This window comes from Mugil cephalus, chromosome 17 (assembly GCF_022458985.1).
Source record: "Mugil cephalus isolate CIBA_MC_2020 chromosome 17, CIBA_Mcephalus_1.1, whole genome shotgun sequence".
NCBI classification, from domain to species: Eukaryota; Metazoa; Chordata; class Actinopteri; order Mugiliformes; family Mugilidae; genus Mugil; species Mugil cephalus.
In genome coordinates, this window is record NC_061786.1 from 24,281,074 (window position 1) to 24,347,728 (window position 66,655).

Here is a 66,655-nt window from a genome sequence, read left to right on the forward strand (position 1 = left end):
GGGGTTATGTGTTATGGGTTAGGGGTTAGGGTTAGGGGTTATGTGTTAGGGGTTATGTGTTAGGGGTTATGGGTTAGGGGTTAGGGGTTAGGGGTTAGGGGTTATGTGTTATGGGTTATGTGTTAGGGGTTATGTGTTATGGGTTAGGGGTTAGGGGTTAGGGGTTAGGGGTTATGTGTTATGTGTTATGGGTTATGTGTTAGGGGTTATGTGTTATGGGTTAGGGGTTAGGGGTTAGGGGTTAGGGTTAGGGGTTATGTGTTAGGGGTTATGTGTTAGGGGTTATGGGTTATGGGTTAGGATAGAAGTGTAGAATCAGAAACGTCCCTCTGTGTCTCGTAGTCAAACCTTCGCCCTCCCATCTCGTCGAAGGTCTGAAGCTGTTTTATCTGCAGACTGAGGTTAGTTCCATGGTGTCTATAGAATTATAGAAGTTAATAAAACCATTGGTTGGCAATGATGCTTCACAGCAAGAAGGTTGTGGGTTTGAAGCCCAGGCCTTTCTGTTGTCTCTGTTCGCTCTGACCTCCTCCCACAAAGTCTCTCACTTGGTTGATTGATGATTCTTAATTGTCTATGACTGGTCGCTATTAGTATCGGGAATGAACAGTTTCTCTTTAACTCTTTGTTGTTCACTGATCTAGAGGACAAGCAGTTACAGAAAATCACAGAATGAACATTGAATGAACACAGGAACAACTGGATGACAGGCGCCTTTGTCTCATCATTCACAGTTATTTCTGTGTGTTATGTTTCAAAGTTGTCTTTATTCTGGTGTTTATTCGGTTTGACAGCGTTGACATTTAAAGTCGAACCTGTGCAGATTTATTAAAGACAAATGCACCCTGTGGATTCAGATGGGTGTGGTTGGGTTTCTCTGTGTTGTCATTCCAGAGAAACTCAAGATAAACATGAACTTTCTGAACTTCATCATGAATCATTAACTGCTCTTATGTTCATTGTAAAAATCACTGTTTAAAGCCAACGTTAAATTCACTTCAGCACTGATGCCTGAACTAAATAAACTTTAGTATTGTCATCCTTATTTTCACTTTCATGTATACTTAAATCTTGGTGTTGTTCTTTGGCTTCATATAAATAAATAATAAATATAAAATATATACGAGATCCACAAATCCACTTCTAGATATTAGAGACTCTTCCATCATTTAATTAGACCTCACACCTCATTAATATTACTATCATTCCTGTTAATTGTTTTATCAGGCCACAAACAGTCTGTTATTTCCAACTGTGACTGAGGTCAGTGAAGGCAGCACATTGTGACTGCTGAGCTGTAGTGAGCCAGCTAAAATGAACCTGTGATGTGTAGTAAAACTGCCTGACATATGGGGGTGCTGTACACTTAGCTACTTGCTGAATAACTTGTAATACGTGTACCGAGGACGCTACAAGTAAACAGAGGCCCAATTCCAATCCAAAAAATAAATCACGTCGCCTGAAAGGAGGTTAGTGCTGTTCTGGTCCTATTTATAAGTTCTGGAGCCCTTTAGACTCTTAGGGAGGGAGGGACAGACAGACAGAGAAGTACTCTGAGTGGGAAGAGCGGAGGCAGTGCAAAAACCGGAAAAATAGGAAAAACATAAGGTAAAAAGGCAAACAAACTTTATTGCTCCAAAGAAAAAGTCCACTACCCGTCCCATAGTACTTAGAGGAGGTCCTCTAAGTCCTTCCACCTCAACAAAATCTTCCTCCACAAGTATCTGTCCTTTCCCTGCTTCCTCTTTTAACTCCTTCCCTGTTTGCAGTCTCTTCGCCATCTATTCTCCTTCCACAAGTCCACAAGTCTGTGTGCGACAGGAGCTTCTCCATCCTCACCTGTAGTAAAAGGTGGATATGGACAGAGTTTGATACTCAAATCCTAGCATCACAGCAGGATCACACATCTGGATCTGATGCCATTATTAGAATGAGTCGGTACTTGAAAGAGAAGACAACTAGATGGGAAACGCACTCACTTCTGTGCAATTTTTAATATGTGTGATTACATTGTCGCTTTTGTTTACTTATTTCCTCAACTAACTACTATTACTGACTTCATTTTCCATTGTTGTTGTGTTGACATTGATATATTTATATTTTTCTTACATTCGTATCTTATGCAGTTTTGTCAATAATAATCATAATCAACTAATTAAAGGCGAAATTACGAAATTACTCAATGATCATGACGTTTCAAGGAAAGTATCGGTATTGGCGATACTAGCATAGCATTTTCTTGGTATCGGATCGATACCAAAATTGACAGTATTGCCCGGCCCTAGAGACAGAACGTCTGGCTGAACCACTGTGCGTGAAAATACAGCAGGAACGTTTATGGTTTGCAGATCGTTTCTCTATTAGCAGCACATTTCGTGATGATGCATCTGTCTTTGTTTTTTACAGCGCGTTTTTTTCATTCGCACCACATTCCTCTTTTTGTACCTCATTTAGATCTGTGTTTCAGTTTGTGATTTCGCATCGTTTCTGTGCTTGAAGCTATTTTCTTGAACTTAGACATATTGGGTTTTTGCCATCTGTTTGGCCCTTGTAGGCCACCATACTATTGTGTTTTTTTTTTTGTTTTTGTTTTTTTTTCCAGGAAAGTATCCAACAAGGTAAAGCTGCACAGATCAGCAGGCTGGGAGGCAAGAGCGTTCAGGTCACAAAGATGAGGGTAAGATGAGCGGCAGAAACAGCAGAACAGGTCAAGGAAACTATAAAAGGAGCTAAAGTAAAAGATGCAAAGAATTGTCTGTCAGTTGAATATTTTGGTCTGAAACCAAATTGAGGTGATTTGTTCAGCTACCACTTTCTGTGCAACCTTTGATACTGTAGGTAGGACGCTGATAGGCCTGTAGCTGCAGGTAGAACAGTGATCTCCACATTTAAATACTGGAATAACAACAGCTGACTTCCAAACACTTGGAAACATCCCCTGAGAAATGGAGAGGTTAAATATTTTGGTAATAAGATTAGTTAGTGTTGAGCTCTTTGAGCATAACTGCGTCCGTATCAAATATATCTGAATGGCTGAATCTAGTCATTACGGAAACCTCTGACTCAGTGACGTTTTTTAGACTGAGGCCCGGATCCATTGGATTAACTGGATAAACCGCTGTGTTTTCAGGTAAACAACATTACCACCTTGTTCCTCTCGAGGTTTCAGGCAGAGACAATTTGTACTGTATATATATATATACAGTGGGGGAAATAAGTATTTGATCCCCTGCTGAATTTGTAAGTTTGCCCACTTCCATAGAAATGATCAGACTCTGGTTTTTATGGTTGTTTACTGGTTATGGGTATAGACAGAATATCAATCGAAAATGCATAAAAAACACACAATCTAAAAGTTATAAATTGTTATGTATTTTATTAAGGGAAATAAGTATTTGATCCCCAACAATTCACTTAGAATTCAGGCTCCTACAGATTGGCTGGTGCGCATGTGGCACACAGCTATGCTCAGTCAACTAATTACCAATACTCCTGATCTTAACTCGTCATGTATATAAAGCACACCTGCTCTAAGAATCAGTTTCTTACATTCCAACTTCTACAGCACCATGGGCAAGACCAAAGAGCTGTCAAAAGATGTCAGGGACAAAATTGTAGACCTGCACAAGGCTGGTATAGGTTACAAAACCATCAGCAAAAGGCTTGGTGAGAAGGTGACAACTATTGGTGCCATTATTCGCAAGTGGAAGACCCATAAAAGGACCATCAACTGTCCTCGGTCTGGAGCTCCCCGCAAAATCTCGCCTCATGGAGTGAGGATGATGATGAGAAAGGTGAGGGAGCAGCCTAAAACAACACGGCAGGAGCTTGTTAATGATCTGGAAGCAGTTGGGACCTCCGTCACCAAGAAAACAGTTGGCAACACACTGCGCCGTTATGGATTGAACTCTTGCAGTGCCCGCAAGGTCCCCCTGCTCAAGAAGGCACATGTATAGGCCCGCCTTAAGTTTGCCAGTGAACATCTAAATGACTCAGAGAAGGCTTGGGAGAAAGTGCTGTGGTCTGACGAAACCAAAGTTGAGCTATTTGGCATTAACTCGACCCGCCGTGTTTGGAGGATGAAAAAACGTGAGTATGACCCAAAGAACACCATACCCACGGTTAAGCATGGAGGTGGAAACATCATGTTTTGGGGCTGTTTTTCAGCAAAGGGTACAGGGCAACTTCACCGCATTATGGGGCCAATGAATGCAGCCATGTACTGTAACATCTTGGACAAAAACCTTCTTTCCTCAGCAAGAACACTGAAGATGCCTCGTGGGTGGGTTTTCCAACATGACAATGACCCAAAACATACTGCCAGGACAACAAAGGAGTGGCTCAAGAAGAAGCATATTAAGGTCATGGAGTGGCCTAGTCAGTCTCCAGACCTTAACCCGATCGAAAACCTGTGGAGGGAGCTGAAGCTCCGAGTTTCCAAGAGGCAGCCAAGAAACTTGAAGGATTTAGAGACTGTCTGTAAAGATGAATGGGCCAAAATCCCTCCTGCGCTGTGTGCAAACCTGGTGACCAACTACAAGAAACGTCTCATCGCTGTGCTTGCCAACAAAGGTTTCTCTACAAAGTACTGACTTGTGTTGTGCTTGGGGATCAAATACTTATTTCCCTTAATAAAATACATAACAATTTATAACTTTTAGATTGTGTGTTTTTTATGCATTTTCGACTGATATTCTGTCTATACCCATAACCAGTAAACAACCATAAAAACCAGAGTCTGATCATTTCTATGGAAGTGGGCAAACTTACAAATTCAGCAGGGGATCAAATACTTATTTCCCCCACTGTATATATATATATATATATCTATCTATCTATCTATATATATATATATATATATATATATATATATATATATAGATAGATAGATAGATAGTGCCATTATAGTGCCATAAACTAACAAAGTGTAGTCTGTGATGACTCAATTCATTTCATTAGTTCATTTCATAATCCAAGGGACAGTGTTTTGTTTATTATTACGCTTAAAATTGCAGTTAAAATATTTGATAATGTTCTTTGGTTTTTGGAGAATATTAGACTGTCTTCTTTGTGTCCATCAATAGATAACAACAAATCAGTCTGAGTCCTGGTGGAATTAATATTTCTTGAGGCCCCACTGAACAGTTGCATGAGGTCAAAGTTATCGGTTCTTTGAGATTTTTTCTGGAGGATTTATCCTCCCAATTCATGTTAAAATCTTCCAAAATAATAACTTATTTTTTCAAATGACATCCTTTTAATAGTTTCTAGAATTTAACCAGTATTGTAACAGGGAGGATGGTAAATTTCAATAAGAATAAAGGTGACTAAAGGATATTTAGACCAATACATTCCACTTCCTTACAGGTTGACCAATGGATTTTGTTACACTGGACACTATTGTTCATATGAATCCTCCTCCCTCTCTAAATGCAGTACTCAGACTATTTAAGTTAGTAATAGTTGGTAGATCATATAACTGAGTGTGTTTTTTGTTTGTTTGGATGGAACAATGGATGTAACTGTTTGAGCAGAATATTCACAAGTGTACCGAGTGGAAAAGAATTCCACAGGGAAGTGTTTCTATCCGGTGCTGTTCAATATAATGATTAATGAATCTTTGGTAGAGTTCAGAAAGGAACAGTGTGACGTCTGCTGCTGTCGGACCTGTTTTGCGTTTCTCCCTTGTCTTTGTGCTGGTTTGTTTTCCTGCAGGTTCCTTAGTGGCCAGGTCTTAATTTGGGCTTCAGCTTCAGCCTCATTATTTTACACTAACATGCACCATCCACAGACACACTGATACTCACACTCACACCTCATTTGTTAATGTTTAGTTAGTCTCAGTATTATTTGAATAAATTTGGTCACCTTTGGTGATGACCTGCGTCTCCCCGTCTTTTTTGTCACGGCTTACAAGCCAGGTCATGACAATAGGGAAATCATTGTCGATGATGGGGCATCAGGGCCCAAATCTGAAATATATGCAGGAGAAGCTCCCATCACTGGCAGGATGAGGTTGCGGAGCAACATGAGCAACTTTGTTAAGTGTATTTCAGGCCCTTATGAATCATAAGGGCTAACATAGACTATGGCTGTATGTGTCAGCAGCAGAGTGCCGTCTTATGAAGCTGGATGTAGAGCAGGTACAAGACTCAGAACATGTGTTGGAGCTTTTAGAACATCTATGCAGGTGGAAACCAGAGAACAGCCATTAAGAAGTAGAAGTTTCAAACTATTGCTGATATATGGGTGTATCTGCAGGGCTACAGTAGCTTGTATCCCACCAAGGCTACCCTACAGGCCTTTTAGGAGCACAATCAATTGAGCTTTATGAGTTTTGGATTTATTTGGGAATGCAAAAGCGGTCCACACCTTTTATGGGGTGGATGCCGGCTCTCAGGTAACACCTCCGGGGGTCTTCAAAGGGCTGGCCCCGGATGTTACACCTACACAGGAACCAGTATAGTCTCCGTCATTACATATGCAGTCAGGATGTAACACTTGAACAGGAAGTAAGGTCGATGCCTGTTGTTTTCCCATGTCTGTGCATTTTCATACCTGTGCTGTGAGGTGGTAGAGACCCTGGTAGGTTCAATACACAGAAACACTCAGTGTGTTTACATGCATGTGAAAAAAACTAATTATTGCCTTAATCGGACTATAACAGGAGAACTTAAGCGCATGTAAACACGTTACTCCGATTAAAATGTTCTCATTAACTGAGACACGTGTCGCCCCCTAGTGTGGAGGAGGAGAACAGTTATTAGATTTTCTCCGCTGCATGTAAACTGGGACAAGGACTGTAGTCAGGAAGTAGAGTTTAGAGCAAAGCTCCATTAAACTCTGCATGTAAACGCACTGAGTGGGTGTTGGGAAAGGAGAGGGGACATAGAAGCAAAACTTGCATTACAACTGAATTTCATGTTGGAAACAAAAAGCAGAAAAAGGGGGAGTGCTTCTTTTTGTGCATTAGTAAAAAAAAAAAAAAAAACGTCTCTCTGATGTAGGGGAAATAAATTCATGGTGAACTAAGAAGAAGACGAACACATTGACTTTAGCCAGTGTGACACAACGCGTAGATGCATACTAGCCACTTTTCATAAAGGCTTTTTAAACACTGGACCTCAAGAGTGCATTGGCCACTTTCTTCCTAGTTTGCCATGTGTCATGGTTCTGTGTGATCATGCTTTGAGATTCCTGTTTTATTTTGTTAAGTTTCTTAGTTTCCTGTCTGTCATGCCTCCTTGTGTTTCTGTCATGATGTCTGTCTGTGTCATGCTTTGAGTTTCCTGTTTTACTTTAGTTTCTCTGTTTCTCTGTTCTCTGTCTGTTGTGTTTCCTCGTATGCCCTTAATTGCTTTTGGTTTCTCCCTGTGTTCGCCCTGATTTGTCTCACCTGTGTCTGTCATGGACCCTCCCTTTAAAACCTACGCATTCCTGATACCATGAATTTATTGCCCCTACGTCAGAGAGACGTTTTTTTTTTTTTTTACTTATCCACAAAAAGAAGCACTCCCTTTTTTTCTGCTTGCTAAGCAACCGTAAACTCTAACTCTTAAAGGTTCTTAAAGGTACAGGCCCTCTGGGTCTGGGTGAATGTCTTTACTACACCAACTATATATATTATTATATTATATACCATCATATCATCAGTACTACTGCCATCATCTCACCACTGAACACAGAAGAAGCAGTGAGTTAGTGTGTTGAGTGTAATGTCCTCACCACTCGCTGTGTGAATACTTCTATCCTACAAACATTTTTTCATCTTCGTGAAATACTTACTGCAGTTACATATGAGATCACACTCGACATCCCTTCACAATTAACAGAATACACAAACAACCACATCATGTCATTACAAGTATGGCTGAAGAATTCCTACAGTCCAACACTGATTTTGTTCTTTAGACCAAGGACCCGGGTGCAGAGCTTTTCCCCATCCATCCGCATCAGTACTTTTTGAATGAATTCATTATAGTGTCTCAGGCCTGGGCTTCACATCCAATGTTGTCCAGGATGATCACTCCTTCAACAAAAATTCCAGTGTCATCATAATGTCCAGGATCTCCATTCTCCTTGCTGATGACATAAATGCCCATGGTGCACCTCTGCATGCCTGTCTGGATGTAAACATTTCAATACTTTCTCTGTCAAGGTTCTATGTCTGTCTTTTATTTTGTGATCATGTTTTGACGTTTCCTGTTTTATTTTGTTAAGTTCCGGATTTCCTGTCTTGTGCCTCGTTCTCTTGATGTTAATTTGTCTCACCTGCGTTGATTGTCCTCATGTGTCTCACCTGTGTCTCAGTCATGTCTGTAGCTCTGCCTTCCCTTTGTTCCTTGTCACATCATTAATGTTAGTTTAACGTCTCCACGTCTTGTTCCATGTTTCCTCGTTCTTGTTCCACGTCTTGTTCCATGTTTCCTCGTTCTTGTTCCACGTTCCTTTGCCGTGTCTGATGATTTTGTATTTTTGGTTTTCCTGCTGTGCGCAGCGCTTTGTGTTAATTATTAAACACCTTTTTGTTTTGGAGATCCTGCCTCATCAATAGTCCTGCATCTGGGTCCTCACCTCAACAACCCCCCCTACCTCACATTGTCCACACAAGCTACATTTGTGCATCGAGTTGTTTTATGGGTATTATGTGATGTGCTTTGACTCCAAGCTCCAAGCTCTATCATACATTGTACAACAATTTACCATATTGACTTGAACAGGTGAGGCAGCACTAGAAGCATCACTACATGTCAAGTAATCTATTATAGTGCACTGTAACAGTAAATGATGCTTTTACACACATTAGGCACATCTGTCAGATATGGAAGATCCAGTGGCAAGACACAGCTACGGCAACAACTTTAGAATCTTTGAGCAGGTTTAGAATACAAGTTACATTCAGAAATGACAAAAAAGCAAATACACTAACTTACCACACACTCATGGATAAGACGCGCATCATCCTCACCGAGGCAGAGGCAAAGCGCTCTGAGGACTACTGCCCTTTTTCAATGAACATCACCTGTAGCATGTGTGAAGAGATTCCACTGTTTAAAAACAGACACTTGAATAATTACAAAAATATTTGGAATTTTCAATCTTTAGAGTATATTTTGGTTATACTGTAAATAACCGTATTCCTTTAAATACAAAATAATATTGATGTGTGGTTATATATGTGACATGTATGGAAGCTTATGTTCACTCCCCATCTGAGAAACACAAACACTTAGAGAGTATATCAAAGCACACATCACACATATGACTAATTCTAAAACGACATTAAATGAACATAGTTACCTCTTGTAAGATCTGCAGATTTCTGGCTAGTTTCTGGCCTGTGACACCGCAGAGTCATGGCAAACTCCCCGTCCTCCCCGTCCTCACCGTCCTCCCCGTCCTCCCCGTCCTCACCGTCCCTGATAACCCTCCCAGAACCAGGTTTCAAGCCGAATTAAAGCTGAATTAAAATCTATCTATCTATCTATCTATCTATCTATCTATCTATCTATCTATCTATCTATCTATCTATCTATCTATCTATCTATCTATCTATCTATCTATCTATCTATCTATCTATCTATCTATCTATCTATCTATCTATCTATCTAACCTTTTATTTACAGAGAAGGTTCTGTGTCTCAGATTGGAGGAAATTGCAATAATTATAATAAATGAATGTTCTGCAGGAAGGAAGCTCTTCACTGAGCCGAGGGAACAGGGAGGGAACTTCCTTCCTCACAAACACTTGACAGAGTAAATATTTTTGCTTCATGATTCAACAGAAACTTTATGTTCCAGAATTTAAACATTTGCTTCCATTTGTCCAGCGATCAGTGAAAACACATTTATAGACAAACTATTTCTTTTATTTCCTGTATGATATAATAAAATAAAATGACCGTGTAATAATCTGATAAAGATGCTGACATGGTAAACATGGACATTCTGCTTCCACTAACGGAGACGTTTATAGGAAAGACCCTCTGTGGTTCCTGGAAGTCACATGGTTTATGATAAATCGGAGTTAGACTATGGAATCTGTTCTTACAGCAGCTGCTGTTTAGCAGAGAGAGAGAGAGTCTGAACTCACTCTGAACTCACGCTGAACCGAGCTTTCCTCTGATTGGTCGGCTGCAGTTTCTTTATAAGGAAGTCATCTGGCGCTCACAGAGGAGGAGACAGAGCTGCAGGACTGGGCTTCGTACAGGAGGTTCCTTTTAATGTTTCCTCTCCAGGAATGAAGTGTCGCTCAGTTTAAAACTAGTTTTTACTTCACTTTGATTTCAAAGGTAAAACTGAAAGACACAGAGTCCACACTAGTGGTAATCAGGTGGAGGAAATGTGTTGATTTAAACCTTGTGGGTTTTTTTCCCCCTCAGGTTATAACCATGAAGCTGAAGGACTGACACAACATCAACATCATCAATAATCGAGAGTCGCTGTCTGAGAGGAGGAGGCGTGTTGCAGGGTAAGGTTTGCAAAGTTTCAACAAACGAGTCTGAAAATAATTTTAGAAATAATGTTTAAAAATCTGATTTGTGAAAATATTACTTTGTAAATGAGCCTGACTCAAAAGGAAAGGGAAACCCATCATAGGGTTAATAGGGAGCTTTGTCTGAGCAGTCGCAGGGTCAAAAGGTTCAGCTGGGAGGGGAGTTATCAGCTGAGTGCAGCCTTCATTTGGAACTGAGATAAGACGTTTAGCAGAGACACGAAACACAATGAGATCATGCTGGAAAAATTCTGGCAATAGAAGGAAAACGAAACAAACGAATATTTCAAGAATTCAGAACCCATCCTCCTCCAGGTCCTCCTCCAGGTCCTCCTCCAGGTCCTCCTCCAGGTCCAGGTCCAGGTCCTGGTTCTCCTCCTCCAGGTCCTCCTCCAGATCCTCCTCCAGTTCCAGGTCCTCTGGTGTAGCTCCTAGCTGAGCCTAAAGGAGTCTGGTCTGAGGAGTGACTCCAGGACAGGAGGTGTGATGTTAGTGAGGAGGTGTCAGGGAGGAGGTGCAGGGAGGAGCTGGGCTTGAGCCCGTTGCTACGTATGAGGCATCATGTCATTGATCCATAGAACGAGTCACATCCACAGACTGAATCCTAGAATCTGATCTATGAGACTGAAGAGAAATAAATAGTAGATCTACTTTAAAACCATTGTTGCTCTTCATCCATGTGGTATTAACCAGGTAAAATGGCTCAGCTTTCGTCATCGTAAATGTCTGACGTCTGTTTGATCTGAAACAGACTGAATCATGGGAAACGCCAACACCCTGTTCAACGAGACGCCCTACACCTGGTACTACCGCACTGGGTGGAGAGAGGACGTGAGTGTTATTTCTTCTTTCTTTATACTTGTGCTTCTTAAAGTCTTTATCGTCTTTGTACATAAAAAATACTCACAAACAATCCCATTAAGACACAGAATAAATATTAAATATATTCAGGTGGGTTTTTATTGAGGTCTGGAGGCTTTGACCTCTGCAAAAAAACAAACATGAAATGTAAACCTCTGCACTGACAAAAAACAAAACAAAACAAAACAAAACAAAACAAAACAAAAACATGAAAACTAAAAATGTAAACCTCTTCAATCAAGGCCACGTCTACTACAGCTTGGTATGAGTTAATGTCTAAAATGAGAACTATCACAGTTCTACAGGTTTTAGATGAACACAAACGACTGAACAAATTACTTTAGTTGTCCTTGATCATTTATTAGGGAAAAGAGAACTACATTTATGGACAGTTTTGGCTAAATGCTAAGTGCTAATCCGTCATCCACTGGTTAACACTCGCCCTCCTCAGTAAGATGGCGTCTATAAGTTCATAAACAAATTTGTGGTTCTGAATAGGAGAAACATCTGAGTTTAGAAAGTGTCTGTGTTTCCAGAGGCAACTAAAATCATGTACTTCCCTGTTGTTTTACTGGCTGAACCTGGACCTGTCCAAGTCTCCCTGGTCCAGGAAATAGTCCCCTCCATGGTGAACTCTGGTCCAGAGTCACATTCGTGCTCTGTTTAGACCAATAGAAAAGATTTTAAATCATTGACTGACTGAAACTACTTCTTCTGGTTTTATAAGAATGTAACAACCCCAGGTTAGGGTTAGCTCATCCCTTCACCTCCTTTACTTCTACTCCTGGTTTCATAGATTTTCTGATTTAACATATTTCTTTATTTTTTAAACGTAAATCCCAGAGACAAGATACACCTGAACACATATCCAGTCTGTGACAGAGCTAAACCAAAGAGACACCTACATTCACCAGTTAATCTAACCAGCTGAAGGTTCTGGGTTAGAACCCACCAACCTAGATACTAGTTTTTATTCTAAAGACACTAAATGGTTTTGCTCTTATTTAGCGCTTTTCTACTCAAAGGTTCTCAAAGCGCTTTTACAGTCAGAGACACATCCACCCATTCGCTCACACAAGCTCAGACACATTCACACACCAGCGCCAGTTGCACTGGGAGCAACTGGGGGTTCAGTGTCTTGCTCAAGGACACTTCGGCATATGGGACACTCAGGGGATCGAACCGCTAACCCTTCGGTTCATGGACAACCCGCTCTACCTACTGAGCTTAGTTGTCTCACTAGTTGTGAGATATTTGTGGGTTCTTTGATGGTAGATATCAAAGCTTCCTGTTCTCAGACCTTTTGAAGTCATACATATTGTTGTAGTTTTATTGTTGTTTTTATGTGATTGTCGGTTGATTCCCGTCCTGTTGTTGTCAGGATGTTCGGACGCTGCGTGGCAACAGCTCAGCAGAGTATCTATATGCTCTGCCTCCTATCGGCGAGGTCTCCCTCCGCTATGGAGACCACAGGAACTGGGACCTCAAATGTTCCGGTGGTGGAGCTTCGTACACCTTAAAAGAGAGCGCCAACCGCAAAGAGTTCTTACTGATCAACAACATTTCTGACATTACAGTCGACCGCTGTCCCAACTTTGGTGAGTAGCTAGAAACTGCTAAGGGACATAATGCAATGTGAATGCATGTTCTAATGGTAGTGCAAATGGCAATGCTAAAGCTAATGTTAATGCAGGTGCTAATGGTTAGGCTAATGATGATGCTAATAGTGATACAAAAAAGAGAAGCCTGTAATCTTCTTACTTTTTGAGTTTTCATCTGATAAAAAAATCCTAAATATTAGTTTTATCATTTGATTTATGTCCATATGTTTATACACTCCCTGGCCACTTTATGAGGTACAGCAGTGAATCTAGTCTCCATGAAGGTTCTGGTGTTCAGATTTACTTTCTAATAACTGAGGGAGACGTTAGTTCATCTGTGTAGAACCTGTAGCTGGTTCTAAAATATGTTTCATCTCCTCAAATTCATCCAGTTTAACTTCATCCTCCACAATCACTACTGTTCTGAACATTATTTAGATCAGAACCATTACACTCAGAGCGTTTACATGCAGAGTTTAATGGAGCTTTGCTCTTAACTCTACTTTCTGACTACAGTCCTTGTCCCAGTTTACATGCACCGCAAGAAAACTACTAATAACTGTTCTCCTCCTCCACACTAGGGGGCGATACGTGTCTTTTCAGCGGGTTAATACCACGTTAATACAGCCGATTTCCGGTTGATCTATTATGTAATATAATAAACTAGAGTCGTTCATGTGTCAGACATTTAAACAACAACCAGACGGATAATAGAACATTTTTAATCTTATACGTAATGTTCGCGCTGCTTCTGGTGCAGGTAAGATCCGCGCTGTCCCTCAGACGGCTCCGTTTCTCTTCTTCTTCTTCTTCTTCTTCTGTGATCGGCTTCTTGGACGTGTTTGTTCCGGGGTCACGCGCCAGCGCAGCGGTGGTGGAGCATGCGCACACGCATTATCCGATGAAAACTCCGATTCAGTCTCATTATCTGGGCGTCTCAATAATAATGAGAACTCTGACTTTAATCGGAATAACGTGTTTACATGCACTGAAGTTCTCCTGTTAGAGTCCGATTAAGGCAATAATTCAGTTTTTTTCACGTGCATGTAAACGCACTGACTCATGTACCTAATGAAGTGGCCAGGGAGGCTACGCCAAGGGATGATTGATGTTTGAATGAAGGAGAAAAAAAATATTTACTTATTTATTTTTAACAGGGAGGCAGGAAGAAGAGAGACGAGAGAATGAAAGACGAGAGAGAGAAAGACAAGAGAGAGAAAGACGTGAGAAAGAAGAGAGAGAAAGACAAGAGAGAGAAAGACAAGAGAGAGAAAGACAAGAGAGAATAAGGCAAGAAATGGAAAGACAAGAGAGAATAAGACAAGAAATGGAGAGACAAGAGAGAATAAGACAAGAAATGGAGAGACAAGAGAATAGAAAAATAAGACAAGAAAATAAGAAGAATGGAAAGACAAGAGAGAATAAGACAAGAAATGGAGAGACAAGAGAGAATAAGACAAGAAATGGAGAGACAAGAGAGAATAAGACAAGAAATGGAAAGACAAGAGAGAATAAGACAAGAAATGGAGAGACAAGAGAGAATAAGACAAGAAATGGAGAGACAAGAGAGAATAAGGCGAGAGAGAGAGAGGCGAGCTGAGGAGGAGAGGAGGCGTCTCGCCGAGCTGGAGAGAGAGAGGAGGATCCAGGAAGAGATGAAGAGGAACGAAGCTTTGAGGAGGAAACTCCAAACTGCTCAGAGCAGGTTTGAAGAAAATCTGAACCTCCGACGAAGAGACTTCAACCAGCAGAGAACCCAGGTTCTCCACCAGGTCCTGGATGATCCATCAGCTGTAATAGAGAGAGACGAGGTAAACATGTCCTCTATGTCCTCCATTCATGCTAGAGCTGGTAACCAGAGGCTTAGCAGTTCAATCCCCTGAACATGCTGTGTCTTTATAAAAACATCTGCTCTTCATTCATCTTTGATACGAAACTCGAACGTATTAGATTTCCAGGTATTTACAGAGGGAATTTTGGTCTCTTTTTATCTCTCCATAAATCACAAAAAACTGTCAAGAGTAAAAAACATTAACAATTTTTACCATGGTTTTAGGAGTAAAATCTTCTATAAATCAGGCTCTGAATAATATGTGAAAAGTCCCCTCTGTAAATACCTGATAGATGTAGTCAGGAATAAATCAGGAAAGTTTGGTTTGTGTAAGAGCTTCTGAAAGGGAGATTTCTGACTAAGAGTAGCAGAAAATTCATTTTAAAGTTTTACATTGTAAAATCATGTATATTTTTATTGGAAGCCACTATGAACCAAAACCACATCTACTCAAATCCTTCAAAACATAGGACAACATATATAATCACATCAGCATATATAATATCAAAATATCAGGTAAGATTTTCAATCAGTTCATTCAAGTGTAAAACATGAATGATGATCCATTTCTGATCAATGTGATCATCTCCACCTTCCAGACTTCACAGTATTTTAAATGTCCCTCTCAAATAAACACAGACCGGCAGAATATCTGGCCATGTGACGACTTTGAACCAATCACATTATCAGAAATCAACACCAACTAATGAGAGTTAAGCTTCAGATCAGCCATTCTACTTTCATGATTGGTTGCCAACACACAGGATTTGAACATATTTGGACCCGACGGACTGGTGCAGGAGAATAAGAGCTTTCCTCACATACCGGATAGAGACGAGGCTCACAGAGCTACGAGCCAACTTAGAAAGCTGAGTTTTAGAGAATTCAGGAGTAAATTAGAGGTGTGACACAGACAAAGTGTAGTGAAATAAACACCTACATGTGCATTTGACCACTTTTTTATAACTAGTTTGATAGGAGACATGTTAATGAAGCAAAAAATCTCGAAATTGATCAGTGGGTAAAAGAACTGTGTTTTTGCCTGGTGTGTCTCACTTTAAACAGTCTTTAAATCAGCAGCAGCGCCACCATGTGGTAGAATATTGTATCAGCTGCTTCAGAGACAGGAAGGATGGAGGAAAGTGTGTTCACACGACCAAAAGATTAATTAACACTGTGCTCGTTGTTCATTTTCACAGCTCGGTGCTGTTAATGAGGAGTTTGAAAAACTTTTGAGGACGTACCAGATCAAGGAGAGTGAAGACCTGGAGGGCAGCCTGGAGGACAGGATGAAGACTCTCCAAAATGAGCTGACCTTAATACATTTAGAAGCAAACAACATCCCACTGTTGTCCCAGTTAGCTCTGGACCAGGCCACAGGATACGTGGACCTGTCTCTGACGGAGAAGCTTCACGTCCTGGAGGCGGTGGTGAAGGTCACTCTGGAGGCTGACCCTGAGTTTGACCAGGTCTTCACAACTGGACAAGACAAGAAGGTTCAATTTCTCTTCAGTTTACAAGAACAGCTACATGTCTCCAACCCAACGTTGGCCCGACAGGTTCTAGTAAATGTTCTGAAAATGACATCACAGCTGTCCCCAGTAAGCAAAGACATCCTCAGTCAAATACTGTTCAACAACATCTGGACCCCAAAGGAAATCAAACTTTTTGTTGGACAGGTCTTAAGTGTGGACCAGGGAGTGGTTTCACAGATCCTCCACAAGGTGTGCACCTACAGGCTGAGCTGCATCGATGCTCTGTCTGCGCTGAAGGACAAACATCCTGTCAAGTTCATACAAGGCTGTGCTTCATACGAGATGGACAAAGATGTAGACACTATTCTGAGTGAGATGCAGGACACAAAATGTCCTGGACATCTCCTGTTGATGCTTGAAGACACACTAAAACACATGGAGGCAGAGCTGCCCAGAAAGACACATGTGGTCTTGAATGCATCAATGATCCGACAAGTTAAAAGATTGACAACTTCCTTAGATTTTTCCAGACCTAACTCTGATGATCTCAAGGAAGTCCTGGTTGGACTGTCTATAGCTGTGAAGACATGCACCACGTTCACGTCTCAGAGTGGTGAAGAAGTCAAAGGATACTTCCCAAGGCCCACTCAGCTTGCTTCTTTACTTCTACTGCTTCTGGCACAATCCAAGGACCAAAGAGGTTGTCTCTTGGAAATCGGCACTGGAGAAGGCAAGACTTGTGTTTTAGCCATGTTTGCTACGATCCAGGCCATCAGAGGGACGAAGGTCGACATCGTCACCAGCTCCCCTTTACTCGCAATCCGTGACCAAGAACAGTGGGGACAATTATACTCCATGTTTCGTGTGACATCGTCCATTGTGCCTCCACCAAACATAAATACATGTGGTCCTGACACTCACGACAAACTGATCCAGGAGGCATATAGCAAGCAGATAGTTTATGGCACAGTCAGTACCTTCGCAGCAGATTCACTCCGGGAACAGTTTGAGAGGAAAACCACTCGAGGGCCAAGGGCGTTTGAGTGTGTAGTCGTGGATGAAGTGGACTACATGACGCTGGACAGTGGAGTTCAGGTGACTTTTCTTTCACACCAGGCCAGTGGAATGAGGCACGTGGAGCAAGTCCTGGCTGCCACATGGGCCGTGATGTCTGCCTGTCGGCCAATAGAAGTGTTTGAGACGGGGGAGATCCAGTGGGGAACCAGGATCCAGCAGTTTCACAAGGCTACAGTCCAGGTTGTGATGGGCTCAGAATCAAAAGACTTCTCAGCAAATGACGTACTGCAGCTCGGAGTTGAGCTGGGGTTTTACTTACAGCAGGACATGAAAGAAATAAATGAAGCCGAGCGTCAGGCACAAACAAACGATGACAGCCCTGAGGCTGGAACGTGGAAAGCCACAGAGAAAGTCATGGCCAAAACTGGACCTGAAGTACAGTATAACATCCTGAATAATCTGGAGAGGGTGACGGGTCACAGTGTGGCTGTAGACTGCTACTCACTGGAGGACAACAAAGCCAAACTGTACGGGAAAGAAAGCTCTCATGGAGATCCTGATGTCAGCATGCTTCTACTGGAGAATGGTGGATCCTGTCAACTCATGTCTGAGAAATCACTCATTGAAGGAACTGTTAACAAACTCAAAACTAAAATTAAATATTCTGCAGAATGTTCCCTGGATTCTCTGGAGGATTCTAAAGGATTTATTGTGGTTCCATCGTTCTTGAAAACATACGTTGAGAATCAGTTACCAGTGTTTGCTGAGAACGCTTTAAGAGCCATCCGAATGACACAAGGACGAGAGTACATGATCGATAAAGCACCTGAAGCCGACAGAGGAGGTTTCAGTGACACTGAAAGTCATCAGTATGACGCCATTATTCCCGTGGACTTCCAGGCCAGTGGAGTGTTGGAGAAAAACAAGCGATGGGGGGATGGACTGCAACAATTTCTGGAGATGAAGCACCAGCTGGCGATTTCACAATTATCTATTGTAACAAACTACATGTCAAACGTCCACTTCTTTAAAAACTACCTCCGTGGAAAAGGCATTTACGGAGTCTCTGGGACATTAGGTGGTGCAGCTGAGAAGACATTCCTAAAACGACATTACAAAACAGAAAGTTACGTCATTCCTTGTCACCGCCATAAAAAAGTGGTTGAGATGCCGGCGGTCCAGGTGAGCGGTGGCCCTGAGTGGATCAAGGTGATATGCGAGACTGCATGGAAAGCAGCAGACCGCGGCCAAGTTGTCTTGATAATCTGCGAAGATGTCAACACTGCAGATGACTTGAAGACAAAGATAAACAGCCAGCAAAGACCCACACAGGTCACCATGTACACAATCAGTGCAAAGCACAACATTGAGAAACAGAACTTCAGCAAAGGACACGTCATCATCGCCACAAACCTCGGTGGCCGTGGGACTGACATTCATGTTTGTCAGGAAGTGAACGACTGCGGCGGCCTCTTTGTGCTTCTCACGTACTTTCCTGGAAGTCACCGTGTGGAGAGACAGGTCTTTGGACGCACCTCCCGCAAAGGAAACCCGGGGATGGTGCAAATGATAATCAACACAGACCATCTAGCTCCAGCTTATCAAGGCCAATCGGTGGAAACCATGAGACGCCTTAGAGAGGAGCATGAGCTCAGCCGTTTAGACAGCATGGAGAAACAGGAGCTGCTTGAAGTAGAAATGAAGGAAAATCTCTTCTCCAAATTTTGTAAATTTCTTTGTAACTTTGACAAGAATTACTCAGAAGAAGAGAAACGTGACATCACACAAATGAAGCTGAGGAATGTTCCTGAGTGTTTTAGGATCCATCGCTCAAAGTTTGATTATCAGATTGCACTGAATTCTCTGAAAGAGTCGTGGGCTCTGTGGCTCATCCTCCACGAAGAACATATCAGCAGGCACGATGAAATCAAAACACTGGAAGAGGACCTCAGCAAGCACTTGAAGAACACTGGTGACTGTCTCCTACAGGGGAAAAGCACTAATTTTTATGATTATATCATGCAGGCAAAAAGCAGAACTGACTTGTACTCCGTTGACAAAAAGAAATGTGACTATGGAGCAGTTTGTTATTGGCAGAGTGCTGCAAAGTGTGACCGTTTGTACTGCGCTGTAGCACTCTACAATCAAGCATACTTCACCATCAGCCTGAGAAAGAAAGACTACATATCAGAGACAAAGGCATTTCTGGAGAAAGCCAAGATCTCAGTGGACGTGTACCTGGCAGAATCAACAAACACAGTGATGTTTTCTAACCTTTCTGTCACAAAAGACTTTCCTCCACATCGCAAAAACAGCAACCTCCAGTACCAAATGCAAGCCAGGATGAACATCTTCAAGTCCTGGAAAGGGTACATTGAAAGTGCACTGAATATTCTTGCACAGCTTGAAAGCAGCAAAAGTGACAGCATAGTTGAGGATTCCAGCGTCTACGACCTCTCTAAAGACAAAGACCCGATAACGACCAACGAGCTGAAGATGCTCTATGAGTTTGGACTTGGCGTCGTGTTTGAGGTTAAAAAGAAACCTGAGTTCTGCTACGATGCCCTGGCATGTTTTTTGCTTGGCGTCATTCAGATAGCAGCAGGTGTTCTGGTCTGTGCCCTGTCATGTGGCACCGCCAGTCAGTTCGGACTGGGATTGATCAGTGAGGGGGTGTCCGACATGATTCAGGGGCTTAGAGGCATGATTGAAGGTGGCTTTGACTGGGCTCAGTGGGCAATCGCCAAAGCCATCAGCATTGGCGTGTCTCTGGTGTTTGGAGGATTTGCCAAACTGAAGCAAGCGGCTAGTGCAGTCCGTACTGGTGCTAAAGGTCTGGTCACAGGTGCTAAATGTACCTCAGCCTTCACAGTGAAGCAGTGTTTTAAACATGCAACTAAGTATGCTGTTCAGGAACTAGGGAAACAAGGATGTGTCGCAGCTCTGGGTTACGTTGCCGACAAGGGACTCAAGGCTCTTTTTCACAACATTCTGAGGGACTACTTTGAGGAAAAAGTACATTCACTGATCAAAGCCAACAATGACCTGGACAACGCCCTGACAGTTTACATCTGTTCAGGATTACCAGACACCGACCTGGAGGACGACTTCAAAATGAACCGTGCATGTGAACAACAGATGCGTCAGTCAGTGGATGTGATGACAACACAAGTGATTCCTGACCTCATGATGGAATGCACCACGGTCACTAAGGTCCTGGATACCTTGTCTCAGGTCTCTGGTGTTGTAATGCAACACGTTGAGAGCCAGAAAAACTTCAATCGAATGAAGGCGGTGAAGGTGTGTGTGGAATCAGCTCAATACATCACACAATGTACACAAATACTGAAATCATTTCCTACAGAGACGCTCATCAATAAAACCTTTGTGCCTCAGTTCTTGAAAACCATCAATGAACTAACAAAAGGAATGGACGACCTGAAGGAAAGACACAATTTGTCCGAAGTGAAACGCCTCAAAAAGGAATTCCTCAGCATCATCAAACAAAGCATTTCTAATGCACTAATTGAGGCTTGTTCCAGGCACATGACCTCCTTCGTGACCAAAGTGTGCATGACTAAAATCAACCAAAAAGCTGGTGATGCTGTCGGTAATCTACTGGGCCGGACTGACACTCAGAGCTTCTTTAACAACCAGCTGTATAACAACCAAATGAAGAATTGTACCCAACGTCCATGTGAGCCTCTGTCAGAGGACGAATGTGAGGTCCTCAATGGTTACATTGATAACATCTGTGATGCTGACCACCCAGCGACAGCTTTGGACATCCTCGTCCTCACCGAGAGTGACCGTCTCCAAGGAAAAGGCATCAAAGTGGTTATGGTGGACGAACATGGGAAGAAGCTGACAGAGGAATATTATCCAGGGAAGAACGCCTCAGCCGGAGACATCGTACTGCGACTGACGAAGGAGCCGGAAAATCCCGAACAGTGAGTGGCATCAGATACTTTTTAAATGATGGTAGAAGAAGTTATTCAGAGGACATAATGTTTATGTTGTGTTGTTGTATTATGTGTTGTGTGTGTGTGTCTAACGCTGATTCTCATGGATGCATCGTGTCTTTCACCATCTTCCTCTTTCACTTTGGAACATTTCTTCTTCTACAGAGCAGGGGTTTTCTCCTGGTTATCCAAACGGATGCGTGGTGAGACAAGCCCACACACTGGACATTTTGAAATCCAGAAACCAGATGGCACCGTTGTCAAAGTAGATTCAGAAAGGAAAAACTGCCTTTATCACGCTGTTGCTCAGGCAATGAACGGAAACACAGGCAATGTGACGGGTGAGGCAACAAGTCTTCGCAATGAAGTCAAAAACTCAGTAAGTCTTTATTTTTTGACTTTTAGATATAAAAAAAACATGGTTCAAGTTTTCTTTGATGTTCAAGTTTACAATGAGGCGCGTTATCGACCTATACAAGACAGATAAATGCTTTAGTGTGTATTGTAACACACTAGTTTGAATCATAGGCTTCAGTAGCATCTATAATGTAAAATTAATTTAGAAATGGGGAAAAACTGTTTGACTGACTGAACCAACAGATGTGAAAAGCAGTCAGAGATATATTTTTACAGATATCTGACACAGAAAAGAGTAAATGGAAAGCTAAACTAGAAGAAACATCTGGAATCCTTAATTTGATCTGATAATCCACATTTTTCTGGGTCTCTCTGTATTTACTGATACACTTCACCGTGTTTTTGCCACTCAGGGGGCGTGGCCCTGCACAGCTGTGACGTCAATGCAAAACCTCTATCTTGAAAATTATGAGAATATTTTAAAATATGTGAAAATATTACACAGCAAAAACTGGAGTATTGAATCAACTCCCAGAGTTTATTTTAACCCTTTTTTGGGGTTTATATAGCTCCACACTCTACACAGTTAAATTAATATTTTCAAAACTGTTAGTAGTGTTATTTAACAGTACGCCAGTGTTCCTTCCTTCATTCCCCAAACTGGGTTAAATAACCACTGAGTGATTTATCATTAACACCATCTGAGAGTTCCTTTTTAACACTACACAGTATAAAACATAACACTATTTTTACTTATTTTTTTATTTAGTTTGTTTTAATCTCTAAATGTATTATGTAATAATTTAATACAACTTTATAATACGATAATAATTCAAACTATGAGAGAATTAATTCCAAGAACAACAATATGTTTTCAGAAACAAGCAGTCAATTAGAACATAATAAATGAAGATATAAAAAAATAAACTCACAAGTACACCATGGCGCTATAAAGGCTGTTGATCTTCCTCTTCTGGCGCTTTACGGCTGCTGGCTCTGCTGATTCTGAGGATGCAGCAAGACAGGGGTCAACACAAAGACACTGAGCATTAGACACAGGAGCAAGGCACAGAAAACAGCGTCACAGAAATTATTATTCCAACTGGAATTTGTTTCATCCACCTCTTACCCACTTTTGCATATGAGGCTAAGACTGTGACATGACAAATTATCATAAAAATTCTAAATATTAAATTATGAAAGACTACAAGTCTCTCAACTGCATCAGAGGGGCTGATTTTTGGATGCTTTGGTTCACCTGGTGGTGGCAGAAGGAGATAGAACAGTAACAACAGGGAGGCCATCTCTTGGTCAAAGGCTATGGACAAAGAGTCACAAGAATGAATTTAACTGCAAATACTGAAACATGTATTCCTTTGCCAAGGCACAACAAGTTTCAATGTAAACTAGAAAGAAAAAGATCATTTCAACTTCATATTAGCTCGTTTTTAGCTCCAGCCAAAACTAGTTTTGACAGAGTTACAAAGATGAAGCTTTGTTTTACACCACTTGCATACATGCACAAGCATACGTGACACTTGGTAAATTGCAATGGATAATGTAGGAAACCTTTTATCAGCTTGTTAATGTTTAATTGTTAGCTTGCCCACACATTAGCTGTTCAGTACCAGCGACAACAAAGCATAGAAATGTAGCTTATATATTCTCCGTAGATATTTCATTTTATACACCGCGTAAGTTTGACTTGCACTTACCGCCTGCGCAAAACTCTCCATACAACACAGCGTCGATCAGTGGTGAAAACAGCAGAAACACATGGAAGAATGGTGCAGCAGAGCAAACTATTAGTTGCTCCATGGGTTTACCCGGGCTGAAGCCCAGGGGCTTTAATGATTTATAATGATTTATTTGCTATTTTATCACCATCTTTACTTGTGTTCAAAGCCCAAATGTGTATCGTCCAACTGAGTGAACATGTTTTACATCTAGAAATGGTAAACTGATAATTTATTATCTCTACTCAGCTTCAACAAAACCTCCACAGATACGCTCCTGTTCTGAAGTTGCAGAAAGGATATGAAAATACCTCTAAAACCCCTGGAAAATATATGTTGTGTGGAGGAAGCAAGAAGACACAACACCAGACCAGAGAACTGTATAAGGACTACTTGAACAAGATGAGCACAGGTGGTCTGACTGAGGACGACATCAATATCATTAAAACCTACAAGCTTGGTCTGGTTGGAAATATGCCCGAGTAAGTAATAATACAGCTGCTCAATGACACGACTTCCTACACATTCTAGTTTAAATGAGACGTGTTTTCTTCCCAAAAGTGTGAAAGGAGTCCGGAACAAAGATAAGCCCAACAACAACAACAACAACAATGTGAAGAAGAACAACTCCCCCGTGAACGCCGACCACATCCCGCCCATAAAGTCCTTCAAGATGGCTAACGCGATGCTGCAGAAAGAGGAGAACAGACACCTGAAACAGAGTCTGTCTGAGGAGCGTCCAGAACTTCTGAAGCTGATGAATGAAAAAGGAAACCGAGGGCTCACCAGAGAGGTCCTCACAGATCACCACAGACTGGCTCTGACCACCGGTCACACCATAGAGGGCGACAGAATCAGGTGAGGATGAATCCTTTGTGTCTGGCCTGAGCTGGAGACACATGTTAAACTCCTTCTGTTCTCTCTTGTTCTTACAGTGTAATGCTGGCTAAGGCTGCTGTTAGCGGAGATGTGGAGAAACTGACCAAGTGGTCGCTGATCGTGGCCAATCCAGAGATGTCAGAGAGGCTTAGGCAGGATGCAGGTACATCCATCCATCCATCCATCCATCCATCGATCCATCCAATGTGATGAGACTCAGTTCCTGGTTCAGTTTCTATGAATCAGGAATTTGTCTCATGTTTGTGTTGAAGTGTGTGACGACAACGATCAAAGGAGCTTTGTGAGGAGCTCAGAAAAAGAGTTGTTGTTGCTCATCAGGCTGGAAAAGGTTCCACAAGCATCTCTAAAGAGTCTGGAACGATGAATCAGATGAATGTTTAGGAACAAGTCAAAGTCCTGAACTTCATCCAGTAGAAATGTTGGAGCATCAGTTGATGAGAGGAAACCACCAACATCTCACAACTCAGCTGGTTCTGATCTGAATGGGATCAGATTAGACCCTGATCAGCTGTTACAGGAACATTTAGTCTGAAGGACTCACAGACTCACACACTGGACACAAGGACTCACTCAGATGTGGAAGAGTGGCTCATTTTAATGAATTAACTAACACATATGTACAATATTTCAGGTTCATGTGTTTGATGGGGTTCTCTCTTAGCACTTGACTTGATATTTTAACTCATGTTTATGGAGAAATGTAGAAAGGCCATAACATTCCTAAGTACGGAGCATGGAGACTGGAGCTCCCAGCTCAGTGTAGAAACGATTAGAACTCAGATCAGAGGCCTTTCATTTATAGCATCCAGCCTTTAACCTGAGGGTCAGGTGGTTTAAGAGGGTTTGAGTTGTTCTGCTATTGTTTGATCATTTCCAGATAGTTTGAGCAGATTTTCACCAGGTCAGACCAGTTTAAAGTAAAACTTTCTGTTCTTTACCCGTGTGTCCTCCAGGAATACCTCAACGCAGGACGAAACCTGACATTATGTCCAAAGAAGGAGTCCGGGGATACCACAGCATCGGAGACAGACTGATGGTGGATCGTTACCAAGAGCTTGGCATCCTGAGGCCAGAGGAGCATCACGGTGTTAAGGAGTGGCTGAACGACGGGATGCTGTACTCCAGAAACACCCCGGAGTATAAAGAAATCCTCGGTGTCCTGAGAAACGACAACAATAGGAAAAAATCATCTTATTATTAGTGCACTTAAAGAAATAACCTGATGACCTCCACTAGTTCTGTTATTATCACTAATTAAAGAACAAGCAAATGCTTTTTAATGAATCGCTTAATTAGTCAAAACAAAATAACATTAACTGCTTAATTAGCTTAAACAAACTAATGCTAACATTTAATTTGCCAAAACAAGCTAATAAGGTAGGTAGATAAGAATATGAAGCAACTCCACAGTGAATGACTTACTCCCTTATATCTTAGCTGGAGCAGAATCAGTTCTCAGACGTCCCCCATGATCCAAACACGCCTCAACACAAAAGCCAATCAGATCAATCGATGCTTCGGCTCCTGTCCCGGCTCGTTGTAAAGAACACTTTCAGCTTCGGTCCAAACTTGACTAACTATCATCCACTGAAACACATAAGCAGTTATTTGTTGCTAAACAACATTTCTTTGAGCCTGGGGTTAGAGCCACACCATCCAGATCAAATCCACATCCCTGTTGAGATTAATTACATATTTAGATCGTTCTACTCTTCACACTGTCCTTCAGAAGATTGGGGTGGAGATAGCCCTCCAGATGGGATAGTTTTCTCTAAAATAAGATGGGTCCGCCAGCCCTCCAGAGAAGTCTGTCAGACGCCTCCCTTTCTCTTCTGCTTAGGTAGTTAAAGGCCCATTTCCCTCATAAATGTTAACCTTAAGATCCTATCAGAGTCTCGTCCAACGCCTACAACGCATAACATCAACAGGTTTCAAGCTCTTCAGTATCATTAGCTCTCTTGATTGGACGTGACTGGACGTGACGAAGGCCTTCGACAGGTCGGAGTGGAGCTTCCCTTGTTTTGTTCTACAGAAATTAGATTTTAATCCAGAATTTATATCTTGGATAAAACTGCTTTACACCAGCAAGTCACCTCAGTCCACACAAATGGACTCCACTAGCACCCCGGGCTGGGTCCAGTCTGTTTTTATTTGATTTGATTTGATCATGTTTTATCTTCTCGTGCTATAACTTCTTTACAGCTTCGTTTGTTGATTAGAAACATTGATACAGAAATAAAAGCAGAGATGTCGACGTTCTGAACAAATAAAAAATAAAGAATGTGTGGTTGTCTGCTTGTGTTTTATGGGTCCTCCTGTCACCTGACAGTGTTGACTAATGTGGTTGTAAGTTAGCTATTTCTTTAGATTTTTATTTTTTTTTAATTTTTTTTTTTTATTGAGCTTTATGAAAAGGACTCTTTTATGCTTTGTGGGGTTGTATTCCACCCATTAGTAGCCCTATAAGTAAAAACCGACTTCCTGAAAGGATCTCACCATCTCCTCTGGTTGGTTAGCTGCAGGTGATCTAAACTGGCTGCAGAGTGGAGTTGGCGAAACTGTGACAGATTTTATGAGGCAGTAGTTTTTTAAAATTTAAAATTATTTGTTTCAGCGCAGGAGCCTTCATCTAATGAGGATTAAATTGTGCAATGATGGAAGAATCTTGATTTTTTTTATCCAGGGTTTTGAGAGCTTGTTTGTATGTGGATATGCCCGGATTTAAAGTAGTGGAGTTTGCACTGGTGCAAGTGACAGTAATTAATATGAGATATTATGGGGTAAAACATGTACATTTTTACTACTTCGAATAACCTATATAATCATTTGTATTTATTTATTTATTTTTTGATTTGAGTGTGGGAACCTACAGAGGACTTCACCGTGCTATAACTGTCAGGAACACACAGTGACCATCAGATCTAGAGCCTGTACTATTAAATAATACCCATAGCCATGCTGAGTTCCTCTCTTCATCTCCCTCCCCCTCCTCCTCTTCTCCGTTGAGACCCAGTTCCACAGGAAACAGATTTCAGTGTTTATTCATCTCAAGATTATTAAGTGGGAACAAACGCTGGATGGATGGATGATGGATAGATACGTTATTTAGCCTGAGGGGAAGTAGCTTCAGCACATGGAATATAACAATGGGTAAGGGATAATGTATAATGAGCTGGTGTTTATTGAAAATAAATACATTTGTCCAGCAGGGGGCAGTTTTATCCAGGAGGGGGCAGTAGACGGCAGTAACACGGACAAATCCGAGAGGAAGAAGCAGCAAACGGATGTTGCTGTGTTTTGTTGTCAGCAACCGTTGCTGTTTCCAGATATTTCAGAGTTAAACTTCTTTTTCCAGCAGCTGATTTAAATCTAACTTTAACTTTATAAACTTCTCTTTCTGCTCTGACTTCCGCCTCTCGACGAGTTTTAACCTGGAGTTTTTAGCTGGAACATGTTTGAAAGTTGAGATTAGCCTGCAGGCTAAGTGTTAGCTGAGGTTCAAAACAACTTTATTTAAAGCGGACTTATAAACAGTCCACATGTCCCAGCTCAGTCCGGATCAGTCCTTCTGCAGCTCAGGTATTCTTCAGCCGGGCCGGGTACGCGGACCAGGAACAGGACCAGGACCAGGACCGGTCCAGATAACTGTCCAGAAGCTACGGGACCCTCCCCGTGTCCAGCCTCCTCTGACCGAGCATCGCTATAAGCTGAGCCGCGGGACAATGAGACAGAAGCCGCAAAACGGAGCTCCGATTCGGCAAGAGGCGGAACAGAGGCCCGGTAGGAGCGTTACATCCGGGTCTTCCGCTTCATTAATGTGTTAATTAATTTAATAAAACATCTTTGTGGGTTCTCTGCCAGTCTGACTCTCACTCTTCATCAGAAACCTCAGGTAACCACGTCCAGACGTCACGGTTCGCAGCCGGAGGTCGAAACCTCCTCCTGGCAGCTCTGAAGCAACGGTGAGAAAAGCATCAGGTTCAAACAATAAAAATAAAACATTGGATCAGTGGGATAACGCCTTAAAACTCTACACCTGTCTGTGTTCTCAGCTCCCACAGCGCCCCCAGGAGGACGGTCAAAGTACAGCTGCTGGACCAGAGGCGGCCCCCGTCCACAACAAAGCCCCAGGATGAAATGGGGGGATCTTTGGACCAGGTGGAGGCGGGGCTGGCTCCTGGTCGCCAAGGAAACGCCTCCCAGGAGGCAGCGGTGGACCAGGTGGAGGCGGCAGCTGTTGCGTCTGCAGCTGCAGCTGCGTTAGCTGCTCCTCTGCTGAAGGTAAAAACCTCAGAGCAGTTCACCATATTCCACAGGTAAAGGTGTGTGTGTGTGTGTGTGGGGGGGCTTCCATGTGGTCATGTGATTGTTCTAGATTATCTCCACCCCTCGACCACCTCATGTCCTGGAAACATCTGCATGAAAAAATGCATGGTCTTGCTTTTACATAGCACTTTTCTACCTACTCAAAGTTTCTCAAAGCGCCGTAACAGTCAGAGACACATCCTCCCATTGGCTCACACCAGCCGCCCCAAAATATCGTTCCTAGATTCCCTGGTTGTTTCATTACTTCAAGAACAAGGATCGAATTCTTTACTTGTTCAGACAAGTTTTTACTTGTTTGTGTCCAGGCTCAGTCAGAAGTGGAAGTTCGAATGTCTCAGCTGGTTGACATCGTCGAGAAGCTTTTGCAGACTCAAAGGTATGTGTCTCTGCGCTTGGCTAGCTGTGACTAGCTCTGGCTAACTCAGCTGTGACTAGCTCTGGCTAGCTGTGACTAGCTCTGGCTAACTCAGCTGTGGCTATCTGTGGCTAGCTGTGACTAGCTCTGGCTAACTCAGCTGTGACTAGCTCTGGCTAACTCAGCTGTGGCTATCTGTGGCTAGGTTTCAGGAAACATTGTCTCCTGTCCCATTGTAGGCGCTTGTGTTTATCATGTGTTGATATAACACGTTAACACCTTAAGATGAATTAATCTGTTGATGTGTTTAAAACGTGACCCTCACCCTGTCCTCAGGGGGCGGAGCCTGAGCCAGTGGTCGCTGCAGTACCTGGAGACTGTGCAGGTAAATTTATTCACTGTTCAGGTGTTGCTGCTTCCTCTCTGCTGCCTATTATTGTCTCCCTGTCCTTAACCCAGAGCCAGCTAGAGTCCACCCTCAGCAGAGAGACCGGCCAAGCCCCCCTGACCTCTGACCTCCCGGCCCAAATGGAAATTGCAGGTAAACACGGATTTATAGATGAACCAGAACCAGGTGGAAGCATCTGTTACTGTAGCAACGCAAAACTATGACTAACTGTATGTGGAGACCAGGTTGTCACGGTAACCCTGGAGCTGCAGCAGATATTTATAGTGTTTGTGTCAGTGTGTGTTAGGGTGTTTATTAATGTAATTTTCGTCTTTGTTTATTTCTCTCAGCTAATCGCTGCTCTGTACCTGCTTCTTCTTCTTCTTCTTCTTCTTCTTCTTCTGATGCTGTGAAAACCACTGCGGTTGTCATGGATACCCGCCGGCGTGACCGATCTCCAGATGAGTCCAGGTGAGTGGAGGCTGAGTTTGTCTCGTCTGGGGGGGGCTGTCTGATGATTCTATTTGTTTTAATTTCAGGGATGAAAGGCGTCTCCTAAGAAAACCGTCCTCAGCCTTTCACGGCCAGGAGCTGCTGAGACCAGCTGGTGAGGGGGGACGTTTGAAGACTGTGAGTCCACAGCAAAACTGGAGCTGAGCCGAGATCTGGTTTGCTGATCTGAACTGAGAATTTATTTCTGTCGTCCAGAACCAGAACCCGTCCAGACCTCCAGACCCTCGGCCGTCTCGGTCGGTCCAGAACCAGAACCCGTCCAGACCTCCAGACCCTCGGCTGTCTCGGTCCGTCCAGAACCAGAACCAGTACGGACCTCCAGACCCTCGGCCGTCTCGGTCGGTCCAGGTCCAGATGACCCCTCTGGCCCCGTCCATGCTGGAGGAGGCAGGTCATGTTCTCCGTCAGGTTCAGAGACAGAAGAAAGTTCTGGAGGAGAATCTGGAGAATCTGCTGAGAGTTGAGGCCGGAGGAGTTCTACAAAGTCACCTGGAGGCGCTAGCTGCTAACAGGTAGCTAATGCTAGCTGTCAGCTCAGCTAACACACAGCTAACTTTAACATTGCTAACATTGTTTAACTGCTAACATTACTATTACTATTATCTTGCATTGAATATTAAGTAGTTCAATTAATATTTATTTAATATGATTTATTTATTTCAGTGTTTATTTTATAGGGTGTTTGTGCAACTGCTTTAACTTTAAACATGGCTAAGTGTAGGGACAGTGAATCACCAAGCTGTTGTAGCGTGTAATTAGCAGCCTCGTGATTGGCTTGGCAGTGATATGGGGTCTGGTGTGTACAGGATCAGATTGACAGGTCTAGTGTGGCGCTCTGTGTGAAACGTTGGCTGTTGAGACAGCTCCTGATTCTCTGAACGACTGGAAGATTCAGTTTATCCCTTTACTATAATATGTTGGATTCGTGTCAATGGGTATTTAAAGAAATTTAAATTGTCGCACTGTACAGCCATGACACAGCACTAACTGTGGGCTAACACACTGCTAGCAGTGCTAACACACTGCTAACAGTAGGCTAACACACTGCTAACAGTAGGCTAACATAGCACTAACTGTGGGCTAACACAGCACTAAGTGTAGGCTAACACAAAGCTAACATTAGGCTAACATAGCACTGACTGTTAGCTAACACACTGCTAACAGTAGGCTAATAACATAATTTCATCGGCTGTTGTTAGCATGGGTGCTCCCATCTTGCTGTGCCCTGTGATGTCATGGGGTTGGTTGTTCTGTAAAAACTCTCATATGCGTTTTGTACAAAACTGATTTCTTGGCTCGTGGGCTATAGTTGCATAAGTAGTAAAAAATCTCAATAAAAGCAAATGCCTCGGTTTACCTAGTAATTAGTACCAATGGAGCAAACGTGGGTCGGTTACACAAAAACGAATTCCTGTGTCTGTCCACCACCACGTAGCATGTACTTGTTTTGTATGGTTCCAGCTAGCTTAGCTTAACTGCTGCTAACTAGGTGTTGCACTGTTTTTCACTGAAAGCATCCAGCAGATGGACATCACCACCCTCTTCCTCTCAAAGTGGTTATTTCAGATGTTGTTCTCAGTAGAAGGACCGATACTTGTACGTTTAATTTCCCTTTGGAAGGTGAGAAGTGTTTCAGTCTCACTGCCTCTGTTTATTATCGTGTCTCTGCTGCTCTGTTTCTCCTCGTCTCATTAATAAAGGTGAAGGTTTCAGGTGTGTTTGTGTCGTCTGCAGAGACTGGTCTGAGGAGGTTCGCATCAAGAAGACAGTGGACGCCTGGATCAACTCTTTATCCACAGATGTCCAGGTGAGTCCCCAGCAGGACAAAGACGAGCCAGAAGGAGACATGAGCAGCAGCTTCCAGCTCCTTGTTCTGATTCTTCCTCAGGAATCAATGAAATGTCGCGCTGATATGAAAAACAGTCCAAACACAAAAAAGACCCATGACCCTAAATTCATCCACGCTGATTCTGCCACATGTTGTTTCTTCGTATCGATGCACCTGCCGCTATCGTCTCCGTCCTTTGTTGTTTCTTCTTCTGCTGATGTGTTAATGTTCTTTGTCTTCTGAGCATCAAAGACAAAAAGGACTCATGGACCTCCTCTTTCTCCTCAGGCTGAGACAACCTCTGAGGACCATGCACTGACAGCTGGACAGAGGGGAGGACAGACAGCTGGACAGAGGGGAGGACAGACAGCTGGACAGAGGGGAGGACAAAGAATGGTAGGACCCTTCTGCCTGTGAGGGATTTATTTCTATATTTTATCTGATCACTGATGTGGGACAGTTTGTGTGCAGGCATCAGACTCAGGAGGACGGATGGACATGGAGCCCGTGGACGAGGACGGAGAATCGTACCTGAGCCGTCTTTATGGCAGAGCTCCGTATGAAGGCCTGAGACGAACCCTGAAAAAGAGTCCGTACCTGCGCTTCAGCTCACCTGCCTCACCTGTCAGCAGGAAGCTCCGCCCTCGACTAGTGGAGAGTGTCCGAGGTCAGAAGACATGAACCTGTCCTCACCTGTCCAGTCACATTATTTATGAACTTATCATTAATGAACTCATTGTTTCTGAACGTATGAATCAGGTGTGAAGCTGAAGTCCTGTAAGACTCAGACCAGTCTGGCCCCTCCCCTCGCCGTGTCACCAGGACGACCTCAGCGCCAGCGTGTCTTTAGCTCCTCCCATCTGACCTCAGGTGACCCCGGTGATGGTGTCCCTGTTGCCGTGGCGATCCCTCTGAGTCAGTAACCTGCTGAACACGTGTTAATTCATTGACCTGAAGCAGTTCATCATCATCTAGGATCGTGTTAGCCGCCATCTTTAATTCTGCGTCTGAACGCATCACTACAACTTCACAGCTTCTGTTTTATAAATATGAGAAACATGAAATGAAAGGGAGTTTAACTTGTGCCCCCTGGTTCTCCAGCAGCTCGTCCCAGGATGGTTTACTCCTCCAGGTGTGAGCATCCACAGGAAGTGACATCACAACCTACGGCTCCTCCCTCTTGTGTAGCAGCCCCTGAGCCGGAGCAGCAGGTGAGCTCCTCAGAGACCGAGTCATTTATAGTGACAGAACCAGGTCTGAGGTTCGTTTCTGTGTCGACAGGAGCCTGAAGCCGATGGAGCTCAGTCTCCTCCTCTTCCTCCTCTTCCTCCTCTTCCTCCAACAAACGCTGTCGACATCCTGGAGAGGAAGAGCAGCGGAGATGAGCCGGAAGAAGAAAACGTCTTTCCTGGATCTGAGTTCCTGTCTGTTGGTGACGTTCAGGTATTTACTGCGTTTGCAGGTGGATTAAAATATGATGTCGTGAGTCAGGAGGTGCGTTTGATTTGCTGATCTTTAAACAGATGTAACAGGTACATGTGTACGTATGAAGGTACATATGTATAGTTTTTAGACACTTAAAATTTTACACAATCTGAAATATTATCATGAAATATTGAAGTGGCTGCTTCTTCACGGCCTCGTACGAACATTTCTTATCTTATTTCTTATCTATATCTTCTTCCGTGACTGAACTAAAAGAAACTGAGAGTGATTCTTTACGTAACAGTTCACAAATACACTGAAAACGTTTTCCACCACTACACACACACACACACACACACACACACATATATACACACACACACACACACACACATATACACACACACACACACACACACACACATATACATACACACACACACACACACACACACACACACACACACACACACACACATATACATACACACACACACACACATACACACACATATACATACACACACACACACTCACACACACACACACACACACACACACACACACACTCACACATATACACACATATACACACACACACACACATATACATACACACACACACACACATACATATATATACACACACACACATATACATACACACACACACACACACATATATACACACACACACACATACACACACACACACACACACACACACATATACACACACACACATATACACACACACACACACACACACCCACCCACAACAACCTGGATGTTTGTTGAGGCTCAGATGCTGCGTCTCCCCTCGTCTCCCCTCAGGAGGAGGACAGTGTGGTGGGGGAGGAGTCTGTGGTGGGGGAGGAGTCTGTGGAGTTGGTCGGGGGTTCGTCTCCCCCTCCTGTCCTGTACCAGGGTCCAGTCTTCCCCCCCGTCGTGCCCCCCACCCTCCCTGCCCAAGATCAGGTCTCGGTCCTGGGTATCAACCAGCAGCAGGACGTCCTGGAGAACCGCCTGGTGGAATGGTGAGAGACGGTCCTGCTGGTTCCTGCTGGTTCCTGCCTGGTTCCTGCTGGTTCCTACCTGGTTCCTACCTGGTTCCTGCTGGTTCCTGCTGGTTCCTACCTGGTTCCTGCTGGTTCCTACCCGGTTCCTGCTGGTTCCTGCTGGTTCCTACTGGTTCCTACCTGGTTCCTGCTGGTTCCTACTGGTTCCTGCTGGTTCCTGCCTGGTCCCTGCTGGTTCCTACTGGTTCCTACCCGGTTCCTACTGGTTCCTGCTGGTTCCTACTGGTTCCTGCCTGGTTCCTACCCGGTTCCTGCTGGTTCCTGCTGGTTCCTACTGGTTCCTACTGGTTCCTGCTGGTTCCTGCCTGGTTCCTGCTGGTTCCTACCGGTTCCTACCCGGTTCCTACTGGTTCCTACCTGGTTCCTGCTGGTTCCTGCTGGTTCCTACCTGGTTCCTACCTGGTTCCTGCTGGTTCCTGCTGGTTCCTACCTGGTTCCTGCGGGTTCCTGCTGGTTCCTACCTGGTTCCTGCTGGTTCCTGCTGGTTCCTACCTGGTTCCTACCTGGTTCCTGCCTGGTTCCTGCTGGTTCCTACTGGTTCCTACCCGGTTCCTACTGGTTCCTACCTGGTTCCTGCTGGTTCCTGCTGGTTCCTACTGGTTCCTGCCTGGTTCCTACCCGGTTCCTGCTGGTTCCTGCTGGTTCCTGCCTGGTTCCTACTGGTTCCTGCTGGTTCCTGCCTGGTTCCTGCTGGTTCCTACTGGTTCCTACCCGGTTCCTACTGGTTCCTACCTGGTTCCTGCTGGTTCCTGCTGGTTCCTACCTGGTTCCTACCTGGTTCCTACCTGGTTCCTGCTGGTTCCTACCTGGTTCCTACTGGTTCCTGCTGGTTCCTACCTGGTTCCTGCTGGTTCCTACTGGTTCCTACTGGTTCCTACCCGGTTCCTGCTGGTTCCTACTGGTTCCTACCTGGTTCCTACCTGGTTCCTGCTGGTTCCTGCCTGGTTCCTACCCGGTTCCTGCTGGTTCCTACTGGTTCCTACCTGGTTCCTGCTGGTTCCTGCTGGTTCCTACCTGGTTCCTACTGGTTCCTGCTGGTTCCTGCCTGGTTCCTGCTGGTTCCTACCTGGTTCCTATTTGGTTCCTGCTGGTTCCTACTGGTTCCTACCTGGTTCCTTCTGGTTCCTGCCTGGTTCCTGCTGGTTCCTACTGGTTCCTGCTGGTTCCTGCTGGTTCCTGTCTGGTTCCTGCTGGTTCCTACCTGGTTCCTGCCTGGTTCCTACCCGGTTCCTACCCGGTTCCTACTGGTTCCTACTGGTTCCTACCTGGTTCCTGCTGGTTCCTACTGGTTCCTACCTGGTTCCTGCTGGTTCCTACTGGTTCCTACTGGTTCCTGCCTGGTTCCTACCTGGTTCCTGCTGGTTCCTGCTGGTTCCTGCCTGGTTCCTACCTGGTTCCTGCTGGTTCCTGCTGGTTCCTGCAGGTTCCTGCTGGTTCCTACCTGGTTCCTACCTGGTTCCTACCTGGTTCCTGCTGGTTCCTGCCTGGTTCCTACTGGTTCCTACCTGGTTCCTGCCTGGTTCCTGCCTGGTTCCTGCTGGTTCCCACCTGGTTCCTACCTGGTTCCTGCTGGTTCCTGTCTGGTTCCTGCTGGTTCCTACTGGTTCTGACTCGTTGGTTTGTTTCTCTTCAGGCTGGAGCAGCAGCTGATGAGCAAACTGATCTCAGACATGCGCCCCAGCACTTTCTCTGACCCCGCCCACAACGACAGCTCCAACCAATCAGAGCTGGAGAAGCACAGCGCCTCCTCAGACACTGGTAGATGGACCAGCTGACATTTTTCTTTCCTTGACTACATCTGTCTCTCCACTCAAAACTCCTCCCTCCTCCTCCTCCTCCTCCTCCTCTTGTTTTTTTCTGTTTCTCTACCAGACGTTTCCTTCAGATCTGCTGGTTCTGGTTTATTCCAGGTTTTCTTAGTTGTGTTCTGGAGGTTTCAGGTCCAGGTTGTTTAAAACAACTTAAAACACATTATCTGTTCTTCAGAGGGGGCAGGAGGAGGAGGAGGAGGAGGAGGAGCAGGAGGAGCAGGAGCAGGAGGAGCAGGAGGAGCAGCAGGAGGAGCAGGAGCAGGAGCAGGAGATCTTCAGCTCTTCATTGACTCGGACGTGTTTGTGGACTCTGAATTAATCCGTCAGCTCGTTGATGAGGTTCTGATGGAGACGATTGCACTGATGCTGGGTCAGAGGGACACTCTGGATACTGGACCTGAACCAGCACCAGATCAGGAGGTACAGAACCTCTCCTCTCAGAGTCTCTGGTTCCAGTTCATCTTCACCAGCTGCTGGTTCTTTTCCAGGACGTACCAGTTCCACTGGTCCCAACACCAGTACCGACTCCACCACCCAGTCCGACCCAGCCCAGCCCAGAGACCACACCTGTGACCACGCCCCCTGCATCAGAACCATCCAGCCCTGTGAACAACGGGCCCCACCCACCAGTCCCAGCGCCAGGTTAGATGCAGTATTTAGCATGACATAGCATTAGCATCGTGTGGTTTCAGTGTGGGGATGGTTATTAGCAGTTAGCATCATTAGCATTACAGTTAGCATCAACAGAAACTTTGTTCAGAGGTTACAGTCATTAAAAAGTTTTGATGTCCTTCAGAATTCTCTACATTTCTACATTTTGTCCTGAAGTCAGTAAAGAGAAGCCGACCACACAGGAACCAGACGTATAAGAGGCCTTTAGCTGCTTAGAAGTTCCTCTGGGTTCCTCTGGTTCCTCTGGTTCCTCTGGTTCCTCTCCCACTATGATGGAGTGATGTTTGTTGGTGGATCATCCTGTGGAGGGGAACAGTCGTCTTCAATCTGTCTGACTCTCTGGATTATTTCTGGCTTCCAGACTCTTTACAGATGGTTGTGACAAAGGTTCTGATTACGTTCTGTCTCTGTTTAACTGTGACCTCAGAGCTGTTGGCCACTCCCACTCCCAGCCCAGAGCCCGCCCCTTCTGCGGGAATGACCACACCCCCCCTCACCTGGGGAGATGCTGAAGTGCGATTGGACGAGGAGAGACCAGAGCAACACCTGGATGCAGAGAACCAGCTGTGAGTAGTGGTTAGGGTTAGGGTTAGGGTTAGTGGACGGGTTCACATCCCATTAACTATGAACTGTTTCCTCCTCAAGGCTCATGTCTGAACCTCCTCAGTCCGACCCACATTCCCCACCTCCTCCTCCTCCTCCTCCTGGACCCAGACCAGCGTCTCCCTCCAGCTCATCAGATGCCTCCAGTTCCACCAGCAGAACCAGTTCCACCAGCAGAACAGCAGGAACCGAAGCACTGAAACACATCTCAGAGGGAGAACTTCTCCTCAGCGTCAACCAGCTGCTCGTCATGGCGGGTACCTGAAACTAACCCTCCTCCACCTTCTCCTCCACCTCCTCCTCCACCTCCTCCTCCTCCTCCACCTCCTCCTCCACCTCCACCTTCTCCACTTCCTCCTGCACCACCTCCACCTCCTCCTCCACCTCCTCCTCCACCTCTTCCTCTCACTTCCACCTCCACCTCCCCATCTGGGCCCAGTGCTCACCTTCGTCAACTCCTAACCTTGACCCTGCTAGTCTCGAAACATCCTCTAGAGGAAATTCTCAAGACATAAATACTGGTCTGTTCATCTTGGTTCATCCCTCGTCCTCTCCTCGTCCTCTCCTCGTCCTGTCTCCTCGTCCTGTCTCCTCGTCATCTCTTTGTCTCCTCGTCCTCTCCTCGTCCTGTCTCCTCGTCCTGTCTCCTCGTCCTGTCTCCTCGTCCTGTCTCCTCGTCCTGTCTCCTCGTCCTGTCTCCTCGTCATCTCTTTGTCTCCTCATCCCGTCCTGTTGCTGAATGCTTCTTTTGTTTTTATTTGTTTCTCAGAGGATGAGACCATCGGCAGTTTCTCCAGCTCTCTGCAGGACATGGTGAGCACCCTCTGTTGCGTCTCCTTCGTTCCTCTGTTGCGTCTCCTTCGTTCCTCTGCTGCGTCTCCTTCGTCCCTTTGTTGCGTCTCCTTCGTCCCTCTGTTGCGTCTCCTTCGTCCCTCTGTTGCGTCTCCTTCGTCCCTTTGTTGCGTCTCCTACGTCCCTCTGTTGCGTCTCCTTCGTCCCTCTGTTGCGTCTCCTTCGTCCCTCTGCTGCGTCTCCTTCGTCCCTCTGTTGCGTCTCCTTCGTCCCTCTGCTGCGTCTCCTTCGTCCCTCTGTTGCGTCTCCTTCGTCCCTCTGTTGCGTCTCTCTGCTGCATCTCTCTGCAGCGAGCGATGTGGAGCAACGACGCTGATCAGAGCCGTTCACTGTTTCACGTTAACTGCCTCAGAATAGCAGCAACTAGTCACTCATCAGTGAACGTGCGAGAGCTGCACAACAACTGAATGACACTGAACGCTGCACCACACTCACGGTTGTAACATCAACCAAAAACCCACTGAACTCCCACAATGCATTGCAGCACATTTACTAGTTACTGTCGAGTATTTAATTCAAATGTGTGTGTTACTTTTTCAAATATAATTATAAATTTGAATTGACGATGATCTTGTAACATTAAAATAAAATGTATTTAATTTTTTGTCGCTCAAAATATACGTCACAACTGGTCCAGCTATTTATTGGACTTTTCGACCGCAGGTAAATCAACCACGGATTAATCCCTGTTATGTTACATAAATGCTATTTCGTTTTCTCTGTAGCAGTTATTTCATTTCCTAAATGCGACACACTATTGGTTTAACATAGAGGTAGAAACGATGTACGCAGTGTTGTCTTCATTTTAGATGTAAAGCGGTTTTGTGGCTCCCAGTGTTTTCTTTTCTGTGGGAAACGGATCCAAATGGCTCTTTGAGTGTTGAAGTTTTCCGACCCCTGGTTTAGTGCAAATAAACCACCACCAACCGTCTCTTCTAGCTGCTGATGTTATGATGACCTCTTGGTTTCTAAGGACCTTCTAATGTCATGTGGTCTCTTCTTGTCCTTCCAGGATTTGGACCCCCCCAGTGACGGGCAGATCCGAGGTCACAGCCTCCTGCTGGCTTTGGTGACCAAGATGGAGGAGGGAGCTTCAGACAGAGGACAGAGACCACAGCCAGAGGTGAGTCCAGAGAAGAAGAACTTGTTTCACAGACACTCAGAAACCATGGATGAACCCTGCTGTGACCCCTCAGGGCTCCTGGAGAATGGGAGACCAGGACCAGGACCAGGACCAGGAGGAGATGAGTATCGGGGAGTTCAGAGAAAAACTGAGGAGAAAACCAGATCCTTCACAGCGGAGTCCAGTCTCCTCACCTGGACAGACGAGTCAGACGGCAGGTATGAGAACTTTATTAAATACAGTTTAAAGCTGAGGGACGAGTGTCCTCTGGTTGGTGGGTTTGGGTCAGGGCCGTCCTCTAAGCCTAACCCACCTATGAGAGGACTAGAGGAGGAGGACTGAGATAGAACCTGATCCAGTCTGAACTCGTGTCCCCGTTCACACCTGGAGACTGAAGCCCAGGACTGATAATGGTCTAGACCAGGGACAGGGACAGGGACAGGGACAGAGGACAGGGACAGAGGACAGAGGACAGGGACAAACAGCTGGTTTTATGGTGGTTTTATCCTCAGAGTTTCTATTTAAACCTCAACCTTCCTCCAGTCTCAACAGTCTCAGATGAAACGTCTTCGGACATAAACCAGGACCTGGAGGACTGAGAACCTTCCGATTGTTTTAAACTTTAGATTCTAGAGAAGAAGAAATAAAAGAAAAAAACAATGATGCTCTTTTCTCTTTGATTCTTCCCAACCACCTGTTTCCTTCAGACTGGTCAGAACATCATCATCATCATCGTCATCATCAGGAGTCCTGTCCTCATGGTTAGTGCAGTGAGATCCCAGAGTAATTATTAAATAAAACATGAAGTGATGAAAGAAAATGAGTGGAATATAGAAGAAGTAAAAACATCTGGTTTGAATCGGCCTCAGGTGAGTTTAGCGTTTCCATGACAACTGCTGCTGATGAAGGTTAGTCTCTGCAGCTGAGGAAGAGGAGGAGGTTGAGGAGGGAGGAACCAGGAGGATGGATGTTCATCTGCCCTCAACCAGACCAGAGAAGGAGGAGAAGGAGGAGAAGGAGGTGAAGGAGGTGAAGGAGGTGAAGGAGGACTCTGACTCTTCCACCCACAGCGTTTTCTGATTCTGATTCTTTGGGTCAGACTCTTCATGTGACCTTTGAACTCTGACTGTTTAAACCCATTAAAAATGAACGTAATAAATGCCTTTCACAAGACGTTCATGTTTACAGCGCCCCCTGGTGTATGATTGTGAGTGAGTGATGTTTTTGTGGTGGTCGAAGAGGCCGTTTATTGAGTGGCCTGTTGGTTTTGCACCTTCACTCAATTCAGGAAAAACTCTTTCTAACAGGGTGAAACCTGGAGCAGAATCAGAACCAGAACCAGCACAAATGGAGGAAGCAGAGAAGATAGAGGGCAAACAAGATAAACAGACTTCTGTCATAGATACAAACACATGTCGTTGTAATATTAGTCTATTGATTTTTTACTCTGTTTACCTACATTTTAATTAACTCAGAAACACTTACTTATTATTTATTATTATTAACTAGTTATTTCTAAACAAGCACCTTTAGTTTGAAGGGAACAACAGGAAGGGGCTGCTGACGTCAGCCCGGTGGGCGTGTCAGGCAGTGTGGATGGGGCGTGGCCGTGTGGGGTCCGCCGGCATAGAAGGGGCGTGGCTGTGGCAGCCAGACTGCGTGGAGGGGGCGTGGCTGTGGGTCAGTGTGTGGATGGAGCTCCAGGGGGAGCGGCAGCAGGACGGAGCTCAGTCCGATTCTCTGCTTCGTTCTCACGGATCTTTTCACCGCTGCTGCCCCAGAGCCTGCGAGGACCGACCGGACCCGGGTCGACGCTTTATCGCCCGAGGACCCTGAAAACACCGGTTGATACTGGACCTGAGCGGGACCCGCGGTCGGGCCCGGTTCTGTTGCAGTTGCTTCGGACCCTGATGCCGCAGAGACCGTGAGGCCGAGAGGAGATGCCGCTGCCCGGCCGCTGCAGCCGGGAGAAGGCGGCGGCTGTGGACGCGGATGCGGCGGAGCGACTCTGCTCGGTCCGGGAGCGGCTGGAGGCCACCGTGTCCGGGCTGGAGGAGCTGGAGCTCCTGCGGCATCGGCAGGAGCAGCGGGTCAGGGCCACTTTAAACCCGGGCCGGAAGGAGGCTAAGCGGAGCTCCGAGGAGAAGCTGCTGGAGGAGAACATCCTGGTGCTCAGGAAACAGCTGGTAGGTCCTCACTCTGACCTCTGACCCCTGACCCCTGACCCAGTCTGGGGTCAGAGATATTTAGTAGTGATTCTATTTATTTCTATTGATCGATCAGTTCACTGTATAAATCTGGAGGATTGATCGATGTCTAACATCAAAATATTCATCAGCTGATCAAACTAAACATTTAGTGTCATCACAAACAAAAATAATCCAACCTATGAATGCATAGAATATGTTAAGTATATGGAGGAAAGAACTGATTAATTATGTGTGAAGTCTGAGACGAAGCTGGACATTTTATCCTGCAGGCCTCGAATCCTCTGGACACAGATGAGTTTTTAAAACAGCAGCGATAGACGAGTTTCATTTTTTTCCCTTCTCTAAACCCTGAGTCTGGAGAAAGAAGAGGAGGACGTAAAGATGAAGGTAGAGAAGGAGATGGAGGAGGAGGTGGTGAAAGTAGAGAAGAGGGAGGAGGATAAAGAGGAGGTTGTCGGTTCAAACCCAGAGTCTGGTGTTTCTCATTAGACTTCGACCTCTTCATGAACCTGAAGCTTCATCTGAAGACGAGTCATGAGTTCAGATGGCGGCCATCTTGTTCCGTCTTTATTAAAACATGCTGACTGTGTGGAGCTCGACACGTGTCGGCTGCAACATGATTCACGGTTGAAGGAGGCGTCTCTGTGGGTTTAAGTCCCTGCAAACATTCAGCAGATAAAACTGTCCCTATGAGGACCAGGAGGTCAGAGGTCAGGCTGAGTAAATAAACAGAGCACACAGGAAGTCAGTGGGCGTGGCCTGGCGGTAACTAATACTGACCAATAATAATAGAGGGTATGTACGTGAGGTCATAGCAAGCGAAGTCCCCATGGTTACGGCGACTGAGTGGCAAAAAGTGACAGTTGAGGATAAAGATTAGTAGCATTAGTTGAATTATAGGCTTTAGTAACATCTAAATAGTAAAATTTAGCATCTAAATTTAAAAAATAGGTGAAAAGCTGTCGTGCGATTGACTGAACCAACAGACTTGAACAGCGGTCAAAGATATATTTGTACAGATATCTGCCAAAGTACAGAGAAGTAAATGGAACGCTACAGTAAAGTGTGGCTAACATTACTTCTTGTTAAAGGGAGGAAGTTACATCAATGCATATCCTCTGTTAATTCTGTGATATTTGTCCCCAGATCAGTTTCAACGTCAAAGACCTGAAATATGAATGTCTTCCAGTCAACCGCGTCCACACTCTGCTCCGTCCACCTCGGTCCTAACATAAAATCGGACTCATTATTTCAGTGTGACCATTCTGATTATATATCAGTAACGTCTTTAATGTTTCCACCAGAACTGTCTGAGGAGGAGGGACGTTGGTCTCATCAGTCAGCTCCAGGAGTTGGACCGACAGATCAGCGACCTGCAGCTGGACACGGCACATGATGAGTCACATGATGAGTCACATGACCAGCTGGAGACAGACAGTCGACCGAGTTCAGGTACAAGGACATCACACCTTGACCGAGGGAGAATCTACTAAATCCATTTATATAATAAATTATAATTGTACAGTGTCTCCTACGAGGTTCTAACTTTTCTTTATCTATCAGTAAAGAAAGACACAAAGACAGAAAAGCAAAATAAAATATAAATTAATACCACTACAGCTAAACACCGGTCTGTTAACATATACACACAGACACACAGAAAGAGTCCGTCAGACAAATAGCAGAATGGTTAGCATGGTATTAGCATGCTAACTTAGCCTGGAGTTAGCTCCACTCCACTGTATAGTAGCCACCACGCCCCCCTGTTGTAGCTGAAGATAAGATCAGTCTGCATTCCCCCCGAGTTCTGGTTCCTGTGTGATTCTTCATAGAGACTGTATCTGTCTGATGAAGTCGGTTCGGTTTCCTCTCATCTCAGGTTTCTTCGAGCTCAGCGACGGTGCGTCTGGATCGCTGTCCAACTCCTCCAACTCCGTCTTCAGTGAGTGTTTCTGTTGGACGGTGGATGCTGGAGGATGCCTCCCATCCACAGGTAAGTCCAAGTTCATCAGTTTTATTTTTATATTCAATGGATTCATGGCTGAAACAAATGTCTTCAGTAACATGTTGGTGGCTCTGTTGATGAGGAGGTTCTGGATCTGAGGCCTGACTCTGAATCTAAAACCATCAGCGTCAGTTTCTGGTTGAACGTCCTCCAGGAACCTGACCCTGCACAGCTGCAGGGTTTCTTTCTGAAGCTGCAGTAATGTGTCTCTGTTCATACTTGGCAGTAAAATATCATCTGATAAGACGCTTGAACACACCCAGAACCTTCTGTTCCTTTATGGAGAATCTGCTGCAGCAAACATGCTTTGAAAGAATGACACGTTTTTATCACTGTCTGACACAGAATATTGATTCTGAGCATATCAGCAAATGTTCCTGATGAAACGTGATTAGATGCCACTCGGCTGGACATGTTTTATACTCAATCTGAAACCAGTCTACAGGTCAGTTTGCCTGTCATCGCTTCTTTTAGTTTAATTAGTTCATTCATTTGGTTTGATTTGTTTTTCTGTCTGAGGCTTTCGGTACATACATAAGAAGACAGAAATAAACACAGTGGAGTGTTTTGTGCAGATAAAATCAGATGTGAATGAGGAAGTGGTGTCTGGTCACAACAGGCCTTTTCTCTGGCAGATATTCTGACGTGTTGGAGCAGGAAAAACTTTACAAATGTCTCTGTGCTCAGACGTCATTCGTGTTGTTTCCTCCAACTGTTTTTCCTGCCTATGTAAAATATGTTCAAAACTAATTATTTATGTCTTAGTTCGATATGTCTTAACAGTGTAAATTAATAATTGACTAAAGCTGTTTCATGGAAAGGTTCACCACATCCAGACCAGTGAGGAACATGAGATGACAAAGCATCATTCAGGTCTACTATGATGAGAAGAAACCTTTTATCAACCTCTGATCAGACCAAAGAATGTGTAAAGATCCAGATCAGGCTAAAGAACATAATTCCACCTGGAGACTTTAGAGTACAGAGTAGGAGACACCGTCTCTGGAGACCAACATGGTTCAGACTAACTGAAAATAGACTGTGTATAAAATGTCTGATTCTTGAAGAGGTCCAGAAATAAATGGATGTAGCTGTAGTTATGGATGATTTTATTGTCTTCATGTTAGTTTGTCCATCTGAGTTGGGAACTCGACTATGTCTACACGTTTATCATCTCAGTCTCAGACCAGAGTGAACACGGAGGATTAACATTTCACAGAACACTGTCTCCACTGAAAAGAATTTTCCACTTACTAATGGCTGAGTGCTCCGTCCACAGCCAAACCAAACAGAGTCATTACCACAGTCAGCAGACCATTTCATCAGAACAGCCTCGCTCTCAGTTAACTCTCCGTCAGCTGCTGCGTTTAAGAAACACAGCAGCACGAACTAAACTCTGATGTTTTTAGACTATTTATGTTTGAAAATATGAGGCTTTAACTGTCTGGTTCATTGTCATTGTGCTTGTTAATGTCTAATTCTTCTTGTGTCTAGATGAGCTGGCGAGCTGTTTGGAATGTGAAGGACTGGTTGGAAAACTTTGTGATGACTCTGCCACAGTCCACTGCTCACTCTCAGCTCCTCACCCCACTGTGGATGTCGCCTCTTCCATGGTTTCCACTAACACTCAGTCTAAATACCACTGCGACCTGGTGTCCCAGAACAGTGGTGAAATTTACTGCTACCCAAGCCCGATGCATGCGGTGACTGTCCAGAGTCCTGCTTTTCTGCAGATGTTGGGTCATGGAGGTCACAGCAGAGATGAGACTGAAGTTTACAAACCAGAAACCTCTCCACTTCTGGCTTCTGTTTCAGTCACATGTGTACCCCAGAGCTCCTCTTGGCCAATTTCCTCCTCCCCCGCTGCCTCCCAAACTCCTTCCCATAAACGACTGGACAACTACATCTACAGTCTGCTGCAGCGGAAGGCCCAGTCTATCAGGGTCAGCAGACCCAGGACCAGCATCAGCACAGAGCCCTCAAAGAGCATCCTGAGGCAGGCCAGTCTCTGTGGGAGGCAGCCGTCTGGTCCCACTTCTAGTTCAGGGACTCTGTGGGGCTCTGACCTCAAATCCTCATCACCAGTAGAAGGTGTTGCAACCTCGTCTTCTCAGAGGCAGTGGTCTGTGGAAAGTGACACCAGCTGTCTCCATAGTTATGGCATCCAAAACAGCTGTTCTGTAACCAACAAGAGCTCAAATACAAGTACAAATGGTATCCTGAGAAAGAACAAATTGATTCTTTCTTACCCAGGAGCATCGACCACAACTAAAGACTTCAAGGAACCAGGCAGTCTCAAAGCAAACCCTGAAGAGACCAAGCAGTCCTGTTGCCCTAACCCTGACCCTGACCAGGAACTGTTCCTTAAGTCACACACAGTTTTGAAAACACAGTCAGGTACTCCCAGAAACAGCCCTGAGTCTCTCAACATTGGTCCAGCAGAGAAAGATGTTGCTGTTCTGGGTTCCTGCTCCCAGAGTCAGAATGAAAGAAGAGAGAGTTACATGGTTAATGGCAGATACGTTCCCACCCAGCAATCCATCAGACACTGCAAGGGTGATCACAAAAATGACAAAAATGTCAAGGTGAAGAGCACCGTTACTCCGAAGAAGAGTTGGGCCTCTGAACACAAAGAGCCTACATCAGAGAGAAGAAGAGATAAATCTCACCGCAGGCTGAGCTCTAGAAAGTCACAGCAGCTGGAAGATGGCGGCTCTGCTCACATTAAGGTTTCCAAGAGAGGGGGCTCCTCCAGAGTGAAACGTTTCCCTCCATCTATCCCAGAAGGCCCAGACAGACATGTTATGAGCAGCACACTGAACAACGCGTCATCATGTGTTTCCAAGCACTGTCACCATGCAAACCATGGTAAGCACCTCCTTCATGGTCACCATCACTATTATGGACGTGACCACGTCGTGGTTGTTGCAAAACCAAAGTATAAACGGAATGGTTACCGTCGGTTACGTGCGATCATGGAGGTTACATACGATGAGGCGTTCAGGCGCACTCAGCGCCGTCAGAGAAAGCATCTGCTCAGCAACTCTGCAGTCAGCGTCGACCCCCCTGCCAGCCCTCGTCCTTGCGTTGCAGGCAGCGACTCTGAGTATTCAGCTGAGTGTGCATCGCTGTTTCACTCCACCATTGTGGACACTAGTGAGGACGAAAGGTCCAACTACACCACTAACTGCTTCGGAGACAGCGAGTCCAGCCAGGAAGAGAAGGTGGAGGAGAGCACTCCCAACACAAGCGATACGGAGGAGAGCGGGGGAAGTGGAGCCTGGGACGGGTCACGTGCAGTGGGTAGGGGGTGGGATCAGTTAAGGTCGGTAGGACAGGAAATGATCCCAGCCGAGGCAAAGGCCTTCGTCAAGATTAAAGCGTCTCGCAACCTGAAAAAGAAGATCCTCAGGTTCAGGTCTGGTTCTCTTAAAGTCATGACAACTGTGTGAACTGTACATTTCAACCAACACTAAACCATCATCCAAACCTAGGATAGAATCATCTTGCTCCTGAATGTTCTGTTTGGGTTTGATGAACCCATCTGAGCCAGTTCTCCTCTGTTTCCTCTTTTCATGGTATTTACTACGATGTTCAGATGCTAAAAACAAAACATCACATGGGCTCATCAAATGCTTCTGTCTTAATGAAACTTTGTATGGATCATATTCAGTTCATTGTGAAGCTAAAGATAATTATAAGGCATTATTGAATATCCTGAAGTCACTTTATATGAATCAAATCAACGTGTCTGCTCCTTTCATGCATAGAGGTCACTACAGTGTACAGCTGTTTAAAAGTGTTTTTTCTCTATATATGCCTGCAATTTTGGGCACTGCTGCATAGAGTCCACTCTAGTGGAAGCTATTGCATCATCGCATAAAAACAAATCCCTTTGGCTGGTCATTGTAATGGGAAAAAGTAGTCAGTGAAACCAAGATTTTCCAACAGTTAGGGAGAAAGACCAAACACCTCGGCTATTTCAGTTCCTAGCTTCTATAAAAAGATACCATAGCAGGTAAAAAAAAATAAAAATAATAATTACATCAAGTAACATCTAAGGTGACATATTATGTAAAGATTTTCAAAGTTTTGATTTTATATTTGGAGGAAATACAGATTAATCATCTGTCCACTCAGTTGTGCATCATACATCACTAGCTATGTTTCAACTTCAATGCAATGTCAATTTATACCAACGTTATTCTAGAAAATAATTCATATCCTATAATGTTTTGGCTGTAAATCAACTTCTTGATGTTTTTATAATGTAATTTGAGTTTTTTCTATATATCCTTATATTCTGTAGAGCTTAAAATGACGGCTTCGTTCCACCTCCAGAGACCTGCTCGTTAGGCTGATTGGTGACTTTAAATTGACTCTAGGTGTGAGTGTGATTGGTTGTATGTCTCAGCGGTAGCCCTGCGATAGACTGGCGACTTGTCCAGGGTGGATCCCACCTCTCGCCAGGGGTTTCTCCAGCAACCCCCCGCAGCCCTAGTGAAGGATTAAGCGGTGGAAGATGAGATGAGATGAAGAGTGTCAGAAATGTCTGCAAAGCTAAGGATAACCAGTTTGAGGGAGACCTGCCTCCTTTCTTAGGAGAGAGCAAGATGAATGTTGAGGGAGCAGATGTAATAGATTTCTTCGTGCATTCTTTCATCCAGGATATGATCGATGACATTATATACAATACAAACCTGTCATGTTTATGTTTATGTTTTATGTACTTTCACATTTATCAATAGAGTTCAAATAGAGCTCTACAGAGTAGTGGAGGAACCACCATTCCAACAGAATACCATATTACAACTGTTTACCTAAATTACAACTATTCCTATATAACTACCATGTTATTACATTGATGTTTTTTACAGTACAAAATGCATGAAGTACACTTGAGTGGACAGATAAATATTTCTTTATAGGATAAAGATTTTTTTCATCCCTAAGGATGTATAAAAACACTGACTGAGTTTATCATAATTCATGCATGAAAGGGTTAAAGACATATGCACATTTGTAGATAACAGCTTTATCCATCTGGATTAAACAGTCTCTGCTTCTTTAAACTGAGATTCAAATTTACTGCTTCCCACAAACACAGCATAAGATGCTTTGTTTAACGATATGAAACTTCTCGCCTCCTGCACTGTCTTGTCTTTTCTGTGCCTTGTCAACACAAACCTGGAATCATTGAGCTTCAAATGAACAGACACGTTGTTGGACACAAATGATGCCGGCTTTCATGACTTCCTCCAGGCTAAAAGAGGATGTCACTGCTAAAGGTACAGGCCCCAATAAAAATATAAAGAAATATAGACTTGAATAGAATTGTTCAAGCTTTTGAGATGAATACTTGCTGATTCATGGTTTAAACTAGTGTTACCCTGATTACACCCTGTTGCCTCTAAACTCGTCCTTGTCTCATGTTTGAGGCAAATTGCCAGTGATGTTGGGGATATTTATTTGACAGTGTGCAACATAAAAGCACTGTAAAAACCAATTCGTTCACGTTCCAATTTATACGTTAATCTCTCAATCTTCATATTGATTTCACCCTCAAGCAAGTGTGTGCAGACTATTATGGGTTAGTCTCAGCACAAGTCGTCATACAGATAGTAACTCAGAGTCCCGAAGAGTCTTTCCTTTCATAATGTTTGAAGAGACAAGTTCATACATCTTAATTTACACACCTTTACTGTTGAGAAGTTGGATGCTGAGGCTTTTTTTTTTTTGTGGGATCATATCCTCTTGTCACTGGTCTAGGTGGGTTTTAAATCCTCCGAGTTTGAAGAGATTGCCCAAAAAGTTCAACCAGTGTTCCACCAGAAGAGTCCCAGGAAGTTTATTTTCAAGGACTAATGTCGAGTAACTTTACAACAAACTGAAGTTTGTTTCAGTTTGTTAAGATTTTTATGTAGTTGTGCAACATCTCAAAAATATACAGATGTGCTATGTCACATCTGTGTGCCACTCTGTGACTCCTTAGTTCCACAGTGTTGTGTCAATGCCCAAAAAACAAAGCTTGAATTTTGTTTGTAGTTTCAGTTTTTAAGAGTTTTAATGCTGGAATCCTGATAAAGTGTCACCCTTACCCTAACCCTGTCCAGAAAGGTTTGACCCTAATGTGGGATAAGACTATGTCCTAGAGCACCGTTTAAACCCCAGTTCCTCCAATTGTTGCTGAGAATGTTGTTTGTCCCAGAAGAAAGCTGTCGTAGTGGAATCAGCTGAAGTTGGTTTGAGGGTTTAAGCCAAATCCCGCTGCAGTAATCTCTTTATTTTCTGCACTTTGAGACAAACCATAAGGAAACAGGATGAATGGTGCAACACCGTTAATCTGTTGTTTGTATGTAGCTTTGTTTTGTATTATCATCACACTTTGCTGCACACCAAACATCTGTAAATGCTTCTTTAGATAGGCTGTTTTGTGATGAAAGCTTTTTAAAATGTATAAATCTAATATATTTGCTTAGTATGTATAGGGAACCACACGTGGTACTAACAAACCCTGAGATGTCATTCGAAATACTCAGCATTTAGATGTATGTGGAAACCAGACTACGGTTTGTGTTTTCCTTTCAGAATGTAAAGATTTTGCTTTGTTCCTTTGTCCATTTTAAATAATGTAAATTAATGGAATGTTTAATGGATGCTTGCTTATTTAGATTATCAGATTTTCTGAAATACTGTTGCAGCCTTGATGAAATGTGATCTGTTTGTCAACTCGAAAGCTTCTGGACTTTCAGGCTACCACCTCCCAAACAGATCTCATGCCTGATATATATACTGTATATAATATGATATAAATAAGGCCTTCCATATAAAAAACAAGAATTATCAATAATCATTAAAATACAGATTTGTTGTAGAAATCTTGCCTCAGAGCGGAATAAATACCAGCACAAATTAATTACTAATGATCATTTCTTCCCAACACGGGACTGATCAGGACAAAACTGTAAACTATTAGTTTTTATGTGAATTTCATCTGAATGAACCAGAGTCTGACCTCCATCTCCTCATCTGAATGTAATGATTTTATACAAGCAGCCTTAAAATGAGAATTTCATTGTTCTTGTCTTTTCTGGTCCAGTTTTCACGTTCCAGCGATAAAAACGCCTTTATTAAAAATAACTTGGTAACTTCCACGAAGCTATAAAAGTCTCAGAAAACTTTTATGTTTACTGGCTTTAAATTTAAATGTAAGCTTTTTTTTTAAGTAAAATAAAACTCTTCTCTTAATGTTTAACAACCGACACCAAACCACCGGTAACAACTTTACTCTGGTCAAAGTTCACCTGTGCAACAGTAAATGACTGTTACTAATGTGTGGATGATGTTTTGATGACAACGGTGCAGAACCTTTTTAAGCTTCATTAAACATGGACTTTAATATTCTGGGGTTCATGTGTTTCTTCTGATTCACTGTTTCTGTCTGGATCCAGTTACAGGAGATAATGGTATCAGAGCCGATGAAACCTGGGTGGTGAATGTGGAGTAAGAAATTAATAAAATAATAAATTTTGTGTCCGCTGCAGTAAACACTGCGGCTGTGTTTTGGCTGTGACAGCAGTTAATTATTAGTTAAGCCCTGTCCACAAAAGAAAACATCTTTAGAGTCTAATTAAATAATAAGATTAGAACTGTTACAATCATGGTTAATTCATTGTTACTGTTTATGTATTAGTAATTAATACTCGTGTTGCTTTAACCATACCACAGTTAAGAGGTTTAAAAAAATTATGTTGTCAGTGTACATAACATTTTACTGATTTAAATAGTTTGCTGCCAAGTGTGCACAGTGTGCACTGTGAAGCAAGAGATACAGTGACATCACTGTGAGTCAGAGAATTATTCTTTGTTTCCAGCAGTGGATGTAAAGCACCAAGAGGTTAGCAAATATTAATGTAAATACTGACCAAGTGTAAATGCTTTGTCTGTATATATCTTACCCTAACCTAACCCTCATTAGGGTAGGAAAACTAGAAAAAGTGCTCTGGATCCTACCAGTATAGTTGGGGTAAATCAATCTACAGCAAAAGCCTGGATCCTACCAGTGGATCACATTGGGATTATTATCGTTACTATTTGAATTATAATTATTATTACTACTACTATTATTAAAGCAGCAGCTCCTGCAACCTTATCAACATGTTCATTGTTGTCTAACAAGGCAATGGAGGAAAGAGAGATGAGGATCTTCAATTTGTCCTGTGCAGACTTGAGGGTGCCAAAGAGTCGGAACATGCATTTGTCAAGGCAGGGCATGCCCTGCTCCCTGTACTTATCCAGCTTCCGGAAGACAAGAGCCACCTTCATGACCATTTCAGTGCTACAGTGCCTTGGTGCATAACTCCACATAGGACTTGTGATCCCAGCTGGCCCAAGGGTGATGTGACTGCCACCCCCAATGCCTCGGTCAAGTAGAAAATCCTCTTAATCATAAGGATGTTGTGGCTGTCCTTAGTCCAGTTGCCAAGTGGGGGTGGGCACACTTCCACCGAGGCTGCATTCCATTGCTCAAGTCCTAGGAACACCTGCCCTTGAATCAGGCTTTCCCGCTGACCACGATTAGCTGGTGATCGCGGGGTGACGGGGTGCCTGTAAAACAACTATTCCAGAACAACCTCTGCCTGGGAACACTTTCCATGCGATTCAAAGCCTCCCTTTCCTCGGCTAGTGCTATACACCATCCTGAGCACGTTGTTTAGGAGGGCAAACGTTTTCAGCCTCCATGTCGTGTTCATGGTGGAGTAGGTTGCAAGTCGACATCACCCCACTCACTGGATGTTTGTAGGGCTTTCTCGTGTGTGGCAGGAAATCGTGTACACCTGAACAAAACACAAGCTTCCACAAGGCCTCCTCCCCACCGATCAGCACATTGAGAAAGCCACTGGACACATCCAGTGGTGTGCCGTCATGGTTGCTCTAGTAGTTGGCGCACTCTACCGGGCTCATAGCCGGATATAGCACTCTCTGTCCCCTACCCAATCCTCCAGCCCAGTCCTAGACTGCATCAGTTGCAGTTCTTCCTGAGGTGCCATGGTCAGTGCAAAGTGACATGACATGCAGGTGATGTGGTCCAATGACCCCACCATTGTCCTCAAATCCAGACTATCAGGGCTCTTTTGTCCAAAGAGGAACAGGGTGAACATGAGTGTCATGTCAGGTCTGATGTCAACAACCTTGGCTGCACCATCCAGTAGTCCTAGCACAGAAGCCTAGTTTTGTGCAAGAACATTGGACTTGGATGGATTCGCCAATGTGTTCTTGCAATTGATTCCTAACTCATACTCTCCTCAGAACTAGATTCAATCTCCATCAGTATAATAGGAATAATAGGAAAGACTGATTTGGACCCTCCGTCATTTACTTCTAAATATAATTGGACCCATCCATTGTCTCACCTGCCTGATAACATTAAAATGATTGTTTCAAATGATTTTCCATATTTTGACACACATTTCAAAATCAGCAGGATTATATTTAATTTGTCCAGACCCAAATTACAGGCCTTTAAATCCTTACAAAATAGCAAATTTATAGTTATTAAACTTGCTGATAAAGGCAGTGCAGCTATTATAATGGACAGGCAACAATATTTATGGGAGGATAACAGACAAATAGAAAACTGGGAAATCTTGAAACGGGGGGCTACTGCTGGGGCTACCATCTCTGTCAACATGGGAATCAAACCCATGACCAGAGCTAATCAGACAGACATATGATCATCTTTCGCAGGTTGTCTGAGACTCAGTATTCTGCTGCCACAGAAACCAGTCCCACAGCTGGGCCACTACTGCTGCGTTATTAAGGTTCCCCATCCTACTGTAATGGTGTGAATGGTCATAATGTTTTGACGGACTTGTTTGAATGACTTTTGGGGTGGCATCTGCACAGTTGCAATGACTTTTTCAAAATTCGTAGAGAAAAGTCCTGAGTTTGATCCCGATTAAACCACATGTTTTGATATGTAATCTGTCCTGCAGCTGTCAGGACCCATTAGTGTTGTGTGTCCTTGTGTTCCTGTCATTTCCTGTTTTATTTTGAAGTCTGATCTCATCCCAGTCTTCCTGTCAAGTTTCCTGCCTCTGTGATTGAACTGTTTGCCCTAATGCACCGCACCTGTGTCTTGTTGTCGCCCTAATCCTTGGGTATGTAAGCTGTTTCCCTCCCTCTCAGTGCCAGATCGTCTTATTGTTCCATGTAGTGGTCCAGCTTTTCCCCAGAGAGATTCCTCTTGTAAGACCTGATTTCTGTTTTGCTTTTTCTGAGACTGCCCAGTCATTTTGTACCTCTGTCTGATTTCCTGCCTGCCTAGTTTTTTGAATTTGGATTGAATAAGCAGACTCTGTTTTTGCCCAAAACTTGACTTTGTACCTGTGTCTGGAACTCTGAGTTGGAGTCTGATAACAGCTCTTTGAGCTCTAGAGTTAAGGGATTTGAAAAAAGTGAGGACGAGGAAAAATAATAATAATAATAATAAGAAGAAGAAACACGCAGAATAACATTAGTGGCCCCTACAGCTTTTTCATATCTGCAGGGGCCAGTGCCTCGGTGCGTTGCCCTGTGGCCCTAATTATTCGACACAACAGACTACACCCCATTACAAGAGCCCATTTATTTGGATATAATTCCTACTGTTCACAAAATCATACAAAAATTGTATGACAAAAAAATTATTAATGTGAAATAGAAGGCCTGCTTAATTGGTCAGAAAGAACCAAGACCTAGGTACTTCTACATGCTGCCCCAAAATTCACAAACAGCCTGAAAAATTGAGCAAACCCCATGAAATTGCCCCTGGCAGACCTATTGTGTCGAACTGTACGCTGTAAAACATTGCAGTCTCGTTTAGCTATGTCCACTTTCTACCTCTCTTTAACACAAAGAGCTCTGACCAGTTTTGGATTTTGAACGCAATTTTTCAAGTTTTAGAAAGTAAAACCTAGTTATTCATTATGTTGACTCTTTGAGAATTTTGTCAGATTTGTATGTATTGATTGAACGTGGGTTTGCAAGTCATCAGTTTAAAAAAAATTAGGAAAAAGGCAAGAAAGTAAAAGTTAGTAACTCATTGTTGACTGTCTAATAAATTTGACAGATTTTTATGTGTTGATTGAACTTGGGTTTGTAAGTCATCAGAGGGGGGAGGAAAAAAGCGTGAGTGACAGAAAAAATCGATTTGCTGTGACTTTTTTGCAAAATGTCTTCCTTAAACCAAGGCAAGGTTGAAGCATGGGAATAATCATTTAAACAATGCAGCTAGGTCACATATCGAATTCCATCCAAAATATACACATTTTGCAGTGAACAAGAAAGGACTACTTCCATCGGCGGAAGACTATTTCAGCCTGTTAACGGCCTGTTAGCGGAGGCGGAGCAATACAACACTAGCTTTACTCTGCATGGAGGAGACCGGTTAGGTGGACGGAGCTAAAGGTAAGTTAATCTATATTTCTTTTCTTTTCCAATTATCATAGGTGCAGTGGTGGAAAACAGTTACAGTGTAAGTTGTGCTTTTTAATAGCCTGGAAAGCTAAATTTGTGGCATTGATGAGTTAACGATAACCCCCCCCCCCCCACCCCATACAACGGTGGACAAATTTACGGCCCCCCTTTGGTTAAAAGGTTTAAAAAGTTAAATATATAACTCACTTATTTCATGTGTCGCTGGGTTTTTTCCACTCGAGTTCCCCTTCACCCTTCAAGTAGAACAGGAGTTAGCTAGTTAGCTACTCGTTAGCCACTTTCAGTCCAAGGGTAACTTCTGCATTACGTTACTCTGGAGGTTCAAGTTCAAACAACTTCATTTATCCCAAATAGTAAATGAATGTATTCAGATTGAACGCTTTGCTCACGTTTTTAGTGCAAAACACGCAATAGACTGAACTCGTGAACTTTTCTTCCCTCGCCTGCGTGAAAGCAGAGCAGAGCCGATATCAAAGCAGAGGCAGACTTGGTCATGTTAAAATAATATTTAGAAGTAACAGAGTTTATTCAGAAATGGTACAAGTAATTTTTCAAACTCCTGTTAAACAGGCAACAGATGTCCGCTATCTCCAGTCAACTCTACAATGCTCTTATTTTTCCTCTCTTTTTCCTCACTCATGCCCTTTTTTTTTGATTTTTTGTTGTCTATCTGCTTCTGTTAATTGCAGAAATGTTGCCAAAGACCTGCTGAAGTCCTTTATCATGTAACGGAGCTGTTCCCTTTCCTTCTAAAAACCTGTACAAAGTAGCTGCGCATTGGAAGGGGGTTGGCCCGAACAGCATTTGAATTGTCTTAAAGGGAGGATGTACTGGTAGAAAAAAATTTCCCCTAAAAAGAGTACTAAGATTAGGATTCTAGCTTGTGTATTGCATTCATCTACTATTACCTGTTTTTTTATTTTTTTATTTTTTTTTAGGATCCAAACCAAAACTAAAGAACAGCTGCCCTGCACAGTAAATTTTGCAGTGTTAAATTAACACTAAAAGAGTTGAATTTAACACTATTTCCGAGTGTATTTTGTCCCACTCGGAATTAGTGTTAAATTAACTCTTATAGTTATCTAATTACTCTTACTATCTTATATGTTTATATGTACTATCTTATAGTGTTTAGAATTTCAGAGATAAATTGACTCTAAGAGTAATTTTTAAATTTAACACTTGCTTACACTGAACAGTGTTTCTGAAATTTTACACCAAAGGGGATAAGGGGCTGAGTGCCACTTTAAAAAGTCGGGGTGTTTTTTCTGTAGCAGTAAAACCCTTAAAAATTCGGACCCCCCCCCCCCCCCCCCGGATTGACTGGTAGTGGCCCCGTTGTGATTGAGATGAAAAGCCTTTGATCTTAAATCGGGGCTCATTTTTTTCCTTGGGTGTCATTTTTTGAGACTGGGGGCCCAGGTTTAGGTAGTTTGGAGCCCATTGAAGTGGTTTCTGGAGCATTTTTTTTTCCCCCCCGGACTTGTCACACTTGGATGGGGCAAAAGAGTTAGGGGGTTTGGGAGGGATGGGAAACTAGGGCCCGGGGCCGATGCCCCCGTTAAGTTTTTTTAACCCGGGGCCCCCGAAAGAATGAAATTTTATAAGGGTAAAACTTGTTAATGTTTTTTTTTTCCCCCCGGCAATTTGTGGGTTTCCGGGACACTCTGATACACTCCCTTTTGTTGGGGTGCGCTTTTTTCTTTGCTGCATTCAAGTGGTGTCGGAAGACCCGACTTCCCGATTTTTTTCCCCAGGGGGGAAAGTGTTTTTTTGCGATCATTCCAAACCCGTATGAACCATCATTCTCTTTGACGCTCAACCTTTTGTAAGGGGACAGAGCAAAAAAAGAAAAGTGGACAAGAATGTCGAGTGTTTAATAAGGAGTGGACAACTAAAAATTTTTTTAAACCGAACACAGATCTACGTGAGCCTATATGCAAAGAGACTGGGGTTTTTAAAAGTATAACACGCCGCATTTTACCAAAAACACCCAACTACGCGGCAAGAGCAGATAACAGGGGAAGCTATTGAAGGGTGGTGCTAATTTAAACCCAAAAAAATTTCTTTTTTTTGTCAAAGTGCCATCCAAGATCGGGTAAAAAGGCGGGTTTTATGCTAGCTTTCAAAATAAAAAAGGCCAGCAAGCCTCTGTCTGAAGGCGAGTTTTTAAAGGAAATTATGGGGGGAGACAGCAGGGCCCTGTGTCCAGGGGCCAAAGACAAGTTTGAAAAAAACAGTCTATCACCAAACATGTCGCCATGTGGAACTGATTAACAAAGATTAATAAAAATTTAAATAAAACGGCGGAGTCGTTCACGTTTTATTCAACACTGGATGAAAGAAAACGATGTAAACTCATTGCTCACTCCTCATTTTTACCCGGGAATTAAACATACTTTTGAGATAACAGAGGATTTTTTGAAAAAGGAGTCTCTGAAAGGAACAACACGGGGGGGGGACTTGTTCCCCCGGGTCTGCTGTATTAAAAATTTGAAGCTGCCTTGGATAAACTCATCAACCCCCCCACAGATACCAAAAAATTTAACAGGGGAAAATGCGCCTTGGGGAGAACCGGATAAAGTGAAAGAAGAAAACCCGACCAGAAAGTTTTTTTCCTTCTTTGCATCATCCCCCCGGGAATCTGTATGTAAATTTATTACAGTGACCCCCCCTTTGTGAATCCTTGTAAAATTTTGTCAACTTTATACATGCAACGGGAACGTCCACCGTCAGTTCATCGCGTTGTTGGGGGGAAATGTCCGGCCCGGGACCTACTTTACACTCCGTTCGGCGGTTAAGCTCGGGCCCAATTTTTCAACGAGTGTGGGATTTCAAAGAGGAGATGGGTGATTGTGAGTACTGGGAAGGCGACGTTTTTCCCCGAGTGAGCAACAAAGCTGGTTTTGTGATTTTGCATTTGCTTGGGAAAATTATTTTACACATGAATGAGCTGAACGTAAACATACAGGGGAAAGACGTTTGTGCGACCTTACACAATGTAAAGCCTTAAAAAGCCAAGCTGGCTGCAGACTTTGAGGGGCGGGTTAAAAAAGGGGACCCCAACAACACTGTTCCCACTAAAAATCAAAAGAAATTTTCTGGGCTCTTTAAAATGCATTTACGTTTAACATTTTTTCCTGTAAAAAAAAAAACAAAAGGGATTTAGTGTTACATCCTCTGCTGAAAAAAAAGGGGATTTCGTGTTACATTCATTTCTTTTAAAGGGGTGCGCACTAAGGTGTGCGGGGTGCACCCCTTTAAATTTAAAACAATGCGCACCAGATATATAAAAACATGGCCACATACTGGCTGTACTTTTCCGTTGTCGCATCCCCAACCATTTTTAAAATTTTCACGAGTGTGAAAATGATAATGATGAAATGTCCAAAAAATTAAAAAAACTTTAAATGCTTCAAAAGGGTACCTGAAGTAATTAAAAAAAAAAAATGTATTTTGTTTTTGAATTTTGGGGTGTTTTAAGAGTCATTTCAAAAGAAATATGTGGGCTTGGAAGAGATTTTTGTTGATGCTTTTGTTAATTTTCTATTGAAATTTAAGCATGTTTTTCTACATATCCCATGTTTTTTTTTTTCTCTTATAGGTGTTTTCCCCAAAACCCTTTCCACCCATCTGCCCCCGGTCCGGCCCTTCTGTCAAATAGTAAAACCCCTCGGGGCCCCCTGAGTAAAAAAAGTTTGCCCCCCGGGGTTAGGGGAAATTACCTTTCTCGATGCTGCCCCCCTGGGCTCCAAATGACTCACCCGTTTGGAGTGTGCAGCAAAGGCAGGACGGCCGTCATGTCTGGGGTCTTAAACTGTATGGGGTCCGAAGAGAACTGTGAAGAGAAGCGAGGCACGCGCCCAGGTCACTCACCCCCAGGTAAGTACAATTTAAAGGTAAGGGGGTTTTAGGTTAGGGACTATTATCATCCGCGTGTCGATCCAAACCCGCGCCAAGGGGGAGAGATATAAGACAACGCAAATTTTAAGCAAGATCGGGGAAAATCCAACCCGGGGTTGGGGGATTAGGTGTTGGGGTTTTGGGGTTGGGGGTTAGGGATATTCTAATATCTTGTTCTGCCCCCCCGGGTCCCCAAGTGCTCACCCATTTTTTGGGGTAGTGCAGCAAAGGTTAGGGTTAAGGGTTAGGGGTTTAGGGTTAGGGTTAGGGTTTAGGGTTTAGGGTTAGGGTTAGGGTGTAGGGTTTAGGGTTAGGGTTTAGGGTTAGGGTTAGGGTTTTAGGGTTAGGGTTAGGGTTGGGGTTAGATTTCGAATAGGAGGGTGGTTGGGGTTTGGGTTGGGGTTGGGTTGGGGTTGGGGGTTAGGGTTGGGGGTTGGGTTGGGGTTGGGGTTGGGGGTTAGGGTTAGGGTTAGGGTTAGGGTGGGGTTTGGGGTTTTTGGGGTTAGGGTTAGGGTTGGGGTTGGGGTTGGGGTTTTTGGGTTTGGGGTTGGGGTTTGGGGTTTGGGGGTTGGGGTTTTAGGGTTAGGGTTAGGGGTTGGGTTAGGGTTTGGGGTTTAAAGGTTTTGGGGTTGGGGTTTAAAAGGGGTTGGGGGTAGGTTGGGGTTGGGGGTTGGGGTTGGGGTTGGGGGGTTAGGGTTAGGGTTGGGGTTTGGGTTTGGGGTTGGGTTGGGTTTGGGTTTGGGGTTTAGGGTTTGGGGTTAGGGTTTGGGGTTAGGGTTTGGGTTAGGGGTTAGGGTTAGGGGTTTGGGGTTGGGGTTTGGGGGGTTGGGGTTGGGTTAGGGGTTAGGGGTTAGGTTGGGGGTTAGGGGTTGGGGGTTAGGGTTGGGTTAGGGTTAGGGTTAGGGGTAGGGGTGGGGTTGGGGTTAGGGTTAGGTTGGGTTGGGGGTTTGGGGGTTGGGGTTAGGGGGGGTTTAGGGTTAGAGGGTTAGGGTTAGGGTTAGGGTTGGGGGGTTTGGGGGTTAGGGTTAGGTTAAGGGGAAATTAAACCCTTTTCGATGCCGCACCCGGGGTGCCAATGATCACCCATTTTGGGGGTAGTGCGGAAAAGGTATGGAGGCCCGACGCATGTCACCGGGGCCTTAACTATATCGGGTCCGGAAACAGAACGTGAAATGAAGCGGGGAAAGGCCCAGGCCACCCCCCCACTGGTAAGTAAAAACTTAACGGTAAGTTGGTTTTGGGTTTTATGTCTTTAATCTCCGGGCCGTGGTCAAGACCCAAAGACCCGCCCCAAAGGGGGAAGATATATAAGAGAACAGCAAAGTTTAAGTGAGATCCGGGGGAAACAACCCAGGCCAGGCCAAGGGTGCCCAGGTCAGCGAGCCCCGACCCCCCCCTTACTTCACCAAAATGAAGGTGAAGTGTGACTGAAGATAAAGGGATCTCATCACTTCGTAGTAGGGGAACCCAGAAGCGGTTAAAGAACCCGGGGAAAAATGTCAACCCTTTCCCCGTCGGGTCTCCCTCTCAAGCGAAAGGGAGTTAGGTGGGAGAGCACGCATTTAAAACCACCAGCCCCCCCAGATAGGAAGGATACACCCGTCGAAAGGGCCCGAGTATGCCCCTGTACACGAAAACCCCTTCCCTGTTAGCATCCAAAAGGGAAATTGGGAGGAGGGAGGAGAGAGCTGGCGAAAGTAAAGGGATGTCCAAGTAAATACACCTGTCATAAATTTAAGATTGATCTACTCCCATAATCGTGTATTTTTAAAAATATTATTCAAAGTTTTTAATTCAAAAACTCTATTTTTTAAGTCGGAGTAACCCCCCCGGCCCCCTTAAAGGGGAAGCAAAGTGGGGAAAAAAAAACGATAAAAGGGGGGGAACGGAGAAGGAACCAAGTCCATTAAAGATCCCGAAGGTAGGTTATAACGAAAAAAATTTAAAACCGCCAAACCTATTAGAGCTATTTTAAAAGGCCCTTTTAGTTGGAGTCTTAAACTAAGATAGCGGGGTGGATTGTGGAACACTCATCAGTTGAAACCCCAGGTCATCGGGCGTTTTTGGCCCTTTCCACCAACACCCCCACCCCGGGGGGCCCAGCCCGGGTTGATCAGGTTGGAGTGTGTTCCAAAGCCAATTGGCGCAATGTTTGAGGTTTAAAAAGGTTTTTAAAGACGTGCTCCATAGTTGGAGTCGTCTACGGAGAAGGGAACCGTCACTCAGATAATAAGTACTCAGACCCAACTAGGGTTAAAGTATGTACTAATGTAGCAAAAAACGGGCGATCTATTGAACTCACCCACCGTTACCGGTAAGTATTGAGCTAGCCCACCCCAAAAGGGGAGGGAACCAAGTTTTCCCCCCCTTCCAACACCAACCCCGAAACCCCCCCCCTGTCGAGCTGTCTAAAACCCAAAAAGAACTCCAGGTAAATTCCTGCTTCCTCCAAGGTCCCCCAACAGCCACGACAAAGCGGTGCCCTTTCCGGTGACCAGGGGGGTCGGGATAGCCAGGGGGCGGGGGATAGGGGTCCCCCGGAGTCCCAGACAACAAGGAACCAGAGCCAGATTCCCCTACCCTTTAAGAACCATTAACTGCCAGCATAAGACCCCGACCCGTTCCATGTTCTCCCAAAGGGCCCCCCGGACCCCCCCGACCAGGGTGCCTTTTTGGGACCCCGGGGGTAGGATAGCCCCGGGGGAAACCGACAAGCACCTCCCAAGTCCCCGAACAGCAAAGGAATCAAGTCGAGGCTCCCCCCCCAGCCCCCCTCCATCTTCCTCCAAAACCCCCCGACCAGCCACACAGACGGTGCCTTCCAGGGCCCGGGGGTCAGGATGGCCAGGGGAGCGGTTTTAAACCGTCCCCCAGAGTCCCCCCACAACAAAGGGGTCTGAACCAGATAAACCTAAACCTAGCGCCCAATTTGAGTCCCAGCCCGGGTCCCCTGCTTCCCCAAGAGTCCCCAGGACCACCAGAAGAGCGGTGCCTTCCCGTACTCAGGGAGTCAGGATAGCCAGGGAAGCGGGGGGCCGCCCTCCCCGGGGGTCCAGCCAACAAGGGGAAACAGAACCCGAACCCCCCGGCCCCCCCCATGCTTTCCCCCAAGGATCCCCCGGACCCGCCACGACAAAAGCGGTGCCTTCCAGGGACCCCGGGATCAGGGTAGCCAAGGGGGCGGCTCCGCCCCCCCCAAGTCCCACCAACAAAGGGTCGAGTCAGGGTGCCTAAAGTCCTAGCGCCCCCCCCGAGTCCAGGGTCGATTCACGCCACCTCCAAGAGCCACCCGGACCCGCCACAAGCGGTGCCTTCCCGACTCAGGGGAGTCGGGACACTGGAGGAACGGGGGACTACTGCAACCAAGTCCCGAATAGCGAGAAAACAAACCCCGAGCTCGCTAAGTCCCAACCCAGTAAGTCGGAGAAACCCAAATACCGGAAGTGGCAAAAGGTAATAAGGGTTACTTTTGGGGGAAAGCAAAAAATTGAACCATTAGAGTCGACTATGCCTAGGTCCCGGTGCACCAAAGGGTTTTTCCCAACAGAACAGAGGTGTGAATTTGGGGGGGGGAAGACTAAAAAAAAACCCAAAGATAAAAAAAGGGGGGAAAACCCGATTCCCCCGTGTGTGGGGGGCAAATTGCTGTGGTGGAGGCTAAGCCTCTTGGAAAATTTGGGCCAGATGAGGTCCTGCCGCCCTGGGCCACCTCCCACATCACCAAAGGACCAAACGGAAGGCCGCATACTTTCCGCCCTGACCGACGAAGGCTGGTTTTAAAACCCCTAGGTACCCATTTCCCGGTCATCAGGGTAAGCATCTTGGTCCCCGTCACCCGGGGCACCGCAACACGGCAATCAATCAACAAGCAATTACAACAAAGCATGAAACAAAATTCGGCCTAAACCCAGGGAAATCACCCCGGGGGTCCGCCGGTCCCAGCGCTCCCCGGAATCAACCAGGGTTTTCCCCAAATTCCCCAAAGCAAGATCCCCCTATGCTAACCTGTTTAACCCGGCCGAGTTCCTGGGTACGCCAGGAACCCAGCAGGGCCCCCCAAGGGCTCCCCCCAAGGCTGCAAGCCAAAACCAAGGTGAGGGAAAAAAAAAAGGCCCCTGGTCCCTCTCCCCTGAGACCCCCGGGTGAGCTCCGGGGGTCCCCCATGGTAAAAAGGACAGCACCGCCCCGGGCGTTGCCTACCAAGCACCAAAGGGGTTTTGGGAGAACCCGAGAGAGCGGGGGCCCGCAACCCTCCCCCCCGGAGCCCCAGACACCAGGGAAAACCCAGCCAGGGCCCCCAAGGCATCCCCCCAAGGATTGGGAAGCCCAAAAACCCAAGGTAAGGGGAAAACCAAGGGGTCCCTGGTCCCATCATAAAACCCCCCCAAATAAAAGTAGTGAATTAAGCTAAAACCCAAAAAAAAATTCCTGTGTTTTTCCCTCACCGCAAAACCCCGGGAAATTTCTCTAGTATAAAAAGCTAAAAATAAGCTAGTTCCCCAGCAAGTTCCTGTGTTCCTACACCGAAAAAACCCCCGGAAATGCTCTGCTATTTTAAAAAAAAAAAAAACAGCAATTTCTGTGTCCCATACACCGCACGACCCCAAGATTGCTCGTTCTTCAGTTTGAAAAAAACCAAGGGGCCCCCCGTGCAATAGCTTTGATCAAGCGTAAAGACCGATTGCCCCAAAAAAGCTGTATCGAGGGCATCAACGGACACAGTCATTTCACTATGGTGCGATTTTTCGTAGAGGGGGGGGGGTCAAACCGAAGGGGAAAATTCTGAGCGTGCCCAGGCACGCCCATAATTTCCCAGCAACCTTTGCAAGCCTCACAAAGTACGGGGGAAAACCCTGACCAGACCCGTCCCCAAATCCATGACCCCCCCGCAAAAATCTCCAGACCCCCAAAACCACAGCCCCCTTTGGGGGGTCCCGTCCCCCGAAAGGGCTCCCCCACCCCACTGGGGGATTGGGGCCCGGCAACCCCCCCCCTTGGGGGGGGTTTGTTGTTTTAAAATAAAACTCCATTAGTTTATTTATTTGGGGACCCAATTAACTAAAAAGTTAAACTAGGCCCCAATTAGGATTAATCCCAAATTTAAAAATCCCCAAACCAAAAGGAAAAAACCTTTTAAAACAAAGGCAAAGGGGAAAAAAAATAATAAAACAAAAAAACCCGGGGAGAGAATAGAGGGGGAAGAAAGAGGAGAAAAGAAAAAAAAAAAGGGAGAGAAGAGAGAGAGAGAAAAAAAAAAAGAGAGAGAGAAAGAGAGAAAGAGAGAGAGAAAAAGAGAAAAAGAGAGAGAGAGAGAGAGAAAAAAAACAGAAAGAGAGAGAGAGAGAAAGAGAGAGAGAGAAAAAAAAGAGAGAGAGAGAAAGAGAGAAAAAACAGAGAGAGAGAGAGAAAGAGAAGAGAGAGAGAGAGAAAGAGACAGAAAAAGAAAAAGAGAAAGAGAGAGAGAGAGAGAGAAAAAAAAGGGAGGAGGAGAGAGAGAAAAAGAGAGAGGAAAAAAAAAAGGAGAAAAGAGAGAGAGAGAAAAAGAGGAGAGGAGAAGAGAGGAGAAAAAAAAAAAAAGAGAGAGAGAGAGAAAAAGAGAGAGAGAAAGAAATAGAGAAAGAAAGAGAGAGAAAAAAAGAGAGATAAAAAGAGAGAGAGAGAAAGAGAGGAGGAGAGAGAGGTGAGGAACAGTAGGGTTAGGTTAGGGTTTTAGGGTTAGGTTAGAGCCAGAAAAGGGAAGGGTTAGGGGTTTGGGGTTGGGTTAGGGGTTTAAATTCCGAAAAGGGGGGTGTTAGGGGTTTGGGTTAGGGGTTGGGGTTGGGGTTAGGGTTAGGGTTTTGGGTTGGGGTTTGGGTTGGGGTTGGGTTAGGGTTTTGGGTTGGGTGGGGTTAGGGTTGTTGTTAGGGTTGGGGTTAGGGTTAGGGTTAGGGTTAGGAGAGAAAAAAGAGAGAGAGAGAAAATAGTGTTAAGTTTAGGGTTCCAGGGTTAGGGTTAGAGCCAGAATAGGAGGGTGGTTAGGGTTAGGGTTAGGAGAGAGAGCGAGATGGATTTAGGGTTAGGGGGTTTGGGGGGGGTAAAGGGTTTGGGGTTGGGTTGGGGTTTGGGTTTGGGGTTAGGGTTAGGGTAGGGTTTGGGGTTTGGGTTAGGGGGTTAGGGTTAGGGTTAGGGGTTTTTGGGGTTGGCCGGGGGGGGGGCCCTTTTTAGACCCCGTGGCCGGGGCCCCGTGAGGACCCCCCCATGTCCCGGCCGGGGCCCCACCCCCGGCAGGGAAAGGGGGGAAAGAGCGAAAAATTAGAAATGAATCGGGGTTGGTTGTCCCCCAAGGGTCCATCCATCAAGGACTTCCCAAACAATTCATCAATTCAAACGTCAAAGTCTGTTTTACCAAAAATCAAACCCCTGGTCAAGATCGGAAAAAAGTGGTTGCCGGTCTTCTTTTGACCATAAATTTTCGGACAGAGGGAGTTAAAAAGCCGGGGCATGTTCACACTCCCGGGTAACCATTCTAACCTCCTCTTGGGAATAAAAAGCCTGGGACTGTCGAGACCTGGGCCCTTACTTGACTATAGTAAGTTACAAGAACAGAAAGGGATCAATGGGATCCAACCCGTCCTACGAACCCAAACTTATTTTTTGGGGTTTCCCCGTGTGCCCAGGCAACAAAAAATAAGGAGGGAAGGGTCCCTTTAGCCGGAGCTCCAGTGGGCAAAGAGTGAGTAATACCCATCCGGGGCCCCCCCGGTTTTATTTAAATGCACAATTTTTGGGAAAAAATCAACCCAAAATAACCATTTTTCATAAAGGCATAATGATAACAACAAAAAACAATAACAATCCTATCAACAAAAAAAAATCCAGAACAACAATTGAACCCAACCAACACGTTAACCATATAGTAAAACCCTAATAATTTCCTACTACTTATACTACTAAAAAAATAAAATAATAACAACAATTTAACCCCCAAAAACAAGTAACACTTCAAAAAAAAGACCCTAAAAAACCTACCATAACGGACCCCAAAATCATTTACATCATCCAGGAACCAGGAAGTAAAGTCCTAAAAATAACCACCCCAATTAAAGTAATAGAACCAGGTAAGTATAAAAATAACAGCAATAAGAGAAGAGAAAAAAAACAATCCACATATGGATATCAAAATCCAGGTAAAAGGGGTCCCCCCTCGTTCAGGCCCTGGGAACATACCCCCAGTCTCATGATCCCTTTGCGTTTTTGCCCTGCGTCTGGTTGCATCCGTCCCTGTGGGTCACTCTCCGGGCCCTGAGCGAAGTTGTTCAAGCCATGTTCCGCAAAATGTTGTACCAGGTGGGTAGTTCCCTTCCTTCCGGTTCGGATGTTATAGGTATGGGAGTCACGGCGATCCCGAAGGGTATTACGTGTTTCTCCGACATACTGCACCCGGCAGAGTCGGCAAGAAATACAATAAACTACATTGGAGGAGGCCATGGAGAGTCCTGGTGGAATCCGGTGAGCTTGCCGGGTGGAGGGATTGGAGACTAGTTTACTCCTGGCGGGGAAGATCCCCCGTGATGCGGGTGCCAGTTTGGCCCTAACCAGGAGGTTTTGGAGGTTTGGGTTCTTTTTGTAGGCCGAGACTATGCGGCAACCGGCCAGTAAACCGGAATGATTACGCCATGTTGTAAAATTAGTCTTAAGGCCCCGATGTGCCAGTCTGGCCGTGGAGGAAAATGTGGAGATGAGCGGGATTAGCTTCTCTTGGCTCTGGACACGAGATTCAGCAGTGGTCGGGTCCAGGACCTCCCTCCGTACCGAGCGGAGGAAGGACCTGGAATAGCCCCGGCGTCTCAGTACCCGATAAAGAGTCTGC

General features: G+C 44.6%; 3 protein-coding genes across 15 annotated transcripts; all 3 read left to right on the forward strand.

The window, feature by feature from the left end:
* The first annotated feature begins 14,470 nt into the window (after window positions 1-14,470).
* On the forward strand, window positions 14,471-26,518 carry LOC125023516. Of its 2 annotated transcripts, XM_047610827.1 has the most exons (7): window positions 14,472-14,768; window positions 15,988-21,230; window positions 21,408-21,621; window positions 23,585-23,817; window positions 23,897-24,193; window positions 24,271-24,377; window positions 25,189-26,518. In XM_047610827.1, the coding sequence occupies exons 1-7, from the start codon at window positions 14,481-14,483 to the stop codon at window positions 25,434-25,436; spliced, it is 6,630 nt and encodes a 2,209-aa protein (XP_047466783.1). In that variant the 5' UTR covers window positions 14,472-14,480; the 3' UTR covers window positions 25,437-26,518. The 2 variants fall into 2 exon arrangements, with proteins under 2 accessions (XP_047466784.1, XP_047466783.1); XM_047610828.1 differs by lacking the exons at window positions 23,897-24,193; window positions 24,271-24,377; window positions 25,189-26,518 and having other exon boundaries at window positions 14,471-14,768; window positions 23,605-23,784.
* Window positions 26,519-27,472: 954 nt separating this feature from the next.
* kiaa0586 (KIAA0586 ortholog) lies at window positions 27,473-40,384 on the forward strand. Of its 12 annotated transcripts, none has more exons than XM_047610817.1 (26): window positions 27,473-28,015; window positions 28,119-28,197; window positions 28,288-28,516; window positions 28,867-28,937; window positions 29,253-29,301; window positions 29,376-29,457; window positions 29,655-29,775; window positions 29,844-29,934; window positions 30,013-30,329; window positions 31,552-31,624; window positions 31,934-32,041; window positions 32,117-32,312; window positions 32,405-32,515; window positions 32,747-32,856; window positions 32,930-33,088; window positions 33,905-34,107; window positions 35,783-35,907; window positions 36,136-36,380; window positions 36,449-36,602; window positions 37,060-37,198; window positions 37,278-37,492; window positions 38,005-38,048; window positions 39,100-39,210; window positions 39,284-39,428; window positions 39,918-39,971; window positions 40,133-40,384. In XM_047610817.1, exons 1-26 carry the CDS (start codon window positions 27,775-27,777, stop codon window positions 40,288-40,290), a joined length of 3,630 nt encoding a protein of 1,209 aa, XP_047466773.1. In that variant the 5' UTR covers window positions 27,473-27,774; the 3' UTR covers window positions 40,291-40,384. The 12 variants fall into 12 exon arrangements, with proteins under 12 accessions (XP_047466773.1, XP_047466775.1, XP_047466778.1 ...); XM_047610819.1 differs by having other exon boundaries at window positions 32,750-32,856; XM_047610822.1 differs by having other exon boundaries at window positions 27,474-28,015; window positions 32,405-32,560; window positions 32,927-33,088; window positions 40,080-40,384.
* Window positions 40,385-40,529: 145 nt separating this feature from the next.
* dact1 (dishevelled-binding antagonist of beta-catenin 1) lies at window positions 40,530-50,829 on the forward strand. The gene is made up of 4 exons (XM_047610823.1): window positions 40,530-41,396; window positions 42,725-42,872; window positions 43,300-43,413; window positions 44,920-50,829. Exons 1-4 carry the CDS (start codon window positions 41,151-41,153, stop codon window positions 46,875-46,877), a joined length of 2,466 nt encoding a protein of 821 aa, XP_047466779.1. The 5' UTR covers window positions 40,530-41,150; the 3' UTR covers window positions 46,878-50,829.
* The last annotated feature ends 15,826 nt before the right edge of the window (window positions 50,830-66,655 follow it).

What these genes read in the sequence shown, in the direction of transcription:
- LOC125023516 (XM_047610827.1), top strand. Translation starts at nt 14,481, where the DNA reads ATGGAGAGACAAGAGAGAATAAGACAAGAAATGGAGAGACAAGAGAGA. An exon ending in GAGCCGGAAAATCCCGAACA is followed by an intron (nt 21,231 to 21,407) that starts GTGAGTGGCATC and finishes CTTCTTCTACAG; the next exon opens with AGCAGGGGTTTTCTCCTGGT. An exon ending in GAGGCTTAGGCAGGATGCAG is followed by an intron (nt 24,378 to 25,188) that starts GTACATCCATCC and finishes TGTGTCCTCCAG; the next exon opens with GAATACCTCAACGCAGGACG.
- kiaa0586 (XM_047610811.1), top strand. Translation starts at nt 27,775, where the DNA reads ATGTCCCAGCTCAGTCCGGATCAGTCCTTCTGCAGCTCAGGTATTCTT. An exon ending in AAGCTTTTGCAGACTCAAAG is followed by an intron (nt 28,938 to 29,252) that starts GTATGTGTCTCT and finishes CCCTGTCCTCAG; the next exon opens with GGGGCGGAGCCTGAGCCAGT. An exon ending in AGTACCTGGAGACTGTGCAG is followed by an intron (nt 29,302 to 29,375) that starts GTAAATTTATTC and finishes TCCTTAACCCAG; the next exon opens with AGCCAGCTAGAGTCCACCCT.
- dact1 (XM_047610823.1), top strand. Translation starts at nt 41,151, where the DNA reads ATGCCGCTGCCCGGCCGCTGCAGCCGGGAGAAGGCGGCGGCTGTGGAC. An exon ending in AGACAGTCGACCGAGTTCAG is followed by an intron (nt 42,873 to 43,299) that starts GTACAAGGACAT and finishes CTCTCATCTCAG; the next exon opens with GTTTCTTCGAGCTCAGCGAC. An exon ending in AGGATGCCTCCCATCCACAG is followed by an intron (nt 43,414 to 44,919) that starts GTAAGTCCAAGT and finishes TCTTGTGTCTAG; the next exon opens with ATGAGCTGGCGAGCTGTTTG.